Source organism: Tachypleus tridentatus, chromosome 10 (assembly GCF_004210375.1).
Source record: "Tachypleus tridentatus isolate NWPU-2018 chromosome 10, ASM421037v1, whole genome shotgun sequence".
Taxonomy (NCBI): domain Eukaryota; kingdom Metazoa; phylum Arthropoda; class Merostomata; order Xiphosura; family Limulidae; genus Tachypleus; species Tachypleus tridentatus.
Genome location: NC_134834.1, coordinates 34,800,830 through 34,872,918, shown reverse-complemented (window position 1 = coordinate 34,872,918; position 72,089 = coordinate 34,800,830). Strand labels below are relative to the sequence as shown.

At 33.9% G+C, this 72,089-nt stretch overlaps 2 protein-coding genes and 2 long non-coding RNA genes across 6 annotated transcripts in view; 2 read left to right on the top strand and 2 right to left on the bottom strand.

Annotated features, from left to right (window-relative positions):
• Positions 1–18,473, bottom strand: part of LOC143229047 (uncharacterized) — a 20,088-nt gene extending 1,615 nt beyond the window's left edge. Inside the window, exons 1-2 of the long non-coding RNA XR_013015623.1 lie at positions 18,260–18,473; positions 676–839 (exon numbers count right to left, since the gene is read on the bottom strand). This is a non-coding gene — a long non-coding RNA (uncharacterized LOC143229047). The remainder of the gene's footprint in view (positions 1–675; positions 840–18,259) is intronic.
• On the top strand, positions 12,925–14,849 carry LOC143228044 (uncharacterized). 2 transcript variants are annotated; one of them, XR_013015159.1, is made up of 3 exons: positions 12,925–13,550; positions 13,858–14,439; positions 14,610–14,849. XR_013015159.1 is itself a non-coding variant. In XM_076459388.1 (2 exons), the coding sequence occupies exon 2, from the start codon at positions 13,913–13,915 to the stop codon at positions 14,213–14,215; it is 303 nt and encodes a 100-aa protein (XP_076315503.1). In that variant the 5' UTR covers positions 12,925–13,550; positions 13,858–13,912; the 3' UTR covers positions 14,216–14,849. The 2 variants fall into 2 exon arrangements, 1 of the variants encoding a protein (XP_076315503.1); XM_076459388.1 differs by having other exon boundaries at positions 13,858–14,849.
• A 32,826-nt stretch (positions 18,474–51,299) lies between the features above and the next one.
• LOC143228043 (uncharacterized) lies at positions 51,300–62,373 on the top strand. Of its 2 annotated transcripts, XR_013015157.1 has the most exons (3): positions 51,300–51,973; positions 60,535–61,022; positions 62,023–62,373. It is a non-coding gene; the product is annotated as an uncharacterized LOC143228043 (long non-coding RNA). The 2 variants fall into 2 exon arrangements; XR_013015158.1 differs by lacking the exons at positions 60,535–61,022; positions 62,023–62,373 and adding an exon at positions 58,531–58,867.
• A 5,851-nt stretch (positions 62,374–68,224) lies between these two features.
• LOC143228042 (homeobox protein vent1B-like) lies at positions 68,225–71,629 on the bottom strand. The gene is made up of 2 exons (XM_076459387.1): positions 71,233–71,629; positions 68,225–69,503 (listed from the first exon to the last, which is right to left on the bottom strand). The coding sequence occupies exons 1-2, from the start codon at positions 71,543–71,545 to the stop codon at positions 69,160–69,162; spliced, it is 657 nt and encodes a 218-aa protein (XP_076315502.1). The 5' UTR covers positions 71,546–71,629; the 3' UTR covers positions 68,225–69,159.
• Between the last annotated feature and the right edge of the window lie 460 nt (positions 71,630–72,089).

Here is a 72,089-nt window from a genome sequence, read left to right as displayed (position 1 = left end):
AATATATTTTATTTAGTTAGAAATTATGTATTTTTTTATTTTGCTTTGAATACTCAAGATGGAATCTGTAAAATACTGAAAACTTTATCTCTGCTGTCTTCTGTTATATGAATCTATTTCTTCATCTTCAATATAGTTATACTATTAATCGCCAAACATCGTTTTCCTTCGATACACTGACTGCTAATGTCTTGATATGACCATATGTAAACTACTTGTTGCCTGTATACTGTGACTCTGAAAAATGGGGCATTAAAGTTAAAAAAGTCGACTTTGAAATGTGCTTTCTTTCAGAATGCAAATTTCGATAGATCATTCCAAAGTTTCTCCATTTTAATGAACGAAACCAAACTTTGAAAAATTCATTAGCTTATCAGATTTGTCTGAAGAGACTATTGGTTTGTTTGAATTCGGCTATATGCTACTCGAGGGCTATCTGCTATAGCCGTCGATAATTTAACAGTGAAAGAAAACAGGAAAGGTACCTAGTGATCACCACTCACCAACCACTGTTTCACAAAGGAACTGTTGGATTGATTGTAACAATATACTTCCCAGTCACGCATCATAAAGGGAAAGCATGTTTGGTGGCGCAAACGTTGGATCTAGAATTTCGAACAAAACATCGACAGAACAGACAAGTTACTGAAACAGTTCAATGTGTACTGTACTTACCTTAGGATTGTTGTTAACAGCGTTGGTTACACCGATATACTAAACAAGTGGAACAAATGGAACGAAGACAAATTGCTCGACGTGAACATGTTCAAAATCTGAGGCTGAATTGATTGACTAATGGCATTCATTCCTAGTTTCATCCTGGCGACCTAATTGTTAACCTAAGTAATTGTAACATAAATAATCAGTGTAAATCAGTTCTAGCTAAAGGTCTTCATTTCTCTTTTCCACCACTTAAATTCAGTATATATAGTTTTAAGAAAAGAAGTTTAAAAGGTAAAAACCTTTTTCAAGAAACGGTACCATATTTAATAGATAAAAAATTACTGTTTGTATCAGCACAATCCGAACACTTTTCCCCTGCAGTACTTGATGTAAAAATAATCTTTTTTTCTTAGAAAACCTTTACCATTTCTAAAAGTTCTGAGAAAGACACTAAAACAGCTCAGTGTTCGCTAACACTAATTACTAAGCCTCTCATAGGATTAAGAGTAACGTAAATGATATTTACTAATTGTGCAACTTTTATTTCTCATTTCAAGAATTTCATTCAGATTTATCGAATGACCTTATATGAATTTACAATTAAAATATTTATACAAAACTTTATATTGGGTTGAGGAATAATTCGTGAGCGTTTTTTCACGTTAAAAAAATATATTCATAAATGAAACGCTTTCGCAAAATATTTCATGTCATTTGGTAGATAATTTTTTGCTCTAATAGATGGTGTGTTTGATTTTCATATGTCTTTAATTTTTGCTTTCATTTTCAGCTCATTAAATGGAATGTCAAGTGGACAAAATCGAGCATTTTCGACACCATCTGCTTTTCGCATTTAATTTCTTGCTATTTCGTTTACAACAATGCATACTATATACCTAGGTATTACATGAAATAAAGTATCATAATAAATGTTTTGGGTGTAATGTGTTCATGCATTGAAGTATTGTATAGTCTTGCATGTAATGCTTGAATGAAATTATTTAAAAACCCTCACGAATTATTCCTCAACCTAATGCTTACAAATTGCACTGGTCTAAGTACCCGTGAAATGTAAGGTGAGAAACTTTCGACTATAACTATTTTTGTTTCTTCCCATAGTTCGGTTTCCACTTTAATAACTTTCACCTTAGTTACTATACATACTATACACAAGTATTCAATAATATTATAATTCTATTTTAATCTTGCTATTCACAGTTTTTATTGGTTGGAGGTATAACAATACTGGTGAATCAATTGTTGTAATGAAATGAGGAAAACGAAAGAGAAGGAAAATGGCAAAAATATAAAGTGAGGGTTAACGGTGGAAAAAGTCAGATGTTAAAAGTAATGTGATAAAAAAGAAAATTCATCTTTATTTGTATATCAAGAATATCAAGGCTAATGTGTTAGAACAGTGCTGCACAAACTTTTTGATTCAGGGGCCACAAACAGACTTCTCGTAACCGTTGGGGGCCACAAAAAAGTGAAGATTAAAATCGTCTCACAGTTGTTTCACACAAGATGGACATCACATTTAAGAACACACAAATAACGACTACATCAGAGTTTGCACATTATTCTAAGAAATGTTATGATACTTCAACTGTCACAAAATAAGTGCAATGGATGTGCTGCATGTCATTTACGAGCTTAGAAATGTCCGGCTTGATGTTTGACGTTGAAAGACGCAAGACTGCTTCCAGATGAACATCAGTCAGCTGATTGCGAGTGTTGTTTTTGTTCAGGTTTATATGCGAGAAAGCCTGTTCGCTGCAGTACGTGCTGCCAAACATGCTGGTGTGGACAAGTGCGTTCTCTTTTAAATTAGCAAATATATCAGGCAACGTTTTGTAGAAGTCAAGCAAACTGTTTTCTTGGTAAATAGCACGCAGTTCATCAGATGCCTGGAGATCAGTAAGTTCGATCTGATGTTCTGCTGACAAGTCATCCACTGACACACTGAATGGATCAGCAAAAAAGTTTCATCAACAATCTGCATTGGTCAAAATCATGAAACCGTGAGTTGAGGGATTGAATCAAGGAATCTAACTTCCCAACATAATCTTGTGTGCCAATGTCTTGATTCTTCTGTAGCTGTGACTGAAAAGTGGGAAAGTGCACAAAGTTGCCTGATGCTGCTTGCTGCTGGACCAACTGCAACTTTGTCCTGAAAGCTGAGACGTGACTTGCAAACTGACAGACAAGCTGATTTTTGCCTTGCAACTTCAAATTCAGATCATTGAAGTGTTGTGTCATGTCGACCAGAAAGGTCAAATCAGCTTGCCATGCTGGATCAGCCATAGAAATCACTTCTGTGTCTTTGTTCTTGCTTCTGAGGAATTCTATCACCTCATCAATCAACTCCCAGAATCTTCTGAGCATCTTCCCTCGACTCAGCCAGCATACTTCACAGTGATACACAAGGTCACCATAGTCTGAATCAATTTTTTTTCAAGAATACTTTGAAACTGACGGTGATTGAGCCCTCGTGATTTGATTAAATTAATTGTTTTCGTCACTGATGCCATCAGTGCCTGAAAACCAAGTTCTTTACTGCACAGGTTCTGTTGGTGAATAATACAGTGCAACTTCACCAACTGTCTGTTCTGCTTTCCTCAATGCTTTATCAACAATGCTACCAGCTTGCTACTTTCTCCAGTCATGGCTGGTGCTCCATCAGTTGTCACACTTCCCAGTTTCGTGAAATCCAATGAAACACTACTACACAGTCATATTGTCTCCTCAAATAGAGCAGACCCAGTTGTCTGACCTTTCATATAACCCATGCCGATTAGTTCCTCTGTGATATCAAACGATGACGACACACCACGAACAAAAACTAGCAGCTGTGCTGTTGAACTGATGTCAATCGACTCGTCTGCTGCCAAAGAGAAGTAGACAAAGTTGGCTGCTTTATTTGTAAGCTGCCTTGTCACATCTGCTGAGAGGTGTGAAATTCTTCGTTGAACTGTCATACGATTCAAAGCCACCGTCTGTAGCTTGCGAACTGCTTCCAGACACAACTTTTTCGATGCGGTAATCATACATTGTTTGACAAAATAACCATCAGTGAACGGTCGGCCAGATTTCGCTATCATCAACGAAATATCGTAACTGACCTAACAAGCTGCACCTAAATCTGCTAACTGCTTTGAAGAAACGTTCTGCTGGTGATTCAGCGACCGCTGCAGAGATTCAATTCGAGCTGTTCGTTCATCACCGACAACGTTGTGGAAATCTTTATACTTCGACTCATAATGACGCTTTATATTGGATACCTTCGCCACTACTACCGTCGAATGACACAGCAGACAAATCACATTATTCTGTTGTTGGACAAAACAGTATTGCGCAGTCCAATCATCATGAAACTGCCGGTTCTCGTCGTCAATTTTTCTTTTACGATTAGCTGCCATTTTCGTTACGAAATAATATCAAAATAGGGCTCGTAAGTTAATCTCGAAGAACAATTGGAACGCGTGAGATTTCGTAATTACGGAAATATTACGTCATTGCGCAAATGATTAAATGCCTATGCATTAACGAGATTTGCTTATTAAATTTTCTTTGTTGCTCGACACAAATATGGAACCATCCAGTATCTGATCTAATGCATATTCTTCTATAGCGCTTAATCTTCGCGCAGGAGCGAATTCTCTATGTTTGATTTTCCCGTTCGACATCGCGGGCCACTCGGCGAGAAATAAAATTAGAGCAGAAATTAAACAACTAAAACAAGAAAAATGGGACAACTTCTGCTCTCAACTGAACGAACAAACCAACCCTAGTAAGTTCTGGCTACACTTAAAAGGATTCACAAATGAACCTACTACAAGAAAATACCCAACACTGGAATATAACAACACCTTAGCACAAACCAACAAAGAAAAAGCAGATAGTCTTCAAACATCAATTACAAAGCACATTTAAAACACACAATGACACGGACATGAACAGCTATTACTACAATAAAATAAACAACCACATAACAAATAACATTGAATTATATAAACCACACTTTCCAGTCAACATTGAAAACAGTAACACCAACAATACATATGATTACTCACCAAAAAAATCAAACTAAATGAACTTGGACAAACAATCAAAAAACAAAGCACCGGGAAATGATGGAATACAAACAATTCTTCTCAAAAAAGGCACTCCGAAATTATTTGACCACCTATTAGCCATATTTAATTTATCTCTATAATATGGATACATCCCTGTTTCTTGGAAGCAAGCTAATATTTTAATGTTCCACAAAGAAGGAAAACCAGCCAATAAACCAAACAGTTATCGACCGATCAGCCTGACCAGCTGTGTAGGTAAAATTCTCGAAAGAATAATAAGCAATAGACTCTCCACATTTTTGGAGAATAATGCAAGATTACCAGAAGAACAAAACGGATTTAAAAATATAGACAAACAACAGATCACTTAATTAGGTTAACTGAAACAATAATAAACAGCTTTAATAAAAAAGAATGCACTGTCGCTTGTTTCCTCGATATTGAGAAAGCATTCGACACTGTATGGCACAATGGTCTTCGGTTCCGTATGTATGAAATGGGACTACCGCGAAGAATTATTCGCTGGTTATCAAACTTTTTGGAAAATAGAAAATGTAGAGTAAACGTAGAGGGAACATTCACGGAGTTCTTCACTCCAGAAGTTGGAGTCCCTCAAGGAGAGATGATTAGCCCTATTCTCTTCATCATGTATGTAAATAATATGCCACTAAAAGACCCAAACCATGGATACGCGTCTCAGTTCGCTGATAATGTAGCAATTTGGAAAAGTGCCCCTACACAAGAAATAGCAGCCACTAAGTTACAACCACAACTAAATGGATTATGTGAATATTGCGAAAAATATAGAATTAAAATAAATACAGCGAAGACACAATTAGTAATATTTTCAAAATCTACGAAACATCAAAAAGTTCAACCCCAAATCTACATGAACCGAGAGCTCCTCCAACTGCTACATCTGCAAAATTTTTAGGATTAACATATGATTCGAAGCTTACATGGATAAAACATGTAAATAATATAAAAACTAAAATTTGGCAAAAAATAAACTATGCTAGGAGTCTAATAGGTAAAAACTATGGAACAACACCAGAAAACATCATTAAAATATACAAGACATATATTAGACCTGTAATACTCTATGTAGCTCCTGCATGGATCAATGTAAGTGTAAAACAAATACAAACCAAACTCCAAACATTACAAAATACACTAATTACATCAGCATACAAAGTACCTAAAACCACTTCATCAAAGTTCATACATAACTACTCAAACACACAAACAATACCAGATAGACTTCTACAGAGTACAATAAAATACTTCGATAAAAATTAGCGAAAAAATGAGTTGTTATGCGAACTAGACAGATATTGCATATATGATGAAGAGAAACCTAAACACCTTTCCTCGCTAAATTTCTACATTAGATCATTAAGATAAAATCATTTAAAATAATAATAATAGAATAGAGCTAAAATAAAACAGGCCACCTACGTTCTAGACTTATTAAAAATAAATAAATAATAATAAAATCAAAAAACAATATAAATGAACATTGCCCTGAAAAGAACCTGACTAAACTTATGATATCACTCCAGTCATTTAGTATTTACTCGAAATATATTAATCTGGCCACTCCGACAAAGTCATGGAAGGGGGTAGAGGTCTAGTGTACCTGATCCTCCTGGGTATACAAATAAATATACCCAAATACCAGAGAGAGAGAGAGAGCCACTCGGCCACTCGTCGCGGGCCGGACTTTGTGCACCACTGACTTAAGGAGTGGCCGGAAGACGCGTTGAAACCAGGTAAGGTCATAATACACCTACCAGGAAATACACCACAGCCGAAATCTGTAGTCATTCGTGGAGTCAATTACTCAATCACCACTGAAGACATAAGAAAGGAATAAGACGAACAAAACATTACACACACATACGTAGAACGCATTATATCTAAATTAACACCAAAACCAACAAACCTCATAAGAGTCGACATTGAACACACTTATAACATTTCAAACTTAATCAATAATGGAATTATACTTTGGTATCATAAATACCAAGTAGAACAAACGAAAACTCCAGCAATTGTAGTAACACATGCTCCAATTGCCAGAGATATGGACATGTTTCAGAAGCATGTCAAGAAACACCAACGTGTTGCGGATGTCGTGGGGAACATAACATATCACAGTGCAAAAACGGAAAAAGAAAAACCAAAATGTTGCAATTGTGGTCAAGAACACACTGCAAACTATAAAGAATGCGAAAAATATAAAGAAATAAAACAAAGAATTTATGAAATAAAAAACACTCAATTAAAGAAAGACGAAACAACAGATAACAATACACAGCAAATAAAACCAACTCAGAAACAAGATAAAAAAACATATGCACAAACACTTAAAAAAATCTGCCACACAAATACCTAAACTGAACACACAGCAAAAACCACCAGAAACAATAAACAACAGCACAGAGTAAAACATAACAAAACTCCAAAACCTCAAGACAACGATAACTCTACCAAAGAAATAAACACGAATAACAAAATAAACTTATTTATAAATATAGTTACAAATATCACAACAGACTTCTGTTGAATACACAAAACCAACATAAACTATTCATCAACATAGCAAAAAAGCATATAATACCTTATATCCCACAATTATTAATAACAATAACGGAATACATGCTTTCAACTTAATTCACTGTTGTATATATTAACATACAAGGTGCACTGGCTTCCAAGAAACACGAGATAGAAGACATAATTCAACAAACTAACCCAGAAGTTGTAATATTAAGTAAAACCCTATTATACAAAACCAGTAGATTTAAAATACCATTTTATATAACTATCAGAAAAGACAGATTAAATAATCAGGATATAAGTAGAGGAATGCTGCTGCTACACAAAATAAGTCTTTCAGTGTCAGAAATTCAAATCAGCAACCGTAACGAAAATATAATTATACATGTCGTGTTAAGTAATCGCTCAACAATCACAAAAGCAGGTATATACTGTTCACCCACAAAGTAAATAGACTTAAACTTAATAAACACCATCTTTTCCCACAATCACAATACCATTTTAATAGGAGATCTAAACAACATATTAATTTTGGCTGTAATTCAACAAATGCTAATGGAAAGCTACTCCTACAATTTATAGATGGACATAATATAGCCTTCTTGAATAACGATACACCTTTGCATACTAGACGTATGCCTAAGCTCGTACAACATGAGCAAAAAGCTTATAAAAATTGAAGTGGGAAAAGATGTAGACAGCGATCATCTCCCCATATGGTGGGTCTTCGATCTCATCCCCCCATAAAAATAATATACAGAGAAAAGAAATATTCGATTACAAAAAAGTAAATTGGAAATAATATAAAAAAATAATTAGACCATCGATTATCAAATAAAATTATAACAACAGCTAAAAATAAAATAGATATTGATAATTACTGTCAAATAATTACTGAATGCCTTCAAACCACAGAAAATCAAACAATGCCTAAACAACAACATAAAACAAAAATAACACATGGAAACCGTTCAAACACCTGTTAACACCAATAAAGCACAGACGACAACACATGGACACAAGAGATAGCGAATTAAAAACACAAATTAGTACCTTATTTTATCAAATTATAAATAATTTGAGAATATGTGTTGAATATGTCTTGTCAGCACAGAACTGTCATACCTTTTCCCGTTTGATAAGTACTCGTGTTGCGTCTCCATAAACAGTATTTTTTTAATACTTAACGAATCGTTACTTAGACTTTTAGCGAACACCGACTGTAAGCCTGAGGATTATTGGTTCGCGTCTTGTTACCGCAAAAGCACGCTTTGCACTTTGGATTGTGGTTGAGCTGTAAGAGAAAAGGTTAATTTATACTATTTCGTCAACAGCCCAAGAGTTGACAGCGAGTACTCTTGACTAGTTACCATTTCTTTGATGCAGCGAACTATCTGTGTTTCACCCACCACGGGTATCGAAACCCAATTTCTAGTTGGTGAGTCCACAAGCATACCATTGTGCTGTTGGAGGGTCACAACAAAGAAGCAAACAAAATTATTAATTCAAAATAGACTTTTCTTAAATTTGTGGTCCTTTGTAACATTGATTTGATTAACTATTGTCAGACATAAAAGATTACGTACTCTTGTTTATTCTGTTTTTGTTGTTGTTTTGAATTAAGCATAAAGCTACACAAGGTGCTATCTGTGCTCTACCCACCACGCGTATCGAAACCCGGTTTTTAGCGTTGTAAGTCCGCAGACATACCGCTGAGCCACTGGAGGTCTTTGTTGATTCTACAACCTCCATGAATACCTTATATTCTGCGTTTAGTTGTGGTAATGCTTTGATGCTTTGAGTTAATCTGATGTTGAAATTACCCAAAGACATTATCCTTCCACCTGAATGATCTTCTTACAGGTTCCATTCTCTTATAAGACTTTCAATACTAAATGCTCTCATGATCCCGTTCCCTTAGAAATGTTACGTTTCTGAGTGCAATTCCGATAAGTTTCATTTTTATACAAAGCATTAATGACCTGTGTTTTTTTTCTCCATAATTTCAATTACGTAAACAGAAACAAGTGTTGTTTATTTCAAACTAATGTTTAAACATTTGTTTTTATATTTGTTAGTGAATTTTGCAAAAAATACTTGAATGATATCTGCGCTAGCTGTCCCTAATTTTGAGCTGATAGATTAGATGGAAGGCTGTTAGTCAGCCACGACTACTCTTTTACCAACCGACAGTGGATTTGGTCATAACATTATAATTTCCCCATGGCTGAAAGGTCTAGGTTGTTCGATGACGAGATTCAAATCTTTTGGGCGCAGTTTGCGAGTCAAGTGCCCAAACCTTCAGACTATTCCAGACTTTGTATAAAGGAAATAAATAATTTTCTCCACCCAATCCATACCTATTAGTGCCTAATGGTGAAATGGAATTACGTCACGATAACAGCCATAAAGTTAGTAACTGTTTTGTTGCAAGTATAAAGCAAAGACATACATCAAGAGAGACTGTGTTTAATTTTATGTTAACACAAAAACTCTACCAAACATAAAAGCACAACAAAGCTGCGAATAAAAAGAATGTGCAGATGCAACTTAGACATCTTCGAACTTAACTTCTATCCTACTACGAAAAGTAAAATAATGCACTTGCGCAATTACTCCAGATCCATCTTTCGGTCTGCAGTAAGTATACGGACTTACAATGGTAAAATCTGAGGTTCAATTCCTCTTAGTGGAAAGAGTGTATATAACTCATTGTGTACCTCTGCACAACAGCAACTTCACTATCTTCCTGACTCACAGTAATAATAATACTTCTTCTTACTTAATTCTTTTCATTTTGACTCCCACAGATAGTCAACTGATTAATTCTACCCACATAGATTTTGTCTGTGAATACGGGTTTTGAAAGATTCAAGCCATTACAAATAGTTATAAACACAATTTTAAACGTAATCATCATACTTACCACTGGAACTAGTCATGCTTGACAAACGGTATTTGGATCAATCAATACACCTCTTTACAAATATATTATATACATCCAAAAAGCTATAAACCGTGATTATCTTTACTCATGCAACATTGATCGTTTCAATATATTTGGTCAATTATCCAACATGATGCAGAGGAATATTAGTGTTTAGTAGTTAATACACTAAGAACATCAGACCAGATATGAAGTAACAACACGCCAGCTTACTCTGTGTTTCAGTCATAGTAGTCTACCACATCAACTTATTCTATGTCTTAGTCATAGCTGTCTACCACGTCAACTTATTCTCTGTTTCAGTTACAGCTGTTTAAAACGTCAGCTTTCTCTGTGTGTCAGTTACAGCTGTTTACTACGTCAGCTTACTCTATGTTTCAGTTCTAGATGTACATAATGACGACAAAACATTATAAGACACTTGAACTTCCTCCTGATGGCATCAAGACAAACAACCAGTGGCATGTTCCAAGTATTACTTGGTAACATTAATATGCATCCAATGACATGTTCTAACCGTCGCCATACTGTAGTCACATTACACATTTGTTCTACATGTCAGTTATGACTCGCCTAACTGAAGACACTAACATGTATTCTCGACCAAAAGTAATATGGTCATGGCAAGAATTTTATAGTAAAATTATATTCCTTAAGTTAATTTCATGTCTTATAGCTAAAACTGTATTTTTTTTTCCGAGATGTAGTTGTGTTATTTGCGCAAATACAATAACTTTGTCTACTTGTGTCAAAGCTTTGAAGCTTCTTAAGCCTATGAAAGGTGACGAAAGTTCTGTTTAAGTGGAACGTTTTTATCACATACCTCATAATTGATTTATTTTGGAATTCATCACAGAAGATGTGAATAACAAAACTTGATTTTAAATGTAATTTCCACACTTATTTTAATCTTATTAAAGTTCTAATTTGAAGGAATGCGAAAAAAATGCACAAACACGATTTTTAAAGGTCGTTGTGAATTAAATATTTTAGTGCACACTAAATAACACGCAGTGCTCGTAACTACCTGGCAATGGAATATTTCTCTAGCTGCTTCAGAAAAAGAAGTTCAAAATTAAACTGAGCCTAAATTACAAAAACACTAAACTTAAACGGAAAAACAAGCCGAGTTTGAAGTATAAAAACAAAGTCTAAAATACGAAAACAAGTCAAGCTAGAAGTACAAAAACAAGAGAAGCTCAATTACTAGGTATAAAAAGATGAAAAATAAGAGAGTAACATACATTCGAATATGCAATTTGTAGAAAACTTACAATCTTTATTATCTTTACTGCTAGATTATTCAACAATATCTGAACTGCTACACCTTCAGAAAAAAAACAAAACAGAACATGGTTTACTTCCATCTACATTGTTATTGTATTTTCGTTTTCAGTATTTATTATTCCCTGTCTATTTTTGATACACTTGAAGAAATAAAAAGAGTATAACGTACTAATTAAATCGTTTAGATTCTCATAAGCTATTGTATCTTCCATGATGATAAGGTTCGCAATAAATCCTTGAAATCATAACATTCATGTACGATATATTTATATTTTCCTAAACTTATATGAGCTTTTTGAAATCTTTTAATATTAAAATTCGAGGTGCGATCCCTGCAGAAGGAACAATATTGATAACACATCGTGAATCTTAATACTTTAAGCAAACAAACACTATAATAACAAAAATAAGATTTTTTAAAAATTATTCACATAATAGGAAATATTAATGTTCCTAATTATAGGTTTTCTGAGCAATCTAATATTTGTTATTTCATATATTTTTATTTTCTGACAAAAATAATGGAAAGTAAGATGCGTTTTATAACTTCACTTTTCGTGTGTTTTAATACTTGGTATTGCATAAAAAGTTAGTACATTTAAACGCAAAGTATTTAGGTATTCATCAAGTATTTAATAAATTGCCTCTGTGTAATCAGTCAGGTCCTCCAGTGAACGTGGATCACCAGCAACCTTACGGATTTACACTGCTAAAAATGGGGTTAGATTCCTCGTGGTTGACAACAACACATAGACAGTTGTATAACTGATTGAAAGCATCAACTATCAAGTCAGAAAGTTCCTTAGTTGTAAGATATTTTGCACAATAATTCAAATCACGTTGATGAGTTACATTGTAAATACTTCCCATAGAAAGCAGCAATATGTTTCACTTCATTACCGCATTATTTTCCCCTCGTTCAACCTAGAAAGGAAAGCAAGACGGCTCCCGGAAGTTAGCACGTTGCCTTTGGTTACAGGATTCTTACTTTGAAAGTTTTTTTTGTTTTTTTTTTAAGTGCTAAACGTTGACGGGTTATCTCTGCAGCAGAGTTAATAAAGTCTAACTTTCAACGATCGGCGGATAGTGCGTGGATTTTTCTATTTCCAACATTCAAACGACAAATGCCAACCTCTTTTCATAAAGACAAGAAAAAAATCAAATGTGGACACCTCCTAACCCTCCAGTCCGAACATGTGTTGCATGTCCCAGTTTTATTTAGTATCTCTAACTAACATCCGGACTAACACCCTCTGGTCATTGCAGTTAGCAGGCGTATGGTAAGGAGAGCATCGTAACCGTTTTCGTTTTGTGTTTTTTTTGGCAAACCTTCACGGTATAAATATAGCGTCTGAGAATTCCTTAGGTATCGGAATGATACCAGTGAAAGTGGGTTTTCTCGAGATACTCCCGTTTCCTCCCACATCAAAATTATTTTTCTTGGAATTTATTGATCCCTGCCCTGAAAAGAGGCCAGTTAGAACGCATCATAATCATCACCAAATTTTTAGCATCAAAATTCTGGATAATTTATATCATGAGTTTTAACTAAGCTGACGTACTCTTTGCATCTCTCTGCTCGTCTCGTCTCTCTTCGCAAAATTACCCCAAAGAAACCTTCGAGCTGATGTGAATGGGGTGCTGAGCCTCTCGTCGCAGTCTTCGATCTCTCTCCGACTCGCGGGCCTTCTCCACAGCTGGTTCCGACGCTCCTCAAACAGTCACAGAAATATGTTAATTTCGGGGTCATCTGTGGCCACCACTCCAGGCTAATAAATATCTAGCCACTCAAGTTCAGTTCACCAGTCTCGTAATCCGTTGACAAATTTACTCTCGTCGAGTGTGGGGTGAAGAGAAACAGTAGTTTCTGACCGCCCCGGGTTATTTTTCGTTTCCCTTCGGGGAACGAAATAACAAGTTAATCTAAATACCGATCCAATATCAATCAATCCTTAGATATCACTTGCTTACTCCATAGTTTCAAAGGTTTAACAAACTCTACAAACATGAAAGTGGTAAGAGAATTGGTTAATAACAAACTACGTTCTTTCATAGAGAACAGTAGTCGCTCTCTGGTAAAATGGAACCAAAACTTAACTTATGACGAACGTTACATTAGCAGTTTCATTACAGTAATTACGTGTGTTTCTTGTAGGGTTCAGTTAAATATGTATAACTGTTATACAGCAATATTGTATCTAACAAAGATATTTGACGAAATGTTAGATCTGATTCATTTCAGTAGTGAATTTTGAATTTATTCTAACCTTACAATATATTTTGTCCTAAAGCTAACCACTCTTTATTTCTTCTGTTTTGCAGTTAGCTATTGTTTTTATGCTGGCTGCCGTTGCCTACGCCGGTGTACCTGTTTACTATGCCCATAGTCCAGCCCTTGTCGCCTGCGGACCTTATGGACCCTACCTACGGAGCTGACTTGGGTAGCCATGGCTACCTGAACAGCGCCGCTGGTGCCACTGTTTACGGCGCTCTAACTGCCCACTACCATTACAACCAGGCTGCCCGCCGTAACCTCAAAGCTTATGGTGCTATCGGTGCCGATGGAGCCAGATACCACGATAAGGTGCCTACGCCCGCAACAAGGGTTCCGACTATGAGAAAGCCTACAAATATGACAAGCAAGCTGGCTACCCCAACATCGGGAGTGCCCACGGTTTGAGCGACAAATCCACTTCCAGTGCCATTGACCCTACGGTCGTTACGGACACGGAGCTTATGGTGCTACTGGCCTGTCTGCTACCTACAGCTACGGTGCTTACGGAAAATTGTCCGCAGCTCACGGCCAAGTTGGTGGCATCTACGGAAGTGGCTACCTGAACGTTCACGGATACAACGGCCTTACCTACCACTAAAGGAATCGATCCACTGCACGGGATGAGATTAGTTATGTATTAGATTTTATGCTCAGGTTTAGAAACAACGGATAACGCAAAATTTGGCAACTAATTAAAAATTCTAGTTTTTGTTTCGTTTAAAAAGTATTTAAACATTTGACCGAATACAAAGGATCTGTTGATTTTTCTGATTTTTTGGTATCTGTTTGTTTTGTATAGATGTGGATGGTCTGACAAATCAAGTTGGAACTACACGTCCCTCAGCGGACATCTCTTCTTCTTTCTATCCCAGTGACCTCTGGTGGGTTTTCGACTATTATCTCATTCTTCCTCTTCCGCTGACTCTCAGGGACTTCTGGTCTCTGACTTGGACTCTGTGATCCAACAGTGTTGTTGTTGATATTGTTGTATTTATTTCTTCTGTTAAATTATTGTAAAAACTAACAAAACATTTCTTAAGAAAATTCAGTGGCTTTCTCGCACCTTTTTCTCCAGTGAAAATTAACCACACACTGCTAGAATTGGATATCAAGCTATTGTTGAGACGATTAGCTTAATATAAAGACACAACGATCTGAAATATTTCAAAACACTGGTCGTGAATAAAATACATATCTCCAAAAGGAGTTACTATTTTCAACACAGAATAAATCATATTTCGTCTGTTAGTAAAAAACTGCTTTAGGTATAAAATGGTGCTTTAGCAAATCATAATAAACACTTATTCAGTTACAGAAATCAATAGATGGCATAAAGGAAAATTTGTTATCGAAGCTATAAAACGAAAAATTGGAACGCCATTTGCCGATAAGTAATACATACTTCTGTCTTATAATATCACAGGTAATTTCAAATGGGAACATTTAACACTTAAAAATAGCTCTCTTTACTTGGAGAAAATTTATAAATTTTCAAATAATTTGTATTTTAAAACTTATGTTTCTTGATTCTAATTTTGAAATATTTATTTTGCACAAATCATTCACAATTTAGAACAAAAACGACGAATAAATACTTAACAGTAGGGATTTACTTCAGGCTCATGACTTCACCCTAGAAAGATAGAAAAACGAAAAATTGTATTTTTATCAAACTTGTGCTTGAAGATCGTTGACTTCTGAGCCCCCTCCTTTTGTGTGTGTGGAATATATGTTGGATTAATATTACTGTTACTCAAGGTAAGCTTTATAGAAATACGGGGTGTGATAATTAGAGAGGGGCATTAGTAAAGTTTGGGTTGGTTTGTTTTGAATTTCGTGTAAAGCTACACGAGGGCTATCTCGCTAGCCGTTCCTAATTTAGCGGTGTAAAACTAGAGGGAAGGCAGCTAATCATCAACACCCACCGCCAACTCTTGGTCTACTACCAACGGATAGTAGGATTGACCGTCACATTATAATGTCCCCACCTCTGAAATCGCAAACATGTTTGGTGTGACGGAGATCAGAACCCACGACCCTTACATTACGAGTCAAATACCTTAACCACACGGCCATGCTCTTTAGTAAAGAGCAACATGGTATACATTTTATGCACGTGATATTTTTACAAAAATATCAACAGCTCTTACTTTATTCCCTGTCTGAAGTAATTTTCTCTGCGAAGTATTTAAATTTATTTTGACAATTAGTTTTTCCTTGTCAGAATTGCTTGGTTATAATTATGTTTAACTTCTTTGGATAATCAAAAACACTTGGCATTTATCATGCTCAACATTTTGAGGTGTAGTACAGGTAAGTACCATATGTTTTCTACTTCTTTTTTTTTTAAACGGAGATGAGTTTTTCGAAATTGTGTTGTTGTTTTTTAATATTTCACCAAGTGGACACAAATAGTTGTTCAAATAGACTCTTAAATCTTCCTTGTTTCGTTGAGTGCACACAAGGTGTATGTTCAGTATTTAGCAAGTAGCCAAGTTTCGTGCAGGGAAGATAACATGTTTCAAACAGAAATTGAAAGCTGTATTCCTTATCAGCGAATCGATCATGGAATAACAATGATAGGCGACCGCGTCCAGGCGCTCGAATTAATTCACAGTGTACAAGGATCATATGTGCTGGGTGTGTTCATGAGCAGATCTGAGCTTGTTTTTAATGCCAATATGTTCTCAAGTATAAAGTCAAGTTTGTCCTTGTAAAAGAAAATAAAAAAATTATTAGGATTTGGGACTTTTCATAATTTTTTAGTTTCTTACATTTCCTAAAGTTGTAAGTTAATTTAAGCCTTCAGCCACAGTATTGTTTAACTTAATGTAGTTTTCACTTAACTTTGATTGAACCATTATTGTTTTTAAGGAAACTAACGTTCATCTTTCAAGTGGTTTTTTGGAAGAGTTGACTTCTGCTTTAATTATAAATTACTTAACATTGCTTTGCTGAGGTTAATAGTGCTGCATTTATGATTTATAATAGGTTTATTAATCTTCATTGAATAACATTTAGATTTTAACTTTTAATAACATGGATATTTGTTTGTTTGTTTTCATTTTTAGTGATAGTACATATTACAGAGTGGAGGAAACACGTAGCTAATGAGAATTCAATCAAAGTTTAACAGTAATCTTGCATGCTCGACGCACCCAGTTGCCCTCGTTTTTTATGTTTTTATTTTGTGATTGTATTATTGTTTGTTTCTATGAATATACATTTTTATCTTGGTAGTTCTTTAGACCTCATCTGGAGACCTGAGAGATACTCAGTCACACTCTGTAACCAAGTGTATCACACATATCTAGTTAGTAGACCTAACAGACTACTCAGTAGAATAGAACATTCTACGGAAAAAGCCTTAGGGGTCATAAGAGTGACTATTTGTTTTTTAATTTCGCGCAAAGCTACTCGAGAGCTATCTGCGCTAGCCGTCCCTAATTTAGCAGTGTAAAACCAGAGGGAAGGCAACTAGTCATCACCACCCACCGCCAACTCTTGGGCTACTCTTTTACCAACGAAAAGTGGGATTGATCGTCACATTATAACGCCCCCACGGCTAAAAGGGCGAGCATGTTTGGCGCGACGGGGATGCGAACCCGCAACCCTCAGATTACGAGTCGCACGCCTTAACCTACCTGGCCATGTCGGGCCGATTTGCACAGAAAAATCAAACAAACAAGACCTCGCTTTGATATAATATAGGGTGGATCAATAGTAAAATATTTACTCGGATATTCAATATTATAGAATGATGTTATATCTTTAGAGATACAGTAGCACGTGTACATAAGAAGATCAATACGGTTATATTCTATATGAAAATGAAAAGTTCTGGAATGTTTTGAACAAGCTGTACCATTGCGAGCTATTATGTAACTCATGCAAAATATTCAAACTACGCTAAAAAGAAAAATAATTCACCAAATATAAAGTTCAAAGTTTTAGTAATGTCATCAGAAACATATGTAAATAACATATATTACAACCTGCACTACGCAGTCGGAAACACTGTACATCGTACAAGGTTAAATATCAAACGACAGCCTGGCAACAGATATTTGTTGGTGATGTTAGTTTTGTTCGACGTATAGATACTTGTTTGCGAGATTAACGTATAGTCTACAAATGACTTGCATAGTAAAAATAAATAATTTTTAACAATGCTGGTAAAATAAGTATAGCTCTTAAACTCTTAGGAGAAGAAAAAAAATCAACAAGCAGTGATTAGATTTTCTTAGCTATATATTTTATTACTACTTCTACCATAAGCCTATTTCGTCTTTTCGAATCCTATTTACTATGTTACTGCAATAGGTTTACTAATTATTTAAATAAATGTAAGTATTACTATTCTTAGACATAACCAGTCTCTTTTATAAACTTTAAATTTTATATAAATTATGATAGTCAAAAGAAATAAGAGATGCCCTTAAAACTGACCAGAATTAAAGTGCTGAAGTCTTTAGAGTTCCAATGTCCATTCATGGTATACGTTTTCTCTACTGCCTTGAGCTTCGTTGTCTGTGAACTCGAGAAGTCTGGAGCCTTCATCTAAATAAACGCTCAGTGAAGGTGTCGTACTCTTTGGGCAAAAGGCATCCGATCTTACAGAATAATAGTGATGACCTGTCACTTGATGTGATTCTTCATCTTCACGTTCATCATTTCTAGGGTGAAGCACGTTCAAATTGAGATTATTCTGTTGTTTTGATGTCTGATCATCATTCTCTATATGTCCTTTTCTTGTACCCTGATCATCAAGGGCTTCGGTGACACTATAATTATCGTTTCTGCCCCATTCTTGTATTAATGACTTGTTTGAATGGGATCATTTCGGAATACCATCAACAGAATCAGGTTGCTTGGAATATCGAATATTATTTGCAGTAGGTGTAGAAGGTGAGGACTCAGTAGATGGCCTACCAGAATAGTTACAGTTTTTACGACTTGACACCCTATTTGGAGGACTTCCCCAAGCAGTGACCTGTCTGTGATTGCCAGAACCTTTTCCTCCCCGTGTTTGAATAGTATGAAGTCCATTCAGGAACACAAACATTTGAAATGGGCAATTCAACAGTGACTCAACATGTGAAAGTTTATCCAGGATTTCCGATGACACTAGATAAAAATTTCAAAGTGCTCGTAAAGATCAAATATGTATAATGTTCTATATCCTTTAAAATCATAAATAAATCTTAAATGTTTTTGAATGTTCTAAATGTTCATTCTATAATTTTTCTCAACAACCACCCTTTCTCTGCAAACCGTGAAAGAATGTAGAGATGCATGATGTTATGAACAAGACCACATGCAACTGTTCCTTTTCTCTTTTATACTACGCATATGAGGTTAAACTAGGTAGTGGATGTTCCCTCCCCCTCAAACACAATTTGTGTTTTACTTCTGCTAGTACTTTAAAAACAAAACAATGTCCTAGCATTCCACATAATGATCCACCATATTTGTGCCCTGGTATTCGGTATTTGTTTTGGGGCTACAATTTTTTAATTTATGTATTTACTTTTCCAATTAACAAAATGTACAATCAGACATTGTTCACAACAAAGCAATTGGCCCCATTATAGTACAGTGAAACAATGCATACAATCAGATATTGTTCACAACAAAGCAGTTGTTCCCATTGTAAGTACAATAAAACAATACATACAATCAGACATTGTTGACAACAAAGCACTTGCTTCCAATGTAAGTACAGTGAAACAATACATACAATCATACATTGTTCACAATGAAGCAATTGTCCCCACTGTAGAACAGTGAAACAATACATACAATCAGATATTGTTCACAACAATGCAGTTGTCCCCATTGTGGTGTAGTAAAACAATACATACAATCAGTCATTGTTGATAACAAAGCACTTGCATCCATTTTAATACAGTGAAACAATACATACAATCAGACATTGTTGACAACAAAGTGCTTGCATCTATTTTAATACAGTGAAACAATACATACAATCAGATATTGTTGATAACAAAGCACTTGCTTCCATTGTAAGTACAGTGAAATAATACATACAATCAGACATTGTTCACAACAAAGCAACTGTTCCCATTGTAAGTACAATAGAGCAATACATTCAATCTAACATTGTTGACAGCAAAGCAATTGTAAGTACAATAAAACAATACATACAATCAGATATTGTTGATAACAAAGCACTTGCTTCCATTGTAAGTACAGTGAAATAATACATACAATCAGACATTGTTCACAACAAAGCAACTGTTCCCATTGTAAGTACAATAAAGCAATACATTCAATCTAACATTGTTGACAGCAAAGCAATTGTAAGTACAATAAAACAATACATACAATCAGATATTGTTGATAACAAAGCACTTGCTTCCATTGTAAGTACAGTGAAATAATACATACAATCAGACATTGTTCACAACAAAGCAACTGTTCCCATTGTAAGTACAATAAAGCAATACGTACAATCTAACATTGTTGACAGCAAAGCAATTGTAAGTACAATAAAACAATACATACAATCAGACATTGTTGACAGCAAAGCATTTACTTCCATTCTTTGCTTCAGTCTCCACTGAAGTTTTTCTTTCTCCATAGATAATCGAGACTTTGTCTTAAACTCTTTCTCAAACTCTTCCTTCAGGTATAGACTTTCACTTTTTAACTGTCTGCAAGTTGAAATATGAAAGTCAAACTTAGTCAGACCACAGTTACTATCTAACAATTTTCTTGAACAAAGCGAAACAGATCTAGTTTGTTCTTTGTACAAGTTAATCTTATTTTATTCTTATTTTCATGACATATATTGTCAGAAACAATATCTGACAATTAATGGATTATAAACCAGGTACAAATTATTTTAGTATAAAACTATTTGTGGCATGTCAGACATGCCATGAAAATACCCAGTTTTGAGGTAATGCTTAAACTAAGGGATTTTCAGTGATGGGAAAAATATCATATCTTAATGTATAATGTACAGTTTCAGAGCAAAACCTGTTTTATATTGGCAGCTGTGTTGAAATAGTTTCATGTTTTTGTAGATATAGTTTTATTAAAGTAACCTCCACATGCATGCATTACATTATTTGATCCTTAAAGATGTGATATTGTGTTTACATAGTATGTAGCAACATAACAAGTCTAGGTAGTTGTTTGATTCTAATAATGAGCTGTCATATTTACATAGTTCATATAACAAGTTAATAATCAAAGTTATTGGTGAAACAAGAGTACTATTTCTATACACACTTTTACAAAACACATTTTGAACTGTGTTATGCTCGATTAAATTATGATCAGTTCTTTTATCAGATTAGACAGTCTTTGACTAAATTAGATGAAATATAGTAATTTGAGTTTATACTATTAACAATTAATAAGTCAAGTTTACAATCTTATGTTTACTGATAAACAACTTAAGTGACTAAGTCATAAATATAGTTAACAGTAATTTTATAGAAGTCACGAGAGTAATCATTGAAATGACATTATCTATTGTAATAATTAAAATGACACTATCTGCTGAGCTGTCATAATCATTAATCTTCAAATCTGTCTGCAGTAAAAGTTGCTGTTGTTTTATTTTAGAATTAATTTGTGATTATATGTTTAGTATATATTACAATTTTAAGGTTTCTATAATTTACTTTCAGTATTGTCAAGTTATAGAAGACTGAATGGAGTTAGAACATGGTTAAACTATGGTCTAAGAGAGATACTGAAAAATGTAGATTAAAATTAGCTAATTATTTGATTGAAACTAAAAGTAATTCATGGATTACTTAAGACAATTAGCTCACTAGAAACACTTACTGTTCTAAAAAAACAAAAGTTAAACCCATAATGGACTGAATCACTTCTAATGACACTCTGATGGGATATGTTAAGCCTCATTATGACATTATGTTGGATGAAATAAGGATAAAATAAATGATATTATAGACGTTAACACTAATGTTTCCCCTGATTATGTTAAACAATTAAATGCAAAAAAGTTCAGTGGAACCCTTCAGATTCGGTCCCCCCTTGAAAGTGGTGATTCATTCACAGTCCCTTTTTTTGTTTACATAATCCCTAATTATATACAGTGGAACCCCTCTAATCAGGCCAGTTTGCTTAAGAGGGGTTCAGTTGTAAATTAATCTGAACTGGATATATTCTTAATGGATTATAATTAAAACAAATACACATAGTTATGGTTTTTAAAACTAATTCACTTGGTCAAGGAAAATATAATTCACCACACAGTTACACTAAATGAATAACAACAACTGGCACCAGCTTTTTGTGTCAAGAAGAAAGCAATAAAATGTAATTAATATCAAATTAAAATCTTAAAAGGTTCTTATAAATCATTGTTGTTTTAATTTCATTTTTAACAATAACTGTACAAGCAATAACAATATCAATGCAAATAAACTTGGAATAAAATCAGGAGAATGAGAAGACACTCCTTAATTATGATTGTGTTGTTTGCTGTTTGGTCATACTTTTACTGATAAACTGTAAACTGGTAATCATATTTGATCACAACTTCAAATGATTTAATTCACTTTGGACTTGGCAGTCATCTATTTGCTGGAACTCCTATTACCTCTCAATTCGAACTTTCTCATCCACCATAGCTTATAAATCTTCATTTCTTGTTTTCAGCTTCTGAATCTCTTGTCTTGCAGATGGTAACTTCTCCAACTAGTGATTTAATAAAAAAAATAAACTTTAATTTGAAATATAAACAAATAAATTTGTTTATATATTCTATAATAATGTAACAATTCTAAAAGATGGCTCTTTGATCCTAACAATGTGACAGTGTATTTAACAACATATATATAGTGTTGAATTATGTAACAAGTCTATACGGCTCACTGATCCTAACAATATGTTGTTTTTATTTGACTATACTTACATAGGTAATAAATCTACATAGCCATTTGATTGTAATGACTAACTATTTTGTTTAACTATGTTTACATAATTTATAATATTATTATAATAAGTCTAGATCACTATTTGATCTTAACAATGTGAAACTGTGTTACTTAACACAATGCAATGGTGTAGCATAGCTGTCTATATTTCTTTTTTTTTGAGAAATTTAAAGCTTAAATAAATATTGCAAAAAAAAGACAATAAAAAAGTAAAAATAACCTCTTCCTGCATTTCCAGGTTTTCTTTACGAAGGCGATGTATGTCTCCAACCTTGAACTCGAGCACTGTTTTAAGGCTTTCTACTTCTTTCTGAAGATTATGTTTCTGATCAAGAACCCTCTGCAAAGAAAATGTTTTCCTTTTATTCTTACATGTATAACCAATAGTATATTTAATGATGCAGTTTTACTCTCACATATGTGTTTTTATTATGGACGAGTGAGTAGTGAGTGGCTAAATGGCTCATTATTGTGAATCCAAGAGTCTATAGTTTGCAGCCAGTTGCTGCAAGATCTTGTTTTTTGTACCATTGGTGCATTATAAGTTTGATAATTATATGCTTATATCATATTAGAGTAGCCTAGTAGTTGACTGTGGATTGTTGTTGACTTTCTTCCATACTTCTAGTTTATCAGTTCAAAGTTAGGGACCATTAGAGCAATTAGCCCTTTTGTAGCTTGGTGCAAATATTCATAAAAAAACAGACAAACAAACAAACATTATAGCCTCTTCTCTCATACCTTTATATGCAAGTAATATTAAATCATGGATGATTATATTATGTTATTAATGTTACCCTTCACATCAGTGTGTTTCTATTCCTTGTTTAAATCACAATAAAACTCACCAATGATATTAACATATCACACCAGATTAAACATTAAATACAATACTAAAAATTTAACTGTTTTCTGTAGATAAATCCACTTACTTTCTTTGAGTGTGTGTTGTTTATTTTTCTTTTGGGGGAGGGATTATAAAATCGTTAATATACACAGGTATTAAAAATATTCCATTATTTGTGCAGAAGAAAAATGAATATTTTATCAAACATTAGCTTATCACATCAGCAAATTTCTTGAAGTGTATCTCTTTCATAAAATTACTCCACTAGAGGGCATTAATACAATGAAGTAAAAAAATAATATCATTACTGGGTTGGTGCTTGACCAAGTTAAGTGACAATGAGTCTCATCTATCAGGTTTTTTTGTTGAAACTCAATAGCTATGATATTTACCTGTTTCTACTGGTTTTGGTTATAGACAATTTCAGTTTATAAAGAAAAATACTACATACTGGAGAATGAAATGGAAGTCATTCTTAACAAACAAAACAAAAAACTTACCAGTAATATAAATGTTGATTTTCTAAAATTATATATTTTATTTATGCCATGTTGCTCATAATACTTTCTTAAGAAACCAAGTTTAAAACAGAAAAGTTAATAATATGGAATATCTTTTATTTCAAGAAAACAGAAAATTAAGCCACAGAAATATTTTTTGACATACTTACTTCAAAGTAGGAAAGTTGAAATAATTTTAGTGTTGTTTCCACAAAATTGGTAATCATTTGATAAAAGAAAAAACATCCAGAAAAAAATGTTGTAAATGAATTTTCTAATTTTATGAAATAAAGTTGTATATTATCATTATTATTATTGGTTTAAAACTGTAGTTATTTAAAGATATGCTTCTTAGTGCCTATCTCATTTCTCAACCCATATTTGCTATTCCACACAATGAGCTAGTTGCAATCTGCCCACCACAGGTGAAGAAACCCAATTTTTAGTGTTATAAGCCTGCAAAATTATCACTGAACCACTGAGAGCCCTATTCTAGTAGTCAGATGTCAGGAAGGGATCATACCTGTAGTTTGGTGTCAGTGTCTCCTTGCAAACTGTATTCCATCTGCTTCTGTAGGTCTTGTAGCTGCTGCTTTAAGATGTCAAGAGCTTTCTCATGGCTCTCTGAAGCCTGTTGCATCTGCTTTGCAAAGCTTTTCTCTAAATCTATTAAAAAGAAACACAAAGATATTGCAGAACCACTCAACAAACACAGCCATGACAAAAGCCATCTCAATATCAATTTTTTGTCTTTTTGCATTTGCCTTTAAACCTCGTACCTAAGCATTAACATCGTTTTGATGATAGCTAATTTTTAATGGATGTTTCATAAATGTAACCAAGATGTAACAGACAAACAAAACGTTTTTCTCTTCTGTGATGTAATAAGGATTGTATGCTATACAAATGTAAAACTTGGTGCTACTGAGACTTTTATACAAAAGTATGTACTTCAGCTGACACACCTAACATTACTCAGGCCTGGCTTCAGGTTTTCTGTGGATCTGGATAGAATGAGTCATGATGTGACTGGTGCTAACTAAATGAACAGTTACTGACAATAAATATGACTGATGTTAACAGAAGTAATGGTTACTGACAACATATATGACTGATATTAACTGAAGGAATGGTTACTGACAACAAATATAACTGATTTCAACTGAAGGAATGGTTACTGAAAACAAATATGACCAATGTTAACTGAAATAATCTTTACTGACAACAAATATGACTGATGTTAACTGAAAGAATGGTTACTGACAACAAATATGACCAATGCTAACTGGTAGAATGATTGGTTTATTTGTTTTTTGAATTTTGCACAAAGCTACTTGAGGGCTATCTGTGCTAGCCATCCCTAATTTAGCAGTGTAAGACTAGAGGGAAGGCAGCTAGTCATCACCACCCACTGCCAACGTTTGGGCTACTCTTTTACCAACGAATAGTAGGATTGATCATACATTATAACGCCCCCACGGTTGAAAGGGCGAGCATGTTTGGCACGATGGGGATGCGAACCCGTGACCCTCAGATTACGAGTCGCACGCCTTAACATGCTTGGCCATGCCGGGCCAATAGAATGGTTACTGACAACAAATATGACTGATATTAACTGAAAGAATGGTTACTGACAATAAATATGACTGATATTAACTGAAGGAATGGTTACTGACATCAAATATGACTGATGTCAACTGAAGGAATGGTTACTGACAACAAATGTGACTGATGTTAACTGAAAGAATGGCTACTGACAGATCATATGACTGATGTTAACTGAAGGAATAGTTACTGACAACAAATATGATTGATATCAGCTGAAGGAATAGTTACTGACAACAAATATGATTGATATCAGCTGAAGGAATGGTTACTGACAACTGGTAGCTCACCCTTTTAAAATACTTCTCATAATTTTGAAATTTAAGAATAGACTTTCAACATTTTTACCAACAGTCAAAAGTACCATTAACAATACAAATAATTAATCCTAATATCCAACTTTCCATTATGAGTAACAAATAAAATATTCTGTGAGTTGTGACTGAAAGATTAGGAAGATAAAACAAGAAAAAAATGAAAACCCTTAGAAATTCACTAAGAAAAACTTGTAATTGTATCTACAAGTGTTAATGAGGAACAATTAATATACAAATGAAGATAAAAAATACAAAACTTTTAAACAGATGCTAAAGTAAATAATAATAAGTTATGTAAATAATATAAATAATAATAAATAACGTAAATAATGATCCTTTGAAAAACCATTAGAAAAATGTGCACACACCATGAAAATTAACCAAGAATATAAAACTGGAGTAATATCAGAAAACAATATTTAATAATTGGTTTGTTTAGAATTTTTTATAAAGTTACATGAGGGCGATCTGAGCTAGTCATCCCTAATTTAGCAGTTAGAGGGAAAGCAGCTCGTCATCACTACCCACTGCCAACTCTTGGGCTACTATTTTTACCAACGAGAAGTGGGATTGACTGTATGTTATAATGCCCCCACGGCTGAAAAGATGAGCATGTTTGGTGTGATGGGGATTTCAACCCATAACCCTCAGATTACGAGTTGAGTGCATTAATCAATTAAACAAAATATGAGAAACATTGGAAACTAATGAATGAAAATAAAGTCAACATAAACGCATCAGGAACCTGTGAATGTCAGCAACAGATGAATAAAAAAAAAGCCTAAATAAAGACGAAAATAAAAAGAAATAATAGGAGCTCATGAATATTAATAAGTACTCATTTGTCACAGACATTAAGTAAAATTTACTATTCTTGTGAAATAATATTAAAATAAAAATAACAATCAAAAACAACTATAATGCGTTATTAGACAAGAAAGCAAATCTGCCAAACATCATTTTGGTTCATTTAATAACCACTAGATGACATCCTGTGAAATTATTACTCTGTTTGTTTTTGGAATTTCGCACAAAGCTACTCGAGGGCTATCTGCGCTAGCCGTCCCTAATTTAGCAGTGTAAAACTTGAGGGAAGGCAGCTAGTCATCACCACCCACCGCCAACTCTTGGATAATTCTTTTACCAACGAATAGTGGGATTGACCGTCACATTATAACGCCCCCACGGCTGAAAGGGCTAGCATGTTTGGTGCGACCGGGATTCGAACCCGCGACCCTCGGATTACGAGTCGAACGCCTTAACACGCTTGGCTATGCCGGGCCCTCATTACTCTGTGTTATGCTGCCGAACTAACTAATTAATGTTTTGTTTCCCACTACTATTAGAAATTTGAAATGTGCTTCGATATTTGGATACATGAAATATTCTGTATGCCGCATAAAATCTTCCCACCGATTCTGATATTTCTATTTTTAAAACGATGGTTTAGATATGTTACCCTAATACATTCTTCCTTTACAATTTATAAGGAGAGTAGAATTTGAAAGGAAAAACAATATCATGAGAGGTAGCTTTATAATATTTGATCCTTCAATTCACAGAACAATGCTTTATGAGTTTAATTGCACGTAGGTTTTTATGTTTGCGTCTTAAAAAGGGTTACCTTCAATTTGACGATTATGTTGTTCTTTCAACGCTGCAACTGAATGACTGTTCTGGTTCTGGGCATCTCTAGCAGACTGAGCATGAATATTTTTCAATACTTCAACCTTCAGGAAAGTATGAAATGTAATTCATTTAAACTGCTATCAAGTGTTTTTTAATCATAAATAATATATTTTGTTGTTTGTATTTTAAAACAACAGATGACGCAACTAAAGTTTTATGGTAACCACCTTTTTTTTTTAAATTTCGCACAAAGCTACACGAGGGTTATCTACGCTGGCCGTCCCTACTTTAGCAGTGTAAGACTAGAGGGAAGGCAGCTAGTTATCACCATCCACCGCCAACTCTTGGGCTACTCTTTTACCAATGAATAGTGAGATTGACATTCACAATATAACGCTCCCACAGCTTACAGGGCGAGCATGTTTGGTGCGACAGGAATTCGGACTCGCAACCCTCTGATTACTAGTTGAGCCCCTTCAACCACATGGTCATGCTGGGCCTAACCAATTTTTGAAACTAAGTTTACAACTCTAAATCGTAGTTCCTTCATTAAGTCAACTTGCTTGGAACTAAAAAGTCAACTTGCTAGGAACTAAAACAATACAACTAAATAAACTCTCAACTATAAATTAAAATCGAGTCACAATTCATAAATTCTCTTTGTCTTACGAAAATATTTTGTATCATTATTAAAATATGGTTTAAGAAACAGATTTATACCAGGGTAATGCTTTAACTGGTCGAAAGCTCCTTCTATACAAATCTAAGTGTTTCAAAGTTAAGACATTATTGTGGTATCCAAAGAAAAAACTATTTTCTTTAGTTCGAACGATTAAATTATATGTCGAAAAAAAACAAAATTTCACAAAAATGAATTCAGTTGAATAAATTAAAAACAATTTGGTTTGGTTTGGTTTGAATTTTGTGCAAAGCTACACGAGGGCTATCTGTGCTAATCATCCCTAATTTAGCAGTATAAAACTATCGCCGTCCACCGCCAACTCTTGAGATACTCTTTTAGCAAGTTATAGTGGTATTAACCGTGACATTATAACGCCCAGATGGTTGAAAGAGCGAGCATGTTTGGTGTGACGGGAATTAAAAACGAAACACAAACAAAAGTTACAATATATCATACCTACTTCATTAACGTATGCTTAAATAATCAAACCCGCTTTGTTAAATTATGCTTAAATGCTCAAACAGTACGTTAAGTAATCCTAAAGAGAATTACTACAAGCTAATCAAGCCAACTTAATTTAAAAAAAAACAAAAAATTTTCGTGAATTTTCGATCCCGAATTAGATTTTGGAACTAGTGTTCTACAAATGTTTTTAGATTAACATCTATTGTATTCAACCAGTGAAGTATCAAAAAAAAATTAAGAAAACGAATAAGTTTAAGAATTTCATTATGATTGGTTACGAGTTTGTTTGTTTTTGGAATTTCGCACAAAGCTACTCGAGGGCTATCTGTGCTAGCCGTCCCTAATTTAGCAGTGTAAGACTAGAGGGAAGGCATCTAGTCATCACCACCCACCGCCAACTCTTGGGCTACTCTTTTACCAACGAAAAGTGGGATTGACCGTAACATTATACACCCCCACGGCTGGGAGGGCGAGCATGTTTAGCGCGACGCGGGCGCGAACCCGCGACCCTAGGATTACGAGTCGCGCGCCTTACGCGCTTGGCCATGCCGGGCATTGGTTACGAGAAATCAGTAAATTTGAAAGTGTTATTAAACTCACTTCTTTGTCATAATCAGCTCGTAATTTTCTCATGGTGGTTAAAGGTCACTAAAATAAATAATAGTTGTTGCTGTTGACACACATTTTACACAACTGAAATAAAGTGCCTTAAAGTACCTGTAAGTCCATTTACTGTAAGATATTAAGCTTACAAGATTTATAGCAGCGAAAACAGAAGAAGCAAATAGATCTATACTAACCACAACTAATTCTTGGATAACTCTTTTACCAACGGATAGTGCGATTGATTGTCCCTTTATATCGAACACACAGTGGAAAGGACAAACATGTTCGATGACTGAGATTTGAACCAGCGGCTCACAGACTGTGAGTCGGTGGGTAGAGTAGAGACAATCCATTGTGTAATCTTTTGTTTTATTTTGTTAGCTATAACTCTCCTAAAACATGCTATAAACACTAAATTAACAATTAAGTCTTCTGTCCATCTAAATGTTCGTAACAGACATTAGATTTATCTCAAAACTGAAAATGACTTTAATGTGACTATTTGGAAGAAAACTTACACGTTTCTATCTCTTCTCTGTGCGTTGCTGTCAGCTTGGAATTCAGTTCTTGTATTTCCTCCGCACGATTTCGTTTCAGTTGTTCTAATTGCGTTTCGTAATCTCCTAGATAAAAGAACAGCGTCTTTGATAGTTTATATTTTCAAATTCTTATCGTTTTGAGATTTTTATAATCTAGTCTAGCTTTTCACTTTGTGTGGAGCACGACGGTTAGGGTAGTGTCAATAGCGCAAGAATGCAAAATGAAGAGTTTTTTATTATTTCTTAATTAATAGAAATAATAAGAAAGTACTATAACATATAGACAAATTTAATGTACGTGCCTCGTCTCTTAATTTAATCACAGTGAGGGGAGGGAAGCACAAGAAACTATATTTATTAAAGCGGGTTTGTTTAGTTTTGAATTTTGCGCAAAGCTACTCGAAGGCTATCTGCGCTAGCCGTCCCTAATTTAGCAGTGTAAGACTAGAGGGAAGGCATCTAGTCATCACCACCCACAGCCACGTCTTGGGCTACTCTTTTACCAACGAATAGTGGAATTGATCATAACATTATAACGCCCCTACGGCTGAAAGGGCGAGTTTGATGTGACGGTAATTCGAATCCGCGACCCTCATATTACGAATCGAGCGCCCTAACCACCTGTTCATATTATTGGATATACACACACGTCAAACTCTTATCCTATACATTTCGGATACTAAATTTAGAATCTGTACACTGGCGACTAAAATCAAGATCTCTGTACTTAGGAATGTAAAATCAGAGTACATTAACTCCGACAATTAAAAGGTCTGGATTTGTAATATCCAGAAATTAGAGTACAATAGTATTTGGAACACATGAATAACATAAATCGTGATATAATGGGCATGAGGTAGGTCATGTCATTGGCGTTCGCAGTAGAGGGGTCAAGAAGGGCATTTCCTCCCTGGAACATTAGAAACACAATTGTTTCTTTCTTCATTCAGCATATTTACATGAGTTTCTATTCAATTCACAAATCGTCCCACCCTGGACAAATTTCTGCGGACGCCCTTGAAGCGGGTGCTTCAGTTTCTTAATAATAACTTTATACAACGAAAATATTTAACCAACATACTTTGCTGAGCTTTCGCCTTCTGAAAAGCTTTCCGAGTTTTCTTTAATTCCAATAAAGTGCTTGAGTGGAACAACGCATCCAACTGGAAACAACAAACATGACAACGATTAACAATTAACAAGCATGTAATTAAATAATTAAGAAATTATTACAAAAATAATAACACATGTTAAATAATGTCACACGAATTCAAAAGTGTAGAATTCACGGTATCTAATCTTTTTCTTTTTTTATGGGGAGAAGTAATTTCTCGAATAGAACGGGTGAGAAATTTTATTATGCTTTAAGTTAAGTTTTCTAAAATAAAAAACGAATAAACACTTAAATAATGAAAATTATTATTGTTGAATTATATTGCTAGTTTTGTTGCAACTCTTATCTACATCAAATAAAAATCTTACTGCTGGCTACATTCAACGAAACGACGGTTAAGTAACCAGTGCAGAGTTAACAAATAACTTTGACAGTGCTTTGACAATTGTTCGTTAGGTTTCAAGATTTACACCAACATTATATATACCATATATCAAATTCACATAATACGATATACCGTTTCAAGTATGTATGAGTGCATAATCTTTCAACTTAATTTAAAAGTATTCCCTTTAACTTATAGATATACTGATGATTTAATTATTATTTTTATTTCTTTTCTTTTATTCGTAAGTTCTTACAATTCCTGTTTACTAGTGGAACCTCAGCAACAATGGTAAGTTTCTTTAAGCACATTATTAGAAACGTTTATAATTGTTGTCATTTAAGCACTGTTTACTAGTGAAGCCTCAGTAACAATAGTAAGTTTCTTTAAGCACATTATTAAAAACGTTTATAATTATTGCCGTTGCTCCACTCGTTATTATTATACTTCGTTTAGCACAAAATGAATGTATTGTTAATTTGTTATAAAGAATTTTAAAGTTTTAATACCCAATATGTTAGACACGAGTCAGTAATTTCTTGTCTTTTGATTTTCCTTTTCGTGAGGCCCGGCATGGCCAAGCGCGTTAAGGCGTGCGAGTTGTAATTTGAGGGTCGCGGGTTCGCGCCCGCGTCGCGCCAAACATGCTCGCCCTCCCAGTCATGGGGCGTTATAATGTGACGGTCAATCCCACTTTTCGTTGGTAAAAGAGTAGCCCAAGAGTTGGCGGTGGGTGGTGATAACTAGCTGCCTTCCCTCTAGTCTTACACTACTAAATTAGGGACGGCTAGCACAAATAGCCCTCGAGTAGCTTTGTGCGAAATTCCAAAACAAATCCTTTTCGTGATAATAATGTTCCTTCATTTTGGTTTGAAAAAAATTATAATTCCTCAGTTACATACTGCAAAGTTCGTAATGAACAGATATATTTTATTTTTAAAATATATGTTTTAGTTATGAGATGTAAATATGCTGGTTTTCGATATCTTTTAAATTTTTGATTTTTAATAAACATTATAAAATGTTAGTCATGTTGAAAGAGAATAATATTCATATGATACGTTCAAAAATTGTTACAGTAAAGGTAAGCAGTTTTCTAAATGCAGGTAACTTTACATGTGGTTTGGGATTCACCACGTTAATATTTGGTAACACACATGCGTGTGAGATGGCATGACGAGAAGTTATTGAAAATCATTTCCACCACTGAAAGCTTATTTTAACACCGTATTCACTACATGGGAGGACAGGTGTATATTTTCTTGTTGGAAATTGTATAGTCACCCCATCCCCCTCGAATAACAGTAGTTATAAACTTTTACCTCTTAAATTTGATCACGTTGTTCAACAAGACATAATGCTATTACGGAAAAGGGAAAGCCAACTTCAGAGAAAAGTTTAAATTTTAGTCGCGGCATAACGGCTCATAAAATGTCTCTGGGTTTGTTGTTGTTGTTTTTCAAGTAAAAAATTAAGCTCATAGCTCCCTCATCTTTTAACCGATTTCAGATCTTATTACAGTTTTTTTAATTCGGAGATCAGGCACTTTTTATTGTTGTATTTGACCACGCCCAAGGACTCATAAGTTAATTTACTCTAACTCTGCCTAAAATAATTTCTATTACCACGTCTATTAAGGATTCTCTCTTGTTCAATTTTATTTCCTTATTTTTTCTGTTTCGATCACAAAAACTATCGCCCCACAGGTGGCTGCAGACATCTGATTATCATCTCACAAATGAATGTAAACAATATATGGTAGTTTTAAATATAGGACGTTATGGGGTTGAATACTCGTAACTAATTGCCCCTAATTTTCTAGTTTTCTTTTACTATAGAGGATGCCCCAGACTTCTGAACCCATAGGGAAAAATACATAATTTGTTTATTATTCAAATTGAATGTTATTGACAGTTATACACATGTCAATTCTTGATATACTGTGCCACCAGGGTATTTTATTTCCTGAAATATGTTTAACTGATTCTGGTAATAATAATCTATTTAGGAATGTAATGCATGATTTCCCAAGCAGTTCAGACTCCTTGTATATAGAGAATGCTTGCGAATCGAGGTCAATTCCGATACGAAGCTCATGCACAAGTGTGAGACCTATTCATTCAAATACCTGTCTTTATACACTGCACTCTGTAACATAGTTTTATCACACATAGACACGTGTGTATATATATATATATATACCATTGTTTTTACCATAGTTTATGATACACATACACTAGCCTCTCAAAGTATATTTAAAAAAACGCATTTATATTGGGCTTACTTGCAAACATCTATCTTGTTTTAAAAAAAATTAACTTAGAAGACCCTCCCACGATAAACGTTAATAGTTTATTCGGACATTTATTCGTTATAAAAGTAGTTTGTGATAACACAACAGTGCAACTTCTGAACCATATATCAAAACTATCTTTTAACAATACAGCAATGTGTCCTAATAAAACCTGATGATACAATAAAATATCACAAAGTTGGGACAATATACTTCATCTACCTTCCAATAATAGTGACTGATATAACAGGATTTTACCCAGACTTCTCAACAATATATTAAACTACCTTTTAACAATAAATTCATTTGCCTCTCAATTAACACGAGAAGATACAACGAAACATAATTTTCCAACAATATATGTAACAAATTACATGATAACAATATCACACGTATCTTCCAGTAATATATAAGGATACAACAGCACAGTCCTCAAACTTCTAATAATGCATCAAAACTACATGATAACAATATTACACGTGTTTTTCAATGATATATAAGGATACAACAACACAGTTCTTAAACTTCTAACAATGTATCAAAACAACATGATAATATCACACGTATCTTCCAGTAATATATAAGGATACAACAACACAGTCCTTAAACTTCTAACAATGTACCAAAACTGCGTGATAGCAATATCACAGGTGTCTTCCAATAATATATTAGGGTACAACAGCACAGTCCTCAAACTTCTAACAATATATCAAAACAACATGATAACAATATCACACGTATCTTCCTATAATATATAAGGATACAACAACACAGTCCTCAAACTTCTAACAATATATCAAAACAACATTATCATAATATCACACGTGTCTTCCAACAATATATAAAGATACAACAACACAACCCTCAAACTTCTAACAATATATTAAAACTATATTTCAACAATACAGTAAATGTGCCTACAATAATACCTCGTATTACAAGAACGTCAGTTTCCAACACAACTTTAAAACACGCCCTGCTTATATAATTCACGTGTTTTCTAATAACGTGGTGTTTCGGACACAAACACTTCTTATGAAAGGTAGGAGGTTTTCCGTGCCAATATTTAACATAATAGATTGGAGTTTTCTGTTATTATTGGTGACAGTTGTTTATAGTATAAGGTAGGTTAACTGCGCCGAATTACAATAAATCCATATTTCAAGAGTACATCGTTTGTTTCTCTGAATTTCACGTAAAATTACCCGAGGGGCATCTGCGCTTGCAGTCCCTAATTTAGCAATGCAAAACTAGAAGGAATGCAACTTGTCATCACCACCCATCGCTAACTCTTGGGCTACTCTTTTAGCAACGAATAGTAGGATTGGTTGTCACATTATAACGCCATACGGCTAAAAGGGCATGAATGTTTGATGTAACAGGGACTCGAACCCACGACCCTCAGATTGCGAGTCGAGTGTCCTAACCACTTGGCCATGCCGAGTAGAGTACTTTGCATCAAAGGAATTGAACACAGAAAATCCGTCTATGTATAATACATTACAATGTAATGAAACAATACCTACCTCTTCTGTCATGTACTTCACAACAATGCTGAAAGAATGAAGCCCTGAGATAGCATGTTTCAGTTACATCTTCACCAGTCCCAATTCCTTGGTTCGAGTCTCACACAAAGCTTCAAGCCGTTGAATCTTTTCAACATACTCTCTTTGACTCTGCATGTACTCTGCTGTTAGGCCTGGACGTCGTTCTTTTTCTGCAGATGATATAAGGAAATCTCCAGATCAGAACTACAAACAACAAAACAAATATAATGAATTACGAAAAGCCAGATAATCAGGTACTACTAATAAGCGAAACCCATCTTTTATTCTTGGGAACCGGAAGAAGGCCTGGTTTCTTAATTGAAATAACTGAAATGGAAATTCGCACATTTTGTTGTTATTGTTGTTTTCCTGTTTCGTGGTCGTGTTTAACAATGCCAGGATATTATTATTATTTTGGATAACCTACGTTCACGTCTTTCGGGTCATTTACTTGTGAAAACTCTAAACATTAGTGTGCTACACAGGATAAACAACTTCGGATAAGTTATATTTCACGTGACTCAGCTTCAAACGTCTTCACGTGTCCTCTACTGATCAATGAGTTCTAGGATGTGTTTTATAATATGTTGGGAACTATTATGTTCTTTCGTCTTTCATTCTCTATAGCCCCCTAATGACATGGCGGCATGTTTGCAGACTGAAGCCGCTAGAAACCAGGTTTCGACACCTATAGTGGGTAGAGCACAGATAGCCCTTTGTGTAGCTTTGTGTTTGACTACAAATAATAACAATGGTTCCTATATTTCGTTATTTTTAGTTTATTGGAAGGTTATATCGCTTCTTAGCGGATTCTTTTGCCTTTGGACTCAGCAGATAGCTTTGCTCTAAGAAAAACATAGAAACTCTTTTCCCTTTTCCCTACCTCCAACTAGTTTTGGATCGGCTGGTAATTTTGTAAGTTGAGAACTTTTGCTCCTGGCTGTCTGGCCCAGTCGATAACCATACAGGACAAGTACATACGGTGACGAGGATTCGAACTCTCGACCCTCAGATTGCGAGTCGAGCGCCCTAACCCCCAGGCCACACCATGGCACTGATAGAGAATAGCTCTATTGCTATTATCTATTACAAATCTGCAGATACTGATTAATAAAAATCATATAACCCGAAAGGTGGACCTTTTCTTCTTCAGGAGCAAAACATTACACCGCCATTCCCCAGTTTGCCCCTGAAGAAGAAAGGTCCGTCTTTCGAAAGCGCTCGGGTCATAGGGTTTTTTGTTATGTATTTCTATCAAAGCTTCTAGAACCTACATGTTTTTCTAGCTTCAGATACTAAAGTATTGTTACATATCACGTCCTTAAGGTTATAAATGTTTGAACGTACGGGTTAAATAAAAATAAATATCATCATAAACAAGCTGTTGACTGGATTATGAAACAAATGCCAACAACATTAAAATAATCCGGTTTATTAGTAGCTATGGGAAAAATAAATACTAAGTAAAAAACTAAAAAGGAACATAAATACGAAAGCGGATTATTTTCAAATTATGTTGCCAGAAGGGAAGATTAATCACATTTAGTTTAAAAAAAGGGGGGATTACTTTGTGAAATATGATCGTTTTGCTGTTTTATAGCTGTAGAAAAACCATGATTGTTTCGTTGTTCTATAATTGCTGGAAAAGTTATGACCATTTCATTGTTCTGTAACTGTAAGAAAAACTGTGATCGCTTCGTTGTTTTGTACTGTAGAAAAAGCTATGATCGTTCCCTTGTTCCGTAGTTGTAAGAAAAGCTATGATTGTTTCGTTGTTCTGTAGCTGTAGGAAAAGGTATGATCGTTTTGTTGTTTTATAGGTGTATAAAAAGCTGTGATTGTTTCGTTGTTCTGAAGGTGAAGGAAAATCTATTTGTCTTGAGTGGTTACCCCCAAAAAATAAAGTATTATCCCTAAAAAAATTCAAAAGACGCCAAACCTTCATAACCTTGGAAACTTCGACAACACCTTTTCGTACACTAATGAACAAAGAGGTTTTTGTTTTTGTTATATCAAACAAGTACACTTATTTCTCACCCCTGGGCACCAGAACAGTAGACTTGTATGATACTTCCTACAATATAGGGCCCGGCATGGCCTAGCGCGTTAAGGCGTGCACTTCGTAATCTGAGGATCGCGGGTTCGCGCCCGAGTCGCGCCAAACATGCTCGCCCTCCCAGCAGTGGGGGCGTTATAATGTAACGGTCAATCCCACTATTCGTTTGTAAAAGAGTAGCCCAAGAGTTGGCGGTGGGTGATGATGACTAGCTGCCTTCCCTCTAGTCTTACACTGCTAAATTAGGGACGGCTAGCACAGATAGCCCTCGAGTAGCTTTGTGCGAAATTCAAAAACCAAAAAACAAATCCTACAATATAACCTATTCTTTCGGTTAATAGCCGATATTTTAAAGGAAGTTTTAAAATAAATACACCCCACCCTTAAGGGTAAAGACGTGATTGCAATGAAAGTCTCATGCAGTTAATGACTTATTGTAACTACTAAACACCCTTTTCTATGCTTGTGTGATATTTTCGTGCATCTGTGAAATGTGTTAAGACATTATTATGCAATCTAGATTTGGCTGAAAGAGAAACAAACAAAAATAAGTTAAAAACAAGCTACTTTTAATCTGGAACAAACTAGGTATTATTACCTAATAATGTTCACGTTCATGTAGAGCTTCACAGAAAAGCCCAACAATTATTCATGTAGAACCTCACAGAACAATACAAGGAATAAACTATAACCTGTTCATGTAGAGCCCCAGAGAACAAAACGAGGAATAAGGTAACACTTGTTCATGTAGAACCTCACAGAAAAAATACGAGTAATAACGCAACACCTGTTCATGTAGAACCCACAGAACAATACGAGGAATAAACTGACGCCTGTTCATGTAGAACCTCACAGAACAACTATTTTTCAAACCTAAGGTGTTTTTGATTAGATATACATGTGTGTATATGCCTGCATACATACAGTGTTGTATGCAAACTTGTTTGTATTTCCCATTGTGTTAATTTACATTATAACTCAGCCACTGCCTATATCGTGCACTTTTTGTAGCATTCCAAGGAGAAATGTCATATTCACCTGAATGTCTATGACTTATTTATCTGTAGAACAGAAATAATTCATTTGCAGGAACATTGCTTAATATGAAGTGTGAAAAATGTTTGTTAGAAATGACACTCACACTTATCCCCTAGTTTTTTTTGTTTTTTTTCATGTCACCAGGAAATATTTACAAAATAAAGTGAAACGGGACATAACATGAAGATCAGGTGAAAATAACAGCAAAAATCCCTTCCAAAGTCTATGAGCATATGAACAAAATCAACCATAGATTTTCTTAACAGAATGCCACAGTACTAGAACATGAATCTGATATTAAAAGAATAAAAATCAGAGAAGCTTTATTAACCAAATCAAACAGTCTCGCATTTAAAAAATACCCAGGCACATGTCTCTGTGTCTTTGATTGATGTTTCCCCAAATTTTTCTAATCTTACACAAATATTTCACGTTCCAGTATTTATATTTAATCAATTTTTTTTTTAGTTTTTCTGTGCAACCATAAGTAAATAATGTTTTAATTCAAATGGAATGATATGAATATGCCAAAGTAACCACTATCAATTCTAAAATTTAAATACTTTGTGTTAATGTTGATTTAAATAATAAAATCTTCTTTGTTGTTAAAACTTGTGTTCTTAAGAATAATTGCACTAGTGACTGAAATGTCATATCTATTTAAGAGTAATCTTCCATACCATAAAAACTGTAACTTGTAATAAAATAAATACTTAATCAAGTAAACTCAAAATGTTTGTGAATTTACCAAGTAACAATGTACTCTATTTTGGCCAAGCTCCCACTGTTTTCAAATCTGAAAATATTAATTGTTTCCTCTAGTTATAGTTCATTTATTTTTCTGTCAATAGAGATAACTATGGAGTTATCACCTTTTACAAAAAATATGATGCCTACAAAGTTGAGAAACGTAAGTTTCAATCTATCTTCCCTGTTTTAAGTGGTAGGCTTAGTGACAGAATTCTTAAAAATTAATAAAATGTTTATGTTCTATAAAAAAGTCTAAATAAAAATCTAAGAAAAGATGTTACATAGACTTCAAAATGTGATTCCTGTTTTGACAGATGGGAATGATAATATTTCATATCGGAAGGTTCATATTCGCATGAGAGATCGTTATCAGCATTGTTAAAAGGAGCTATGTAGATTTGAGTAAGTGATATTTTAAATAGTATGTTGTTGATGCATTTTACATTTTTGTTTGTTTGTTATCAAGCTCAAAGCTGCACAATGCACTGTGCCTATCCTGGGTATCAAAACCCAATGTTTTCATATCATATTATAAACTTTCAAACCTATCACTAATTTGATGTGCACTATTGATGTATGAAATAATAGCCTTCTGCAAAAAGAAATTTTTGGTAGGTAGTTCACATCATTTATTCATATGTGAAAGGCCATTCTTAGTCTATTGCTTTGCATAGAGTATTTTCAAGTTAGTGATTATCATTGTTTTTATGCTAATGTGTGAAAGGCACCCTCTATTCTGCATAAAATAAAATGTCACAATAACTCTGTGGTGCCTGGATGGGTGCAACCATTGAATTAAAGAAATTACAGAAAAGACGCACATAATCATTCTTCCTCATTTTTTTAAATGTTTCAGGTTTAAAATTTATTCAATAAAAAAACTTTAATTTATTTAAATGTATATATAATTTTTTGGGATAACATTTTGCTTTTTGATTGGTCTTAGCTTGTTTATTATCTTCTATTATTTTTATTCTAGAACTTTAGAGAAAAAAAAATTAAATAGTGGTAATAAGAACCTTTGAACCTAAATGCAAGTGTAGTTTATTCAAGTGTACCCAGTCTCTATTTCTCAAACTCAGTTGCCTTGGTGAAATAGTATCAGCCGATATGGCTTCCACTTTAGTGGAGACTTACAAAGAGATCATAAAACAGTATTGAATGCTTTATATTTTAGGTTGCTAGAGTTGAAAGGTTTTGTAAACTTCTGCCATAATTACAGTCCAAATTTTATTATTTTTTTTAAAGCTTGCTTTATTATTTGGCCTGGTGGTTAGGGTGCTTGACTGTGAGGGCACTATATTATAGTAGTCATTCCCACAGTTTAGTGGTAAATTGGCATTGGGTACTGCTGGCTAGTTGTCATCTCTGTGATTACCAGTTCAAAATTAGGGACAGCAGATAGTCTAAATACGTTTGTTGTAAACAAACAATTATCAAGTAGGTGATTTTTGTGTGTATGATTATTTGTGGATTAAATTGTATGAATGCAAGATTGCTCTGATATGAGCTGTATGAAGTTGCTGGTTAAGATTAAGGAAGAATATAGTATTACTGGAGAAAGAATTATGTGTATGTAAAGATACAGAATAAGCTGTATGAGCTGTTAAACTTGGACAAAATTTAAAGAAATGTAGATTATTAAACAATGAATTCAGTATAACTTACTTTTTTAAAGACTTACATTACAGTATGTATAGAACAGTTCTATCATATGCCCAGTGTTAAACTTCCATAAGCTTTCCTTCCCTACATGCATGTGCAGAGAGAAACAGTGCATATAAGCCTGCACACATATAGAGTCCTACAATAGAGACTGCAAAACTGAATTGCCAGAACTGACTAGTTGTAGCCTTTCATTACAAAAATTGAATTACCTGTAAGAAAAATGATTAGTAGTGATTGGAAGTGTTAAAAATCAAAATATTCCATATGTGAAAATTTGTTTATCTTTTCCAACAATATAATTTTGCCATACTAAAATGGTAGAAATATAACTAAAAAAAGTAGTCTGTTTTGCATAAAATATTCACTGATGAAGACAAGAAGCTAGTGTTTTTGTATAATTGTTCACAGTCTTGTAGTTAACCTCTATTGTAGGATGTTATTTAATGATTTTGAAATTCACTTATACATGGTCTTTTTTGGACAATAGTGCATTGATGGCAGAAAATTCATTTTTATTCAACTCAGGTATGAAAGATTGCTGAAACGTAAGGCATACATATTTGAAATTGTTAGAGAATGTGTTCTACCAATCAAATATTTATATAACAATAACTTCTGGCAAAATGTGGTATGAAACATATGATTCCTTTCTAATTTATTTATCCTCCTCAGATGCTGCACAACTGAAGGAGACCTCCTTGAAACAACCATTCCAGGATATGAGCATCATTAAACATATCCATTGAGCCTCACTGAAAGTTAAAATAAAGAATTTAGAAATCTAAAAGTACTTTTTTTTATTGACAATAGGGATTATTACAGTTATTATTGAAAAAAAAGAAAGAATTATAATATGAAATCATAGTGGAATTATTTTATAAGTAATATATAACCATTATTATGTGTGATAGATGTGTATACTATTACCAAAAATTGGTATTTGTAGATTAGTTTTTGGTGCCTATGATGTTCAAATGGTTATTTATTGCTAATTCACAGCTAGGATAGTGCAGAAATTATACTACATCCTAGTAGATTAATACATACCAAAAAAATAATAACGTAATTTTTTTCCTTCCAACATTTACCATTACTAAATGTCCTACAGTGAAAACAAAAGTAATTTCCCCAATAGATTATGTACTAAAATTATAATCTTGTGTTGCTACTGAGATAGAAATTATCATAACTGTGCTTCATGCATGGTACATCTAAAATTCTTATAGCTATAAAAGAACTAACTTGACTCATATAATGTAAGACTGTGTGTTTTGTGCACCTGTTTTAGTAAACTTGTGCTTCTCTAATTATCATTTCATAAGGATGCACAGCCTGATAATAAATGTAGTTTAACAAAACCAGAACAACTTGAGAAAAAGCACAAAAGGTTAGCTGAACTTTTATAAAATTGATATTTAAAATCATCTTCCCTTGAACAAATTTTCTTCATCATTAATGATGTTCAGTTAAGTGACTTGATTTTGTATTATTTATTATTTTGTGCATTGTTATCTAATTTGTATCTTTCCATTTTTAATACATTTTAGTTAAGAATTGCATGGTGATTCTTAGACCACACATCTCAACTTTCCAAGACTTCTCTACTCTATGTTGACACTGACTTCTGAAAGCACAAAAGCTCACTTGAGCTGCATCAAACAATTTGCAATATTATCACATTAACCTTTTTACAGACTAAATCAGTGTTCTTTTGCAATAAAAACACTGAAACAAACTGCATGAAACTTTATGCAAACTTTTTAAATAGTAATTTCTTTATAAAAAAATTACTGAATTTAATTTAGTAATTGCATTTTTTTTAAGTTGTGAATTATTCTTACATTTTAAAAGCAAAAGTATTTCTTTTAGTGCAAGAATTTTTTTCCATATTGTTGATCATAAAGTTTCATTTTATATATCTAATCAATTTTGACTTACTTTATTTTCATCACTGTATTTTTGTTAATATTTTATTTTACAATTCAAGTTGATTCCCTTGCTGTAACTTATTCAAATAACAGTTTGACTGACAATGATTTATTATTTTGTTTTCAACAAGATTACACCATTACCTTTATCAAAATGGCAGTATTCAAATAATATCTGTTTGAGATCTATTTATATGTAATATTTATAGTTTATTTTCAGTAAATAAGTTCTTGTATTTGTATGCATTTTTTGAACACAGTATATTAAATAAAAAAAGGTTTGTATCATAGTTTTCTATAATCACAAAAGATAGAAGAATATTATTGTAGCTTTCAGGTGGACATCATATAACACAGAAGCTATATCACAAACAAGAATAATAGCATCAGAATCAATAACAAAATTATCCAAACCTCCAATATAATTAATTGATAAGTATTTCTGAACTTTATCTTGAGATTGCTTCATTACCATTAACCACTCTCAAGTTTGTTGTTTTCAAAATTGCAACTAATTTTCACACAGAACCATCAGAATATAGATTAAATAGCATTATAGATTACTTGAATTATCTTTCTCTTAAGATTATTGGTTTAGGCTTTATCCCTTTTCAAACCTGACAAATATCACGTTCTCAATACTATAAATGTGAGTTCAACTAATAAAACTAAACAAACAGAAAACTTAAAAAATAGATTTAGTGACAAACTAAATCAAAGTACTAAAATCTGATTGAGAAAAATACTTCCTTTTAAAAAAATTGTATTTATGAAGTTTGGCTGAGCATGGCCCAGTGCTTAGTTCGATGGACTGTGAATCTGAAAGTACATGATTCATGCATTTTCATCTCAAAAACGAAAATATGCACTTTGAGATTGTGGCTACATTATAATTGCTAAATCCTACCACTTGGTCTGGCAAGAGTAACCTCAGAATTGGTGGTGGGTGTTGTTGACTAACTGCCTTTCCTCTTGTTTATTGCTTTAGAGTTAAAGGTGGCTAGCACAAATATATGTAGAGTACCTTTTTTTTTTTTTGCAAAGTTAAACAAAATTTATAGTTAACTATTGAGTATTATATAATGCTAAAATATATGTTGTGGAATATTTTTGAAACAAAACATGTAGTACAGTTACTACTACATTTTTTAAATTAAATTTTGAAAAGTTGGTTTGTGAGTGAGTTGAAACTCACCATTTGGAAAAGGGTTAATAGAACCAGTAGCTCTACCCAGCTTTATCATAAGCTTTTTACATTGGAAGAGTCTCTTTTTCATCATTGTTTGAGCAAAGATATATCTTTGAATTGATTTTTGAGATTGTTATCCTAAATGCTCTCTTTTGCAAGGATTTCATGTACTACTTTATTGGAAATCTGTGTTGCACAACATTCCATTTACATGTATATCCAAAATAGCCTGAAGACTATGCAATGTTTTAGATGATTGGTTGAGCTCTATAAATTCAAAGATGAAGTCACATGATGATTAAACTGCAAAATGATGGGCAAATGCAAAGATCTATTTGACTTTCAGAGGAATATGAGTTGTATATCCAATACTTGTTTTCTAACTGGCTGTTTAAAGAAATTCCTTGTCAGAGTCTATTAACACTGGAAGTCAAAAACAGGATACAATTACAAAATATAATGGGGTCATCAGTTATTAGATAAGCTTTTAAAAGACAACAAATATTATTCATCACTCCAACATGATTCTGCTATTTACAATTATATTAGGTATCGAACATTACATAGACTGTTATATGACACTTGAAAACCACTCTGAATTGTGGTTAGCTCTGATGCAAACAGAAAAACAGATTCAGCATCGTGTAATGTAGTCAGGTAAACTAGTTTTTCTCCTTTTCTCTTTGGATGATAGAATAAATGTATGAAGAGATTCACAAAAGGTGTTTAACCCTGTTTTTAAAGTGTAAGCTACTGAGGAAATTGTAATTTGTGGGTGTTATCTTAGTAGGGGTTCTTATTTGATTTTGTTGGAAGGTGTATACCATCCAGCATTTCCTGAATGTTATTACTGATTGTGTCTACACACAGTGTTATATTGTATACTAATAGATAAGGACTGTGTTAGGAGGATAATGCAATATTTCAATGTTCTAATATTGTTCAAAGTTTTTTTTGAAGAGAGTGAGGCCATTGAACTACCTTGGCCAGCACAGTAACCAGATCTAATGTTGATAGGTTTCACAGTGATTACATGGTAACACTATGAACTCTGGTTTTGATAACTGCTTTGTACTTCATAAATGAAACAAACACCCATTTCAACTGAACATTTTTAAGATAAACTGATCATCACATTTGGTACAGTAATCTTGTGGTAGTTTTTTTGGCAGGGGAGAGTACATGCATGTAAAATTTGTAGTTTGTAGTGTTTTAGTGAGTATTAACTAATCATAGCAAATGGTCTTAAACTACACTTATTTTCAACTGTGCACCTTCAATTTAAAACTTAAGTTCACAAAATTGTTCTTGTTTTTATCTCTATAGTTCACCTGGTTGGAACATATTACTCAAACAGGTTTCTAACTCTTAACCAGCCCCAGAGGCTATATGGGCCACAGAGATTTGGCACTGTTTTTCATGAATAACAACGTGATTATAACTGCTACGTTTAGTTATTAATATCAACAAATCAGGCAGTAATTGCAGATAGACTCATCTACGATCTTCACTGCCTGTTGCCCAACTGATCTAATAGGCACCAGTCACTGTTTTATTGTGTCGAACTCTCCAGAGCTACTGCCATTTTTAAAACATTGTTTGGGCCTGGAAGAACAGTCTCTGTCATTGATTTAAAGGTATATTTATCCAAATTTTTTCATAAGTGCTGAGAGAATTTATAAACATTTTCATATTCTCTTCAGCAGATATTTTATCAAACTTTAAGTAGAGTTTGCCTTTAAATTTGTCTTAGAATTTTAGCAGAGCTCTACGTTGACTTTTGCCAATTTTGCTTATGATTTATTATTTATAATTTTCCACGAGCAACTTTATAAAAAATTTAATTAGATAAGTAAAAGTTCGTTAAGTTTTCACTTCTTTCGTTTTTTTTATGGTAACAAAGTCAATGAATTATTTTTGTATTGTTTTACATTTGCAAACACTGCAATTTCTCCAGTCACTATAAAGTTAACTTCTACTTTTATTTTTACAAGCAGATGTATTCGTTAATAAGTTGATTTTATTTAAGAGTGCAAGTTCATTTGCAAGCAAACAGTAAATTTGTTTAGCATCTTAGTATTATTTTCTTTCTTTATCTTTGTACTAGAGTTAGCTTTATAAGTTCTTATAAAACTTTATAAAACTCGCTTATATGTTCGTCTAGGTTATATGAGGAAAAACTCGCCAGCTTGTTTGTTTTTTTTTTTAAATAGTCTTTGAAACTTCGGGCCCCCCGCTAGTACAGCGGTATGTCTCCGGATTTACAATGCTAAAATCAGGGGTTCGATTCCTCTCGGTGGGCTGAGCAGATAGCCCGATGTGGCTTTGCTATAAGAAAAACAAACACAACAAACAAACGAAACTTCGGCTAGCCACACGTTTTTTTTTTTTTTATACCTACATGTTGCTTGCTCAGCTGTAATATGTAATATTATATCGAGTTGTATAATAGGGTATTGTTGTTTGGACTATAAATCATGCTGACTTTTGTTATAAACATTTATATTTTCCATATAAAATCTGTGGCCTGAGTCATTCTTTGTTGCCCAACCGTGCACCACTTGGTTACACATCTGTATACTTCGATATCCGTGGTGCGCAGAGCACACACAGGTAGCTCATTGTGTAACTTTGTGCTTAATAATAAACAATCAACTCATGTCTTTCCCGCACATTGATAGGTTAATATAACTGCATCGTATAAACCACAAAATGAAAATAGCTAATAATAGCTCTGCAGAAAGACATACTGTTTTCCTGTTGGTTTCTTCTTTGAAACACTTTTCAGTCGACCACCATTCCTTCATTTTTCAGCTGACTGACTTGAAATTTGCTCCAGTACGCCAAGAGGCCTCTTTTCTTTTTTAGCTTTTTTAAGAATGTTATCATGTTAAAAGTCAAATACTCCAAAAATGTATATTTTAAGCTCCTGTTCTGTTATAGTTACAGCGATCAAATATAGATTGCTGTGAGCTCAACACACTGACATAAAAAAGTTGAATTTGCCATTTTGAGTCGTTTTATAGACGGGAGGGGGCAGAGTTAACAAAAAAAAGCATAGTTTTGGGCTTGGGACTCAATTATTTGGTTATATTTTTACCAATTTATACAGGATTTGGTAAAAGGATACTTTCTACCGATCCCACACGCTGTCAAATAAAAATAATGGACTTGTATATTTCTAGTAATTATGGAGGGGGATCAAAATGCTATAAAAAACATAATTTTAGGGTTTTTCACAATTATTCTGCCGTATTTCAGTCAATTTACATGGATTTTTTTATAATGGTACTTTTTTGTAACAGATCCCATACATATACACACAAAAATAGGCAGTAGAGGTTTTGATCATTTACTCAGCCATATATCGACTAATTTTCATGAGATTTAGTACAAAGATACCGGGATATAAACAATTTTGGAATTTTTGCGTTTTACTCGATTGTTCAGCGAGGAAAGCGCGTTTTTGATTTTTGTGAACCATTCATGTGAATATGAACCAATTTACATAGAATTTAGTACAAAGATACCGTTCGCAAGTCCCAATCAGTGATATAGACAGTTTTTGATATTTCGGTTCTTTTCACTATTTGTTTGATGTCAAATCTGGTCATGTTTGCGGAGACACGTTGAATTCGTCCGCGAATGTCGGTTTCTTTAATTTCAATATAACTGTCTAGGTGTCCACACCTGTTACAAGATCAAACAGTTAAGCTACCAGTTTCAATATCACTTCATTATGTAAACTATAAAATATACATTGATATTTCCAGTATACCTTTCTCGGTGTACCAACATGCCACAGGATTTAAAAGTTAAGATACCAGCATCAATAAATTTTTGTCGGATAATACCAAATAAACTGTATTCGTCAATTAAAATATTTCCTTTTTTTATCTTGTGCAAAGGTAAAAAAGGGCCTGTTTGTGGATAACCATCCTTAATTTTGAACTGCTAGATTGAAAAGAAGACGACTACTGAAAAGTGCCCATCACCAATTGTTAAAGAACGTTAAGTAATACAATAAGCTCGTCATACAAGATATTAAAGCTAATCCGCGTACTTCAATGCACCCGCTGTTACGTATTATAACGTATTCGGACGAGTCTCTAATTTTTTACGTTACGCATATTAACGTATTACTATTTCAAGTAACCGAAAATTTTAATTTTAACTTAGCAGTTAATTAACTATTAATATGTATCAAAGTTATGTTATTTGCCAACAATATTGATACACACAATTTCCTTTTTTAACACATATATTTAATATACAAACATAAAAACAATATAATTTACAATAACGGTTATTGCTTATAGTTATTATAAAGGATAGTTTACACATAACAGTTTTACAAACATACAGACAGCAATAAGTTTTATATCCCTCTAGAACTAAATATTTTATGAACGATCCAGGTCCACGACGAGTAAATTAATTCCGAGTTAATATAGTTGCACCTCGCTTAAGTTCGGTTGGCTTCACACCGGCTACAAAATGATTATATCCAGCAAAATATTTAATGTTCTCGAAGAAATAATAACGTTTGAAGTTATTTAATGAAGTTGAACAGTATGTTATGTTCGAAATGTATAACGTTCCTGGCTAAATTTTGTAATTTTCTGATTGATAGACATTAATCACAATTATAGCTTCCTAGACCTATGGCGTATTGGTTTTAGCTGTCCAATAATAATCTCCTTCCTTCGGTTAGCCGATTTTTTTAAAGGAATCAAGCGAGTTTGTAGAACTTGCTACAAAATTCTCGCACGCTTTCGTTAAACACGTATTGTTGCTTCCTACAGTTTCAAGAATTCTCCACAAGTTTAAAGAAGATGCGGGGCTTGCGCAATGCACAGGCAAGAATGAATGTCACAGGCAAAAAAAGAAAACTGTACTGAAAGAGATGTAGGCATTAAAATAAATGTAAAACGTTAAATCCTTTACATCAGTGGTTCCCAACCAGGGATGTGAGATAGCATTTCAGGAGGTGCGAGATAACATTATAAAAATTTGTTTTGGCCACCTTCACCTTTATTCTTAAATAAATAATTACTATGAGGGATGCGAGAAGATATTAAAATTTTTTAAGGGTGCGGGGCATAAAAAAGGTTGGGAACCACTGCTTTACATCATCTATAACAAATCTTATAACTGTATATTCAGTAAAGGAATGTTACAGGTTATTACACATAACGATTTTTCAGTAAAGAAGTGTGAAAATAGTGGGTTTAACTAGTAGTCACAAGACCTACTAGTTATCGCTTCCCCATCGCGCCAAACATGCTCGCTCTCCCAGCCGTGGGGGCGTTATAATGTTACGGTCAATCCCACTATTCGTTGGTAAAAGAGTAGCCCAAGAGTTGGCGGTGGGTGATGATGACTAGCTGCCTTCCCTCTAGTCTTACACTGCTAAATTAGGGACGGCTAGCACAGATAGCCCTCGAGTAGCTTTGTGCGAAATTCAAAAACAAACAAACCTACTAGTTAAGATATTATATGCCTATATTTAATACTACTTATACGTCAGCAAATTCAGTATACGCTTGTGAGTTACACCGAAGGACTAGCTATACTAATTTCAACGTGCATTTGTTATAAGACCTCAATGTTGAGCTACCAATGTCAGTACAACTGTGTGTATTATAACTCCTCAAGTTAAGGTATAGTAGTTTGAATATACTTGTCTTTTATAAAAGTTCAAAATCAAAACATCGTGTTTTTCAATTCCCTCGGTAGTTATAAAACCTGAAAAGAAGTGTACAAATTTTAATATAATTTTATAGACTAGGAAAACAAAGTAGGTTGCCATGTTACATATAGCCGTCTTTTATAAGGCCTAAAGATTAAACATCTAGGTCAAACATACTTATCTGTAATATAACAAGACAAGAAGCTAAATTGTTCAATATAGCCTTCTGTTATACTACTAAGAAATTAACCTGCATTAGTTTCAATGTCCCAGTTTGTTATAAAAGTAAAAACAACGGGGCTAAACGTGCCCCGTATTTTATAAAACTTACGAGTATATATATACAGCTAAATGACAATAATCATGTCATAGGTGCGACAGTTATTGATTAAAATAGGTCTAGTACCGCTGAATGTAATTCAACAGATTGGACAGGAAGGAATTTCACAAGTCATCACGCGTGACGACTAATCAGTGAAAAAGTTCCAAGATATGTGGTCACAAGCAGCTAACGGCAGGAAAAGTTAGGTGTGCTGAAGATTTTGCAATAACAACAAAATAAATAAATAAAATACTGAAAAAATTTCACGACACCTTTAAATCAATATGAAATGTCAGCAGATCATTTAGAAGTCCTTCAGCTGTGGATAAAATTAGCATCATAGTTGAAAGAAAAAAAAAGACCGCTGCGCAAAATCCGCATTTACTCAGATAAAAGGATATACCTTGGCACATTGAACATATGGTATGGCAGTAATAAGATGAGTTGGTGGATTTTGTTCTGCCATTCTCTGCTTAGTATAATGAAAGCAGTCATGCCGTATTAGGTAAAAACGGATTGAACTAAGGGCAACATGACACTGGACCGTGATTTGTCATTCTTTTGTTCATTCAAAATTAAGGTGTCTGTGTAGTTACACCTATATCATCTGGATGCTATGCTGTTTCTGCACATGTGACAAATATTTTCTCTGGTTTTTGGACGTGAAATTTAGCTTGAGACAATGTTACCTGATCGTATCTTCAACATTCGCCTAAGTTCATTCAAATACTGTTACGTTTCCTAAGGACGACAGCTGCATGTATGTATCTACCAAAATATGCACCTCCCTCTCTCTCAGAGATCGCGACTGAGTAAACACACTGGCGGCTGACATCACAGGAACATCATAAATGTATTCTTTCCTGAGAAGTCACTGTATCCTAGCTCATGAATCCTATCAGTATGGCTGACGTGGCGTATAACTGAGGTTGAAAGAAATGGGATGCTTGAGGAAATATATAGCTGTACCTCATATCTAAGATTGTCATGGTTCACCTATTTTTACATCTTATCTCAGTTGTAGCACATGATTCTTCATTCTAGCTACAATGTTTGCCGCAACAAAACTTCAAAACAAAACAGAAAACATAAAAGGTGGAATTTGCCTTATTCTTTTATTAGTCTTTGATACAGCCTTGCTTCGCTCTATTCTGACCGATTACTCCTTCATATATGTCCCTTTTATTGATTATTCGTCTGGTACTTTTGTAAGGCCATTCTTAAAATCTTTTGTTTTCTCTTTTTACAAAAGTTTATTTGCAGTTAAGCGCAAAGCTGTACAATGGGCTATCTGTGCTCTGCTAACCACGGGTATCGAAAACCGGTTTCTAGTAATGTAAGCCTATAGACATACCTGAAGCAATTGGTATTTTTAGATAATTTTAGACAATTGCTGCAGTATTAAGAAGGGAACTAAAATAAATCTAAGCTTTTAGAATTAGTATGTATATGTGGAAAAATAACGTAATAGAAGGCCTGTATTACGCAACAGCCGAAGCACAGTTACATAACTAATTAGTATTGAGAATCATGAGTTAAGGAATTATAAAAAATAAAACCAACGCCTAGCATCTGGGAGGGAACGAGGGAACGTCGAAAGAAAAAAAAAACACTAGTCATGAGTTGACAGTGATATGTTACTGACGCCGATTTGGTAGTAAGTAAATGTAACTAAAACGTTTATAATGAAGACTAAAATCAGTACTTTGACGTACACATTACATCAGATTGTAATAGTAATACAAATGAGATGGCAACCAGCTCACTTACCATCACAGTAATCAATTAGTTGATAGTTTAATTCTTGTTTTAAGAAAGACTGATAAGTTGCAGAAATTAATAAACGAAGTGTGCGAATTACTTACGGGTAATTATGTGCTACTTGGTAACTCGTAAAAATACAAAGAAAATATCGTTTAAAAACTCATGACTGGAGTGAAAAGTGCAGTTCTGTAGGATCATGCCAAGCTCCAGTTCTGTAGATTCACTCTTGAGTTCCAGGATGATGAAAGTTTCCAATCTCCAAAGGAATATATCTTCAACTTTGTTGTAAGCAAGATTGCTATTTCTCTTATTTAATCAATGTAGTTTAGATGACAATTGTGAAGTACCTATCTAAAGGAAGTTATTAACTATAACTTGGTTTGAGTGTTATATATATGGAAAATATTTTGCTCAAAAGTTTAAATAATAAGTAACTAATTACTGAAAGTATATGCTATAGTAAGAATTAAATAAATTAGATGTATTTTATTGAATATTAGTGTCAGAATCATTTACTTTATTCTAACTGTAAAGTCCTTCAAGTTAGTTATCTGTGAATTCCACTCGTCACTGTATTCGTCAATTAAATAAATGACGCGGTGCTAGTGATAAAGGCGTTTTACTTGCTATCGGTAGGTTACTGAACAGCTCGCACTTCCAGTAAAGGACAATTCCACTTTTCGGTGGTTAAAGCTCATCTGAAAGTTGGTGGTGAATAGTATCGACTATTTTCCTTTTCTGTAATCTATCACGACAAAACTTGGAAAGAGGATAGGTTTCAAGAAGTTTTGTGCAAATTTCAACAAACAAGTAACTGTTCTGAGCTCATAGAGGTGATGCAGGTAATTAGTAAATAATATCCAGTGCAAAATTTTAGGCTACTCTTGTCTGACAGAATAGTAAGATTCTTGAGCGCCAATTTAGTGTGCATCCATAGTCCCGAAGTGCGAAGCACGTTCTTGTTGGACGCGAGCTATGAATACTCACAGTCATAATCTTGTAACACAAGGTCAGTTCCGGCCCTTATGTATATACACACACACACACAGTTATGGTTTATTACTGAGTATTTTTATAAGACACTTTAGTTTGTCACAATTCTAAAGTTGCGTTGTTTCATCATACCTACATTTATTTCTTCATGGTCGGCCCGGGATGGCCAAGCGTGTTAGGGCGTGCGACTCGTAATCTGAGGGTCGCGAGTTCGCATCCCCGTCGCGCCAAACATGCTCGCCCTCCCAGCTGGGGCGTTATAATGTGACGGTCAATCCCACTATTCGTTGGTAAAAGAGTAGCCCAAGAGTTGGCGGTGGGTGGTGATAACTAGCTGCCTTCCCTCTAGTCTTACACTACTAAATTAGGGACGGCTAGCACAAATAGCCCTCGAGTAGCTGTGTGCGAAATTCAAAAACAAACAAACAAATCTTCATGGTCATGCCAAATGAAATAAGCTTGCAGGCTGTTGTTAAACTAATAGTGGGTAACCACCATCAATAGGTATGCCACTCATTTTATTTCAGTTACTTTACATCGTTTGCTTGTTTACAAGAGTTGGTGGTCTTGGATATGTGTTGCCATAAACTGGTCGACTTAGAGAAACACGATTTTCAGTAAAATGAGATCTTAATTAAGTTATGTAAATATAGTAAAAAAACAAGACTATAATGCTGTCATTCCCCTCTGTGACACAGCGACATGTCTGCGAAATCACACCGCTGAAAATCAGGTTTCGATTTCAGAGAACAGAGAGCTTATTGTGTAGCTTAATTCTAAACAAACAAGATTTTATTGCTACTTTGTATTTCAAATCTTCAATACTGTTACAAATTATAATTTATTTTGAATGAGTGTCCGATTTATTATACTACGTAAATTACATATTGCTATTTCAAATAACCGTAAAATTCAATTTTGAAGTGGAAGTTAATTAAATGTTAATATGTATTGAATTTATGACATTTGTCAATAAGATTTTCTTTCTTCGCACAAATATATTTTAATATACAAACAAAAATACAGCTTATAATAACGGTTACTACAAATAATGATTTATATACAACAATCTTACAAATATACAGACAATACTGAGACTAATATCCATTCTATAACTAAGTATTTGATCAACGATCCAGGTCCACGACGAGTATATTAATTCTGAGTTGATACGTTCACACCTCACTTAGCCGGGCATGGCCAGATGGGTTAAGGTGCTCGACTCGTAATCTCAGGGTCGTGAGTTCAAATCCCCGTCACATCACACATGCTCGCCCTTTAAGCTGTGGGGGCATTATAATGTAACTCTCAATCCCACTATTCGTTGGTAAAAGAATAGCCCAAGATTTGGAGGTAGGTGGTGATGACTAGTTGTCTTCCCTCTCGTCTTACACTGTTAAATTAGGGACGGCTAGTGCAATTAGACCTCGTGTAGCTTTGCGCGAAATTCAAAACAACCAAACCCAAACCAAAATATTATTCATGCAAACAAAAAGGTAAATATGATGTATACACACGTGAATACGCACACACTCTCATAATTATATATATATATATATATATACACACACATTTTAAACCAACAAATTTTGCAATGAAACTTCTTTTGTACATTCGATTAACATAAGTTCTGTTAACAAATGTAAAGTCATAAGAAGTTGCTTGAGCTCATCTTAAATCATTCAAAATTTACTCTGTAATAAATAAATATGTATATATACTAACCACACTTGATTAGTGGATAGTGTTCATAATTAATTGATATATGGTGTTCTTAGCTGATTAAAAATGTTGTTTTTGGTAATTATTTATTGCTGTTCATAGTTAATAATGTGTGCTGATAATAGTTAATTGATGTATCATGTCCATAGTCCTTTGACCCCCGCTGGTACAGCGGTATGTCTCCGGATTTACAACGCTAAAATTAGGGGTTCGATTCCCCTCGGTAGGCTGAGCAGATAGCCTTATGTGGCTTTGCTATAAAAAACAAAACACACAAACTATAGTCCTTTCATTAGTATTGTTTTAGTAGCTTCATATATGCTCGATAAAGATTGTGTCTTTGAGTAAAACACTTTAGTTTAATTGTTTGAGTCAGTACACCTGTATAATATAGGTATCAATGGGTAGCTTGGGATTAACTTGCGATGGACTGGTATTCAGTTCAGGAGCATGGGTTACTAATTGTCATCAGCTTGTACTATTGATACTGTAGTTCAGCATAACGTGCCATCTTGACATAGATTGAATTTAACGAATATGCTGCCGTACGTATTTATTATGAGCTGATATTTATATATATCGTTATATAACTCAGTAACATATGCCCTTCTTAATGTGTGCTGTTTATAACAATGTACATTTGGATCTTAGAAATGAATACATTAATTATCTCTTGAACATTTGTATCTATATTATTTAAACACACACACATATATGCATTACTCTTCGTAGTGTTCCCAGTGGCACAGCGGCATGTCTGCAAACTTACAACGCTAGAGATCAGATATAAGTACCCCGTGGTGAGCAGAGCATAGCTAGCCCATTGTGTAACTTTATGCTTAAATACGAACAAACAAACTGCTCGTAGATGTTTAATAAATGTTTAATTTTATATTGATACACAGATACACTTCTGTTGACGGAAAAGCTAGCTAGCTCTATTATTGGCTGGCCTCACGCGGTTTATAAGCTCACTTTTCACCGATGGAGATATCTAATGCCCTCGTAGAAATACTAACGTCCGAAATTAATTCTGTGAAGTTAAATGGCTTACAATGTTCGAAACTCACAAACGTTTCTGATCAAATATGCGTAGTTTCCGATTAATACTTTTTCTCACTATGAATGAAAAATTACAGTAATATGGCTTCACAGGTGGCCCATGACTGACATATATAAGACGGGGAAGTTGTTAAACATTCACCCATGCGTAACAGTAAAAATTCAATAAATGAATTTTCTCTCACATAGTAGTTTAAAAGTGATTGTTTTCTCTTAACAATGTTTCAATGCTCTATGCCGTCTGTATAGCTAATTTTTTTACATATTGTTACGTATTACAATTTATCCAGGACGAGTTTCCAATTTATTTCATAATGTAATATAATTTCAAATAGCCTAAAGTCGAGTTAAATGATAAATTAGATTTAGTAGTTAATTACATGTCGATAATACTTGCCAACAAGATTGATATATTCATATTTTTCTTTTTTTAATACAGATATATTTTAATATACAAACGATAACATAACTTACAATAACGGTTATTACAAATAATGGCTTATGAAGAAAAGTTTTACAAACCTGCAAACAGTATGGAGTCTCTCTTCTGGTGTGGAACTTCAGTCATGTCATATCAAGGACTCACGATGAGCGAGTTAATTAAGAGTTGATATTGGTACAATTCACTTAACAGAAACCTAGTTAGTTCTGTATTATTCGCCGGCCAGTCGCAGAGCTATCCACCACTGAAGTTATACAATGTTTTCGTAATAGTTTGTAATGTTCGAAATCTTAAACGTTCCTGATCGATTAATCGAAATTCTCGATTGATAAGCGTTATACTAATCACAGTTATAGCTTCCTAGGTTTATAGCACACCAATAGTATTTATATTGTCTCTTGGGGCGTCGCGTTGGTTATATTTATAGGCGTGGGGCTAGTTTCTAGAAAGTTAAGCTTAAGCAACAATATAGATGATATACCAGTATTTACGTACACTTACATATTGTTGATTCTTACACGAGAGAATGCTCTACAATGTTAGTGAATAGGTGTAATCTAGTGTAATTTCGCAATACAGATTTTACAGTGTAAGGTACGTATATTTTTAAACATAAATTTAACGTAAACAAACATCGGTATTAAAATACAACTACGACAGTAAATCCGTCACAAGGTTATATATGTCAAAAAGGTAACCAGATTGCACCATTTCCAGTTTAAATTCAAACCCCGACCGTTTGTAACTCAAATTCACGCCGAGGTACGCCTCCGTTATATGATTTATGTCAGGGGTAAAAATAAACTATCAATTTTATACTTCTTCGTAATGTTCTGAAGTGGCAGTTGATTTTATTTTCATGGCAAAGTATGTCATTTTTAATGAAGTATAATCTTTGAGTAAACTGAGACTTGATCTCGGAATCCTAGTGAAAATTTAAGAGAGTTCGTTCACAAACAATTAGCCATGTGATTGTTTGATGAACGTATGATTTCTTCTGCCCTATTGTTTACAATATTGAAAACAATATCTACGGCCATTCTATTGTTATTATTGTAACAATCAGATAGATTTTCACAGTATTCGTTCAGTTGGAACTACAATTTCATCTTTTATATATATAAAACACAAAAATGTTTGTGTCTGTCTGTTCGTTATCTAACTACTCTTATGTGGCTGGCCAATCTCAACCAAACTTTATGAGATGATATTTTGGAATGTTAATTGGGGTTCACAGCACCCTCTACTCTCCAGTACTGCTCTTATTGAGCATTTATTGTATTTGACATAACGTTATTTGCATTCGTAAATGGCGCTACGTAATTACACCAAGTTAAAGAAAAACAACTATATTAAATTTTCTATAACATAACAAACACTCAATGTGAAAAAGTGTACACAAACGTTTTATATATCTTAGAGAGTGCACAAGCATTATCTGTGGAGAAATGTAATGAAAACAAATGGTCGTCACTATTGCAATACTACATAAACTCAAACGTTTTTTATCCCAACAGTCGCCGTTAGGCTGATATAAAATGCCATTTCCGGAGTGATACTCATTTCTTATTTTCATAACCTTTCAATTTCATCCCTTAAGATACTTCTGAATGGCCTGACGTGGCCAAGTGATTAGGGCTCTCGACTCGTAATCTGAAGATCGCAGGTTCGAATCACCGTCACGACAAACATATACGCCCTTTCAGCCCTTTCATTATTCGTTGATAAAAGAGTAGCCCAAGAGTGGGTGTTGACTACCTTCCTTCCTTCTAGTCTTAAATTGCTAAATTAGGGACGGCTAGCTATCTCTCGTGCAGCTTTTTGCGAAATTCAAAAATAAACAAACAAACACTTCTGTGAAGTAAAACACTGTCGAATCTCAACCAGCTCCCTCTACCTTCTACCCTCCAGTAGTGGTGGGTGTTGAAATCGGATGATAGAAAACATACTTGCCGCTACCTCTAGAACAGTGATTCCCAACCTTTTTCATGCCCCGCACCCCTAAAAAAATTTAATATGTTCTCGCACCCCTCACAGTAATTATTTATTTAAGAATAAAGGTGAAGGTAGCCAAAACAAATGTTATCTCGCACCCCTGGTTGGGAACCACTGCTTTAGAACAAGGTCACCCTGACCCTCGCACAACTTATACCATGTTTTAAGTATATACACATTGAGTTCTTTTAGCTTATACAAAACGTTTGAGGGATAATAATGAATACTATAATAATGTGTCGTGTTATAAATAAATTGTGTGAAATTTAGAATTTTTGTGTTTTTAATTATAACATTCACTCATACATTTTTTACGTTCGTAACCTGGACAAAGGACAGTTACCTCAGCGTGTTATTATTGTTTCAACTTAAAAAAAAATGTTCGCGGGATAACAGTTTGGAATAAGTAAGTTCAACTGATACTTAAGATTTTTTTTTAACGGTAATCACCAGAACTGTAATGTAATATCCCTATAATCAATTACATTTTTTCATTTGAATCTTTTGTTGGATCTATAATTTCAAAATCGAACAAGAATTATTTAATTGGAGATTGTGCTTATATAAGGATGACACGGATGTTCTTATTAAAGCAATACAAAAATCATCCGAATTTTCTTCTTTATAGGTCATCAGAAGCTATATTTGAAAAGCTATCTGGCATATTCGCTCTATCTCCGGTGTATATGTCGCTTTACAGCAGTCCATAGTGTTCCTAATATGTCGCTTTACAACAGTCCAAAGTGTTCCTGACTCTGAAACCGAGATTTCTTATTTCGTTCATCATCATCTTGCTTCAACAGGCCTAGTTCCTATCTAGTTATAACAATAACTATAATTTTATCATCATTTGAAAGAGTAAAACAGTCTTCTCGATCTTTAGCCTATTTTTATTATTATTTCTGTAAGCAAATTATATGTCTGCGGACTTATACTGTGAAAAACCGGATTTCGATATCTGTGGTGGGCGGAGCACAGATAGTTCTTTGTGTAACTTTGTGCTTAATAACAAACAAACAAATTATAAAGCTTTAGAAAAATAAACAATTAAATATTAAGAAAAATATCACTCAATGAAAAAGCTATGTATGGTTAGTTACTGGACTTGTCACCTTGTCATAATCAAACTAAAAGTGAAATAAAACAAATAGTAGAGCAAAGGAGATGTTTTTTGTTTTTACATCGTGTTAATTATTTTGTATTTTTCATTCAAATTTTAAAATTAATAAAACTGAAATGGAGAAACAAAAGTAAAAAATATTGCTGAGGGCGGAAAGCAGTGTATAGCAATATCGAATGCGAATTTAAAATTGGCATAAAGCTTTTAGTTTGAGTTTTAATGCACACGTATGTTAAAGTTTAGTAGAAGAGAGTAGTAAATGCAATACCAAGAATTTTATAGAGAAAACCCACGGATAAAAATTAGGTTGGGAACTCTTAAAATACTCCAAACCTTTATTCGTGCCAGTTAGTAAATCCGAAAAACGTAGCTATCTCTTAATCTTGCGTAGGTCGCACGACAGCTACTATGACACCAAAGGCAGCGCGAGGACGAACCTGTAGTAGGTGCAAGCATCATGAATATCATGTGGTGCGTTTAATATCATGTAAAGAATATTGTCCTTAAAAGAATTATACATGTAGTTATTGCAGACTAATTATGCCAGTGTAGTTAAGTATGTGGTTGAAATTAAGTGTTGAAAAACAAGCCAATATGTTTCATTTACCATTTACTCTACTGTGCTCAAAACTTAGCAAGTAGAGAAGTATTCGTGGGTCACATAATTAACTTTTATTTTTAAGTTTAAACGCGGGATTAATTTAAAAAAAAAATTATATTGGATGATATAAATATTTTACATGTATCTTGAATTTGAAATTTTCTAGCGTGAAAAGTGTTTATCAACCTTGCATACGGTTATTTCACAATAAGTAGTTTATTTGAGAGTTCTTCATTACTTAGTAATATAAAAGTACTTGTTTCCATTATCGACTAAAACCTTATTAAAAGTTATCAGAGGAAAATATAACGTAAATACAAGTAGATGTAACTGAAATACATGAACTTGTATTTGCATTAAAATTGTAATTTATTGCATAACGATATATTAAGTTTCCATAACGAAATGTGTAATATTTTCGACCTGAACAGAAAATTATTAAACGGAAAAGTCAACAGTCTATCCCATCCTTATTTGGTCCACTGACGACTGAAAGCAGCTAATAAGCAGCATCCACCACTTATGTGGCTGCCCTTAATCGAATATTGTGCTTGACTGTCACGTTTATTACGCTGAAAATTGGATACCGCTGTTATCTACATATTGTGGACTCGAACCCTTCACGCTAACCACTAGATCAAATCTGACCACCTTACTCAAACTGTTGTAGTAGGTTTTATTTTTTCAGTATAAAGCATGCTAGCAAATAAACTTGCAAGGAATTTCTAAAAATAGCTTGACATGGAATCGAAACTTCAAAATTTATTTATATTTTCGTAACTTTTATAATTTCGAGTGTGTTACAACACATACGACACAGATGTCACTTTCTGATCAGAAGTATTTTTCTATGTTAATAATGTTAATTATGTACATATACTAATGTAACCACATAATTTCAAACATTTCAGAAATACTATAAGAAACAGTACAAGGGGATCTTGCTTTGTTAAAGATGCTTATTTTATTGATGTACAGTCACACCTCTTCAACTAGTAATGTGAGCCAGGGTCATCAAGTAATCTGCTCAAGGAACAGGAACAAGAGAAAATATCCCACTTATACTTTTTAACAGGATGTAAAAAGAGCTGTTTACCAGACTGGTTAAACACGGAGGAAGCCACAAGTGCTGGGCAGAATTTACCGAGTGCCTGTGAATAGAGTTGGAGATGAAGCAAACCAAGGCTGTGTGGTCAATCGTACCACAGGTTGTCAAGTCCTGCAGTGATCTCTTCAACTGTTGCATGGCCAGCTTGTTTTCTTGTTCAAAACTGCCGTGCATTTCTGTGCCAGAACTTGCTACCAAAGTTAATGTTTCGAACGTCCATGATGGCAGAGATAGATTATACATTGGTATAAACTATACATCCATTCGGATGAATCTCATAATTCTTATAACGTAAGTTACACTGATGTTTAGATACTCGTTAGTACATTAAATGTGATTGAAGTAAAGTTTACACTGATGATGTTTCACATTGTGGCACACATTTAAAAGGTATAGATTTAATTGTAAATGCTACATTATTCGTATAATTGATATTTTTCAGGATTTTTGTACGAGGCTATTTGAACGAATTTTAATAAAAATAAGAAATATAAAAAAGACGCCTTCTGCATTATATTTCCATGTGATACAATCTATGAAGTGGACTCACAATGCCATTTGTACTATAAGTTTTCGAAGTTAACTAGTTACCATATTCAAACAAGAGAATTTCATATATTAATTTAAATGGTATAAATAAATTATCTGGAGAGAAAAACATGGTTTTGGGTAGTAAGGTAACATTTCTAAGTACATTAGTAGCATATATTTAAAAAAAACTGTTTTGTTTTATATTGTGGCCATGCTATTATTCAGTATGAACTGTTCAGGACAAAATCAGGGGTGGGCCTCGTTTTTACATGAATTTCCATATATTATGCCCACTTTTAGATATTTAGATGACATTTCTATTTGCATTGTAGCATATAGTTGTGTAATACTGATTTTCGGATAAGAGATGGTTGTTGTTTGGGGTAAGATATCCAATGGGTCTTGATTTCGTATGAAGCTCCCTATGAATATATGTGTGTGCTAGTCTTCACAACTTGAACGATTTCGTGCTTATCTGCTGGAGAAGCTCATGTGAGATAATGTTGGATATTTTAAGCAATTTTACTTTCTTTTGTACATTATGCATTGCAGAACTTAGGCTTGTTGGGGGATCATTACTAAACGTATTGAAATTCAACTGTTTGTGTACATTTATATTCTTGGATGTTTGACATATACATTACGATAGAGGAATAAATACATGAGTAAACTTTGTATATAAATTTTGATAGTATAATCATTCTATTTTAATATCAAAACTAACGTTTTATTGATTACTTTTATAATGTTTCTTTTCCAGGATGTGACGTCATCTCCATTTAAGAGAGCAGGTTTTGTGGGTGGTGGTGTCTAGCATATATTCTCGTTCTTCTGGTTGAACAGACAATAAAATTGGTAGTATGAAATGGCAATACTCATTTCTTTCTTAAGATCTATTGTTCAATCGAGTTATTTTATTGGTTCAGTTTGTTTTAGCGCAAAGATACCAATGGACATTCAGTGCTCTGTTTGACATGGATAATGGATCACCAGATTTTAATACTGTAAGCCTATAAACTGACCGCTGACCCACCGGAGAACTTTTTTTTTTTTTCTAAAATAGTAATAAAGGAAGATATTCATTTGTAGCTGTTTACTATTATACTTACCTGACCGTGAACCCAATCTGAACTGTATGATCATACGTATAAGAGAATGGAGATAAACTAATAAGAAACCTTCATTAATGATTAATTAGCTGTATTTGCACGATTATCGGATCACTAAAATGGAATTCCAAAAGGAAAATACTTCTTTTTTAACCTTTAATCCATTGTCTCAATTTTTCGACACAACCAGTGCAAACTTTCTGGGTAGTTTAGAATTTGTCTTGGTCCCTAAGTTTTATTCCAAAATACATGTATACGCTTTTATGACCAATTCTGTAATGTTTTGCGTTTTTCTTTCTACAACAAATTTGTCACAAATATAACAAAGTATGTTTGATCATTTACACAACCTCTTATTGCCATAGCGATGAATAAATAATATTGAAAAGAAAAGCATATTGCCAAAGTGCACGCACAAACAAAAACTATTCATAAGTGACGCGTCATGTGGCTTATTAACCCTTTATATACCAGCAGTGTAGTGTGGGTAAAAGTCAGTGGTAGGCGGAGATAGCGTTTGAAATGTTTTCACACAAACATAATGCTTCTTTTATATACCTATGAATGCTCCACATATCAGCGCGAGTATTTTCAGCAAATTGTTATCAAAACCTGTCTTCTTGGTGGAGTTTCTTTATCACTCAAAAAGCGCTATCATTTAGTTAGAAAAACAGATTATTGTACAAGGATTTCTAGACGATTTATGTAAAGATGTAAGTTTACAATGTATGTTTTCCATTACTCTTGCAAAATATTGTATTATGATTCAAAATTTACTTCAGCTAAAACGTTCATTCGCTTCTGTTGTCTTCTTATAAGGTACAGATAAGAACGAAAATAAGTTTTGATTGTTCGAAATATGGAATTCGTAATAATATGAATGCCTTTTTTTTCCATTTTATTATAAACTGGTTCGCCCTTGTTCAGAACGTTATACGGCCCGGCATGGGCAGGTGAGTTAAGGCGTTCGACTGGTAATCTGAGGGTCGCGCGTTCGAACCCCGGTCGCACCAAACATGCTCGCCCTTTCAGTCGTTGGGGCGTTAAAATGTAATAATCAATCCCACTATTCGTTGGTAAAAGAGTAGCCCAAGAGTTGGCGGTAATGACTAGTTGCCTTCCCTCTAATCTTGCACTGCTAAATTAGGGACGGCTAGCACAGATAGCTCTCAAGTAGCTTTGTGCGAAATTCAAAAACAAACAAACGGAACGTTATACATTAGTACGTCCTTTTATATAAACTATGACAAATGACACTAACGAAGCGCATTTCATTTTTGTAAGTGTTATCTAATTTTGTTTCTTTTGTATTGGAAGTTATTATGAGGCCGCCTATGGAGAATTCTTAAATATAAAAGAAAAACTGCCAATAAAAACATCACCTTCAAATGCCAGCACAGTTGGATTTTTTTTATAATTGTTGTTTCTAAATAAGTGAGCACGTTCAGAGCAAGCTCATTCAATATTAAGAAAAACCGATAATATAAATTAATAGTTATTAACATTGAAATTTAAACATCATATGCTAAAGTATCTCAATGATCACAGCGCTCGATTCTTCTCTAAAAGTGTCGTGATCAAAGTTAATTTGGGTTTTTTTGTTAATTTTGTTTTAATAAATGATTATATTAATAGTAAATTCTTTCAGTATCATTATAGGTTAAATCAAGGATTTGAGACATTGATTAGCATTCAGATTAAAATATGGCATGTTTACAGTATCAAGACACTTTAGCTATTCATTTCAATTGAACTCTTCTACTGCCACCATCTATGGAATAAATTCTAAACTAAACTACTAATTAAAACTAAAATTTGTTCTGGAACAGTGCAAGAGAAAGACAAAGTGAGATGGGACAGATTTAAAACAGTTGCCTAGGTCAGATGAAAATGATGAAGATACAAGGTGAAGATGAAAGACACGCAACGAGTTCTGGCCCTCATATTTCCTACATGCGTTGAACAGGAACATTGTTATTACAGAATTTCCATCATAACATATTCACAAGAGCCCCGATAACGATCGACCGTAAGGTATTAAGAATTAATTTTTTAAGTATTGCTTTTGTCTTCGTTGAGCTTTGATTACAATGTACTTCAGATGAATAATTTAAGTATGTCATATTCATCATCAGTATTTGTTGTTGATCTTTTCTGAAGTCATTTTTTTACTGCTTTTGTGATAGTGCAAATATTGTTCGCTAGGAAAATAAAACAGAATATTAAACCAACTTTGATAATTCCGTCAGAGTGTTTGGAATGAAACATAAAGCTACATAATTGGATACCGTTGCTTTGTCCCTCATGTGTATTGAAACCTAATTTCTAGCGATGTGAGTCTGCAAACATACCACCGTGGGTGTTAACACCATTCGAAAAGATTGTAAGTTAAAATGTTTTTGTTCAGTACGCAAACAATGTTCCTTGGCTAGAAATACAGTACTATATTTTTTTAAACAAGCGATAGATAATGAAAAAGTTCGTTGCTCTTAAAATCTCAACTTTGCCTCTTCGATTCCTTTTTGTTTTTTCTTTTACTTCTTACCTTTATATTTATGATCAGTGAACTATTAAACTATTTTTTTTCGAGATAAACAAGATCCTGAATGTCAAACACTGGCTTCACTGTCGCTTTGAAATCCTTCTTTGCTTCTACTGCACTGAATTGTGGTCAAAGGACCACCATCATACTAGTCGATGTGTGTGTATGTAGAGAGGGGAGTCATTGCTAGAGTCATAATATTGGCTCTTGAGAAATCTGCGACGAGTAAACATATTTTAATGAGAGTTCCACAATTGAAGTCTTGGGCGTGCACAGTCACTAACTAAAAAATAATTTCTAAGACCCGCTGTTTACTTTGTATTTCTGCACAAACAGGTAATTATATTTAAATGTTTATGTTCAATACCCAGTGTAGCGTAACGGATTTATTTTTATACGTTTATTTTAATACCTGCGCTTGTTTCAGTACAATTTTGTTGCGTTATAGCAAAGCCACATTGGGCTATCTGCTGAATCCACCAAGAAGAATCGAACCCCTGAATTTAGCGTTGTAAATCCGAAGACTTACCGCTGTACCAGTAGGAGACTTAGCCTAAGAGACAGTAGAATATTACTATTGGTCAGCTACAGTCAGTATGCTATAAACCTCGGAAACTACACTTCTTATCAAAGCCTATTAATCGGCAAACTACAGAATTTGACAAAGAACATTTATAGGTTTCGAACACTACAAACCGTTTAATTTCAGTGAATTAAGTTTGGACGTTAGTATTTCTACGAGAACATTAAATATTGTCGCTGGTAAAAATTTATTAATTTATTTATTTGTCACGGACCTGAATCGTCGACTAAATATTCAGTTCTAGAACTAATATAAGACTTAGTGTAGTTTGTAAGTTTGTAATCCAATATTAGTAATAACCGTTATTATAAGTCGTAATGGTTTTTGTTTGTATATTAAAATATATTTGTGTTAAAGAAAATTGTGTGTATCGAAATTGTTGGAAAATATCATATATTTTACACATATTAACATTTAAATTAAAATTCCCGATTATTTGAATTAGTAATACGTAATACACGTAGCATAATAAATCGGAGACTTGTCCGAAACAAATTATAATACCTAACAGTAGCTACAATCCAATTTGTGTATTCTGTGGGGTTAATTCTTGTACTATTCTGTCTGTATGCTCGTTTAAACTATATCTGTTACACTCAAGACCAATAACATTATGTAACAATTTTTTATCTTTTCTTGTTCCTGGGCAGAAAGTGTTATTTCCCAATTGCTTATGCCTAAAGTAAATGGAAAAGACCTATTTTTATCTTGAAACTTTGCTTTTGTGACCTGTGAGCGTTTAACGAAAATATGATGAGAGACTATATCTGGGGGCTGATACGTGAAAGTGATTTACATTATAGTCGTAAATCTGAAAAAAACTACTCACTTCTAAACATTTTTGTATAACATTAGTATAAATACATGTAAATCTTAATTCGTATATTGTTTTATTCAGGCTCTATGTAAATGAAAATGTGCAAATATGCCTGTTTTTAACATAAAAACAATAGGTTAATTTTTAAATTTCATTATCCAGGTCACGAAAGCAAAGTTTGAAGAGAATAATGGCCATTTTCTGTACTTTTACAACATAAGCAATTAAGGAATAACACATACTATCCAGGAATAAAATTTGTGTTACATAGTGTAATCAGTGAACCACGAAGTTCAATTCGTCAAAACGATGACCCTTTACTGACCCACGGAACAAGAAGACTGGACTTAAAATTGAAATATTCTTTCTGTCTGAATACCATATAAAACTTATTGTGGAAGTTCGGATGAATAATATTTGACAATAAGAGACTTTGAATAGTAATTGTCGAAGGGGAGGTTGAGGTTACAAACGTTTATTCCGCGGAAATTCTCCCCATCAGTTCACGGTCGTGTGAGAATATATAAAGCAAGAGATAGAAAATCATCGGTCGAGTTACATTTAACAATAAAAATGAAATATAAATGCCGTGCAAGTTTAATTAATATAAAGTTGAAAACGTCGTAAAAAGTTCCCACTGAAGTGATAAGTTTTTAGTATATATCATGTATTGAAATGAATTCAAGAAACATGAGCTGAAAATTAGGGTTTTCTTTTCTACTTCTTCATTGAAAAACACTGACACATTATACAAAACAAATTGTAATAATTAAAGAGTTTGATCGTATTTTATTTATGTAGCAAGAAAAATATGCAAACAATTATTTTTACCCCTTTTACTTGATCGTGTATGTTAACGATAGAGTCACAATAAGAACAAGAAACTGCAATATAACAAGAATGTACAAACATACCATATAATGTAAATTGTAAACATTTTGTATCTTTATGGACAAATACTGTATTATATTATATTTTGAAAACCTTGGCACTGCACTGACTGCAGGGCCAGGTGATTATGGTACTCGACTCGTAATCCGGAGGTCACGAGTTCGAATCCCTGTCACACCAAACATGCTCGCCCTTTCAGTCATGGGGGCGTTATAAATCTACGGTCATCCCACTATTCGTTGGTAAAAGAGTAGCTCAAGAGGTGGAGGTGGGTGGTGATGATTAGCTGCCTTCCCTCTAGTCTTACACTACAAAATTAGGAACGGTTAGCGCAGATAGCCTTCGTGTAGCTTTGCGCGAAACTAAAAACCAAAGCACTGACTAAATTCCTACCATATTATGAAGACCAAATTACAAGGCATATGAAGAAAGTACAATATTGTAAAGAAATTGTTATTTTCGATTTAAAATATCAATGTTTAACTGAAGGCCATGTAAACATAAACTTATGAATGATTTTCACCGTACCTAATATGTCATCTTAGACAAGCATGCCTATTGTATTTTGAGTATAATTTGATTTATCGCATTGTAAGCACCACGTCTCTTCAAACAAATTATATATTATATGTTAGGGACAATGCTATTACATTAACTAATATTGCAAGAGGGCAAAGACCAGGTTAAGGTTTTTGTTACGCTGTGAGAATCATGTTAAGATTGCAGCACGTTAAGAATCCAGCCACAGAAACTTTTGTTAAGTTCAAAAACTAGCAGTTTAAATAACGAACCTGACGGCATTTATTTAGTAGATTTCACAAAAAGTATGAGTGCTGACACATTCCAGTTTTGGCCACTTTGAGTTACATAAATATTGAATGTTTGAGCCTTTAAACATAAAAGATAAACAAGTGTACAAGAAATCTTCAAATCTGAGTTCAGTATTAAAGTTATTTTTACCTTCATGAATGTGTGAGAGTGACACAGAACTTCAATAATATTATTATACAGGGTGGGTTCTCACATTTTATTCGGAAACACTTTTCTCATTACACAGATATCCAAAATATGTCGTACACAATAGTGACGTCATCAAAACGACCTTCTCTTATTTATGCTCTACGTATCTACAAGACGACGAAGACTACATTGTTATATACAAAAACAAATATCAAAATAACACAGATTCACAGTGATTACATATTTTGACGTATAATCATATATTTGGCTGTTCTGACTATCAGATTCATACAAACATTTTAAAACGACAAACAGTATAATGTTACCAAAGACACAATGTTTTCAGTCTTCAAACCAGCTTAGGTAATCTCAATTTTATTACCTACACGCTGAGTGATATTTTCGTTCAACGTTTTAATATTTTGTAATATGTCATAACGTTTTTAGAATAATTTCAGAAAAACCAATTATTCTTGGTATAAAAACAGGTAATAAAAATTCACATATAACTGAAAAAAAATAATAAAGAACTGGCTTACATTTATGATCATAGAAACCAAAGAAACGTTTAAAAAATTGATACTAGAATCGCACTGAAGATTTCACGATGAATTTGTAGACTCTGTTTAAACGATCTGATATCGAACCAGTTGTTAGCAGTTCTGGTTTCGAAATAATAATCTTGAACTTGATCACATTTGAATTTTACATACAATGTGGAGTTTTAGATATTTAAAACATAAGACTTGTAACAAACAACAGGAAATTCTAAAATGATGTGTTCCAGATTACCTTGTCTTCCAGAGACCTGTATCAGCAATTTGTTTATGGTGGCACGCCTCCTAGTACTAGTGTCAATTATATAAAAACTAATTTTAGAGACAAGCTATTCTTTTAACAAACCACACCGGAATACAGGCCTATATTTCTTTTTTTTATATACGAACAAATCTCAAATATATCTGAGACGTATTACCGGCACTGACTTCTTTGGTTCAAGGTAGCAGAATCGATTGAGCCCCTGTGTCTGTATCGTCATCACACTTCTGTCTTAGTCTCGTCAACTTGGCATGTTGGGCATCAAGTTGTTGTTTTCTCCACTTGATTCGTCGGTTTTGAAACCACACCTTCACTTGAATGTCTTTCAGTTTTAACAAAGCGGCGAGTCGCTGTCTCTCAGGGCCAACCATATACTGCTGCTGATTGAATTCGGACTCCAGTCGATCGAGCTGTTCGTTGGTGAAAACAGTTCGTACTCGTTTGGCTTTGGTCGTAGCTTTCGATGTCACGCCATTGTTGATAGATCCAGTACGTGGTCTCTGTAGCAAGCTATTTTCATCTAAAAAATAAAAACTGAATATTTGCATTTTTCATTCAATAACAAAAATCATCCACTGTTAATACACAAAGTCAAAATCACAATGCTGATATTTATTTGGTACTTTTCTTATATGTTCATCGATTCTTTCTTATTATGAAGCAATGAATTTTGCTGTTTCGTAACCTGTGCTTTTATCCAAATTTTGTTTGTGGTACCAACAAGTTACAGTCCATAGTAACTTTCAAACAACTCTAGAATTAATTTCACGATGTTCAAATTTTCAGCAGATACAAAGATTGACGGCAATTATACAAATTCTGTAGATATGAAATGTTTGTGTTATAACCACTTACACATATGTTTCTAAATTACGTATAAAACAATTTTTAAGCGCATGGTACTGAAATTTGTACTTTTAGCTTTATTTTTGGTTTAGCGTAATTCGCGTAGATTCTTATGCAGAGTCGTAGGTGAAGAAAATACTTTAAAATTGATTATACAAAAAAGTATAAATAATTTTAAAACTGCTGAACACAAAACTAACTTACAGAATTGAGGGAGAAAAGTTAATTGTATTTTTCACAAAAACTTCATATAGTTTCACCAAGTGCCGAAAGTTTCGAGTACCATTTATATAAAACTCATTAACAAAAAGTATGTCATTTCATTGGGTTTACTCGAATTAAACCTGCAACTTTCACTATATTAAATTAGCGTGAAAAAACTGATCGATCCGTCGACATAACTTAGCTTTAGAAATAAACAAAGATATTCGTCGAAATACTAACCGGCCTGACATGGCCGAACGCGTAAGGCGTGCGACTCGTAATCCGAGGGTCGCGGGTTCGCGCTCGCCTCGCGCCAAACATGCTCGCCCTTTCAGCCGTGGGGGCGTTATAATGTGCGGTCAATCCCACTATTCGTTGGTAAAAGAGTAGCCAAGAGTGGGCGGTGGGTGGTGATGACTAGCTGCCTTCCCTCTAGTCTTACACTGCTAAATTAGGGACGGCTAGCACAGATAGCCCTCGAGTAGCTTTGTGCGAAATTCCAAAAAAACAACAACAAAATACCAATCAATTTGTCCCTATAAGCGGGTTTCGATATCCAATGTTGGCAGAGTACAGATAGCCTATTGTGCAGCTTTATGCTCAACTTCAAATCAAACTAATCATCCGTGATAACGAGAAAACCCACTTGTGGAGAAAAATATATATTTAAAAAACGGCTGGTATGGATGAGAAAATTTTATGTAGAGGAGTGAACGACGTTTCGACCTTCTTCGATTATCGTCAGGTTCACAAAGAAAGAAAGAGGTAACTAATCGATAGCTGACCACATGTTTGTGTAATTGAGTGTAGGAATGTAGAGGGCGTGCTTAGATGTTTGATTATACTTATTAATATAGGTATAAAGGTTTTCTCAACCCATATCAGCCGTTTTTAAATATATAAACTAACTATTCAGTTTTCAGGCGGGCTAGCGGTAAGGTTACGGACTTACGACACTAAAGTCCGTCGATCTATTTCATACATTAGACATGACATAGGGCTGGTTAGCACTAATGTAGGTTTGCTCTAAAAATTACACTGCTACTATTAAAAGAGCAATCAATAACTAAGTATTAACTTAATGAAACATTGTAGTTTTTACTATCATTTTAATCCTCCTTTTATCTGTCTTTAAATTACCCAATTTTAATTTGGTATTTAAGTAAAATAACTTATAAACAACGAATTTTGTAATTTACCAGTTTTCGATGATGAATCTCCGGTCTTAGCCGAAAACGGCGAAAAAAATTCCAATTGTTCTCGATTTGACGATATTATACGACGAGATCTAAATAAGGATGGTTTCCTCTCACTACTCAGTTCCAGAATGGCTTCTATGGTGAATGAGGGTTTTTTGTTTTTAGTCTTCCTGAGACGAGTGTCAAATTCGGTGAATGCAGGAATATTCACGTAAACCGGGGGCGGGCTATCACGGATAAGAGAGGCTGTGGATGCTACGCTGAAGCACGCTGCTAGTGGTGAACAAAACAGAAAAGGTAATGTTGTCTGCATCTTAGCCAGTGCTCTCGAACTGATAAGTTCTTTTTTCAGCTGCTCGAGTTTGTGGTATTTTAAAACCAGTTCATCTATCGATACCACCTGTTGAATAAGAACGTGTTTGAAGCAGTACAGTACAAGCTTCGTAGATGGTAATTATCTTATTTACGGGTTATAACAATCCATCCTCACGATGCTCATTCTCTTACGTTCTTAGCAGGCGGAGCTACAGACCTAATATTTACCAATCATTATTTAGAAATAGTTTATGACGATATTTTGTTATCCAGTAGATCAGTCCTTACGAAAGAATAATTTCAAGTTGGTGACAACAGGAATTTTTGTCATTATTGAAAACTTAAAGCATTTCACATTAAATTGTTTTGGAAACAAAAAAATAAAAATTTTAAATCCAATTTATAGGTTAACAAATGTTTTACATATTTATTTAACTAATAAATACTTTCTATGGCTTAACGGTTAAAGCAATCACCTCACAATCTATCGGCTGCGGGATTGAAACCCATCGCTGAATGTGTTCGCTATTGACCCGTAATTC

What these genes read in the sequence shown, in the direction of transcription:
- LOC143228044 (XM_076459388.1), top strand. Translation starts at nt 13,913, where the DNA reads ATGCCCATAGTCCAGCCCTTGTCGCCTGCGGACCTTATGGACCCTACC.
- LOC143228042 (XM_076459387.1), bottom strand. Translation starts at nt 71,545, where the DNA reads ATGCAGACAACATTACCTTTTCTGTTTTGTTCACCACTAGCAGCGTGC. An exon ending in AGATTCATCATCGAAAACTG is followed by an intron (nt 69,504 to 71,232) that starts GTAAATTACAAA and finishes TTTATTTTTTAG; the next exon opens with ATGAAAATAGCTTGCTACAG.